Below are 72,089 nucleotides of genomic sequence, written 5' to 3' on the forward strand. Positions count from 1 at the left end.
ATGGTCTATGAATAGAAAATGGGGGATTTGCAATTGTGATATTCTGGACCCAACGAGATATTAAATCGCAACCTATAGTGGCTTCACATCTGGGGACTATCACATTTCGCAATCAGCGTAAAATCCCGGCGGATGGTCTTGTAAAAAAATCAAAATGTTGCGATAGCGATAACGCATACCCGTCGAGACATTAAACTACAACATATAAAATATCGCGTTTGGGGTCTTATCGCTGATCACAATCGGCAATCGGCACGGGAACATAATCGGCGATATGGTGGACCCGTCAAGACATTAAACTACAACACATAAAATTATCGTGTCTAGGCAATATATTGCAATCAGAACTTTATCGGTGGTAACAAAAATATCATCAGGGTTTTGGTGTGATATGTGATTGCAATTATCGCAAATCGCAACCCAACCTACTTGGGGCCGATTCTTAACCTGCGTCCTTTGTTTTTCCCTGATATGTGATATGTGGGACCCACTGAAAACATGCCACTTGGCGCTTCCCCATTCGCTGGGAATTTTTCCATCTCATCCAATCCTGCCACGTGTCCAAGTCAAACTTGGACTTCGACTTGCTCTAACTTCTGCATATGAGCTCTGATTTGAGTGTCCTTCACACCATTGAATTAAAAATGATGAGCTCTTTGATCTGAAGCTAAGTCTAACAAAATTCTGACACTTTGATTTTTGAGCATAAACTTGAGCACCTGATCAGTGGTCTATCACCCCAGTTGAACAGTGACAACAGTAGACCATTACATCTATTTGTGTATACATCACTGTCGCCTCCAAGTTTGTATGAACCCCTAGTTGATGAAGTAAAGTTGGTAGCCCCAAGAGTTGAAGCATTCTTGCTACAATACTAGCGCTCATCAACACTTGTGAAAGGAAAACAAAGAATTAGAAAAACACTTATACAGGATAAAAATAAGTTGAAACACCAACAACTATGAAGAGAAATAAGTAAAACAACACTCACACAAGCGAAACGAAAAAAAGCGACAAAAAAAGAAAAAAGAAAAACTCATCTGGAAAAGCGACGATGACCACACAGAAGGTTCCTTGATCTCCGCGGGAATGCTAGAGCTCCAAGATCAAATGTGCAAATGAGCTCTAGAGGTTTATGATGTGTATGCCTAAAATCAAGGAAAAAGTGACACTTGATAGAAGTTTCTAAAAATAGCAAGTGCGCCTCCTTCGGGATATTAATAATGGATCCTTATTTTTTATGGATGGTTTTTTTTTATATATTTTTCAGGGAAACTTACCATGGACACTATCGGGAAAGATTGCGCAATTTTTGGGAACTAGGCAACTTTCCAGCTTAGTGCACTACATAGTTTCTAAGCTCAGTGAGGGATTGCACAGTTTTTGGGCTCATTGTTGGGTTTCCTTCCATGACTACACATTTTTGAGATCAAGGCTAACTCCCAGTCTGAACTACACAATTCCAATCATTCAGGTTACTAACCCTCAAGGATTTCACAATTTCTGGACGCAAGCCTAGAACTGCTATGTGACCAAGTCATGAGGTTAGCTTGTGAGTTAGAAATTTCAGTAAAGAGTGGAAACAAGCGAACACAAGCACAAATCAAATTTTGATTGAATCGAAGCGTGAATACCTGATTCAGTACAAGATAAGCTCCTGCGGATAGGAGGGAAAGCTCCAAAATCAAAGCATATGCAAAATTTTAGAGGGTGGTTGTAGCTGCTACAACAGATTGTTACAACCATTACAACACATCTTCAATTAGATAAGCACTAAAATAATTAAAATAGTTCAACTACTTTAATAAAGGTGTAAGAAAACATGAATCATAAATATTCATAGAACAGTCTTACAAATATTCACAATCCATGCATGAAAATGTGTTTGCCATCAGGCTTCAAGTATTAAGTAAAGTACTAAGATACATGAATAAAATGAGCATCACTAGCTCCAATAGTGGAGCATTGGAGCCACGACTTGCTCCCTAAAAGTACTAACTTTGTCTCTTTTATACCTTATGGGAGAATCCAAGGTGAAAATTCCTTTTCTTGTACCATGAGGGTGTATGTATAACAAATGGGGTGACCCTTCACCTCCCTTTTGACTTTTGGGCTAGCCTCATGATTGTTCGACTTCTCTATGACCTTTTGACTTCCTACATGACTTTTCACATTACATGAATGACTCTTGGGCTTCCAATTTACATTATATTTCTCCAATATTGAATTGCATGTTCCAAAATATGATGTGGCACATGATGACTCATGACATGACATGAAATGACAATGCTCACAAGGACTTCTTGATGACATGGAAATGTCAAGCCATTCTTGTTTCTTATTTATCTTCAATAAGAGATGTGTAATGCTTCATCTTCATGAGAGATATGTTGTGTTCTTCATATCCACCCTCCAAAGGGTTGTGAATCAAATGGAGTCTTCATATGGTCTTGATCTTTGATCTTTTGTTGTAATCTAGTGTTCCTTCATCTTTTTTTCTGATGATCATCTTATCTCTTCAGCTTCATATGTGTCTTATAGCATGGTCTACTTCTCTATTTCCTCCCTCATTATACTATCATGATAATATATAGTACTTGTAACTCAAAACCATTCATGACAAGCCGACATAAGTCTCAAAAACCCCTAACCTAACATGTTTCATGAATTTAGTTGTTAGGACTGGAATTGGTGATTGGTTGAGTAATTCGCTAAGGGATTTCATAGTTCCAGATACCAAGGTCTGGGACTGAGGCTTGAGACTATGCAATGTGCAGTTCAGGATGGCCAAGTTTAGGAGATTACACAGTTGATGGGCTTAAGAGTCCAAGGCTAGGACTTGAGGCTTGAACATGCCCACTACGCAGTTTTGGGAGGCAAGGAGGCCAAGCCATTGCACAGTTAGGGACTCAAAGACTTAGTTTGGAGGCTTGAGACTTGAGACTACAGAATGTGTAGTTTTTGAGGCTTGGGCAAAGGAACTATGCAGTTGAGGGACTCAAGGACTCACGTTGGAGGCTTGAGCCTTGAGTTTTCCCACTACGCGATTTTGAGATGAAGGAAGGTAGGGTGTTTGCACAATTTCCAATTCAGGAGCTGAGGGTTGAAGCTTGAGGACTAAGACTACACAATGTGCAATTGAGGCCTGGATGGAGGGAATGATTGCACAGTTTTGGAGGTCAAGGTTCAGGCTTGAGCACTGAGACTTGGCATTGCATAGCCCTAGGAGGTAGGAATTGTGCATTGCACAGTGTCAAGAGGTGGGGTTGCATCTTGAAGGCTGAGACTGTGCAATGTGCAGTTCAGGAGGGCCATATGAGGCTAAGTTGCTTGGTCGGATTTTTTTCTGAATTTGGCTAAGTGTGGGATCGATGAAGATGATGTGAAAAGTGATAGGAATTTACAATATTAACACACTTAGAACACTTGATGACACAACATAGATCATTCATAACACATTAACAATAAACTTCCCTCAGTGTGATAACTTTGCGACAACAAGTGTGACACCAAATATACACTTTGCGACGATCGTGATGACACTTGTACGATAGTGCTTAAAACTTTGGAAATGAGTGTGATGCATTTTTACATGAAGATTACAACTTATTAACGAAAATATTTCCCCTTGAAACACACCAAAACTAACTTTTGTGTGTTTTGCAATACTCCATATGCCAAAAGATGGAATTTATTATATGAAGAAAAAAGTGCAAACGACACTTGCGATATGTGAACGACAGTGAAAGTGACACATGCCAAAGTGAATATAACATGAAAATTAAACTAGTTAAAGTGAACACAAGAAAAAATGACAGTCATAAGCATGAAAACAATACTTGTAAAGATGAAAGTGTGCAAAAGGTGACATTTGAAGAAACTATTACCGAAAAATAAGTACGATCACAAACAAAGTGAGGAACTATCAATGGTGTGTGCACTGACTATCAACATGGGTTCAACATTACACAGTTACTGTCTTAGTGGATTGTGCCACGCCTGTTCAATGTTGTGTGAAGGAATGCTTTCATGAATGTGTTATGAACTAAGCATGTGTGAGGAGGTGACTTTGACATTTATGATCCAAAAGAAAGCTCGAAGACTTAACAAAGAATTAGTTGACCAAGAAGTGACTATGGAAATACCAATCACAAGATCCACAATAGGCTCCAAAATTCAAGTATTGGAAAAATTTTGGAGGGTGTGTCACAGCGACAACACTTGGCAACACACTAGTAGAACTCTATCTTCTCTGTCTAGGTTGATTCTTTTGCGCAAGGTATAGTTCTTCAGGAAGTATTGATTCACCGTGTAGATCACTTTTCTCTCCCCACTTACACTATGAATAAGTGTAGTCACCTTTGTCCCTTCTCGGTTGAACACAAACATAAGATTAGTAATATCGCAATGTTTCGAATCAGAGAAGTGCAGTATAGTTCACGAGGTTTAGATTTTTAGAATAATTTTCTTCATCTCTAGTGTTGCTTCATTGTCAACAGGCCTAGACAGTACCCTAGTAGATTCACTATAGGAACACAAACATTGCTCCCCTACCAACAAGCCTAGACAGTACCCCGGTGGAGCTACTTGCTTCACCACTCTGCGCAAGAAGCCTTTCCCTTGTTTCGCCTTTATTTATGTATTTTATAGAGGATTATGCATAGGCACTTATTCATTTCATGGGAGGAAGAGGGATCCTAACTTATTGAGAGCAAAAAAAGTTGTTCGTTCATAGAAGGATATAAGACCTCTGATTTTGGTTTGATCATTAGATTTTTCCCTTCTCCTTCTCTACTTAATTGGATAAGCATGGAAAACACTGAAACATAAAGAACAGAGTGAAGGTGTAAGGTCTCTAGAATAGACACGGATATCATGGTTCAACACAAAGCTTTCCTTATGCAAGGATCGTATTTTCCATCAAAAAATCATCAACCAAAATGTGTAACTAGGGTGGAGAAGAAGGACTAAAGGTTAGCTAAATGTTGCAGTGTCACAAAGCCCCTTTTTATTTTTCCACATTGTCTTTCGATCCCAAATGGGACACCCTTGATGTAATTTCTTATTAACATAATAGAAAATAAAAGGCGTGACACAACAAGAAAGAAAAACCAAAAGACAAGAAAAAGGAAGCTAAACTGAAACATGATGTAAGACAAAAGTAAGAAAACAAAAGAAAGACTAAGGAGAAAAGGTACGAAACTAGAATGCAACTAGTCCTACTCCTAACCTAAACAAATAAAAGGTTGAGATTCAGTATAATGAAATTTCCAATGTAGCCACTGTAGTTGCTCCTGACCTACATACACAAAGATATGATCGATTAAAACTTACATAAAGAAATGTGCAACAGAAAAGATAAAAGCTCGAATAGCTTGCAAACAAATTTGAAGGTATTTCTTGTCAGCAGAAAGATAGGCCATATCAACTACTTCTACCGAGTTCACATTCTTATCTTTTTTATGAAAACCATCATTCAAAAAACCTCAAAAGCTTCTTGTGAATATGTCCTCATCTACACCAAAATCCTTAGCAAGCACAAGGAAATATTGAAACTTATTATTTGCAACAGAGCTTGCCAGGTAAGATTACTCCAACCATTCAGCAATTGGATCATAATATTCATGACAACCCTCTTAAAAACCTCGAAATATTTGAAAAGATGAATTTTCAATTAGATGCACGGGATTACAATGAGAATCTTGTGAGGGAAAATATATTTGATCATATTCAGCAGGCATGTCAAGACAATGAGGACTTGACATAACCATCAACAAGTGCGGAGGTGCCTCAACTGATTGACAAGTACTTGGATTGTGAGATTTTAAACAATAAATATCAAAGGATGTAAAATAATGTGTTGATGGGAAATAGTAAGTTGATGACAGTCTTCAAAGATAGAATGATGATCATATGGGTTGATTAAAGCATCAAATTTCCAGTTTGTAATTAACAAACATAAACCAACGTGACTAGCTATGTGAATGCTCTAAACAATTGAATCAACTTCCTCGCATGTTGAATGTGACAAACCATTTTCATGTAACTGGTGACAAATTGTACAAGCATCATAATCATCGAAAGAATTTAAAAGGAATTCTAGCACAATAAACACATGAGACTAGTCAAGACATAGTGAAGGGGGGAGAATTTGATTCGTGCAATAACTCATGCATTCATTATCACTCAATAGGATTTCAGGTGCAATGAAGGAAAAGAATTGCAATATGACATTTGCAAGAGAAACCAAGAGTGGTCTATTACAAAATGAATCTGATAGGCATGATTCATTTGGCCAAATATAGTCTTTGAAATGATCAACTTCGCAATTCCATGACTTTATGAAAGAAACATATTCCAAACCCGATTTAAGTAGAAGATCATCGCATGGAGATGTATCATGTGGAATAAAATACTGAATCCGATCAGAAATTTAATTTTGAAAGTTCGAAAAATTACATCAGAAATACCAAACATCTTTCAAAAATAATTTTACATCGAGTGAAACCATGCAAAGAGAAGGATTGTGAAAGATAAACCAAATCTGACTTAGTTCGGGGGGCTTACCATAGTTGAAAGATCCTGACATAACCATCAAAAAAAATTGAAGTGCCCCAACTTCTTGACAAGTCCCAAAACTTTCAAGGATTGTAAAATTGCATCCTGAATATTGAATCAAATGACACATGGTGCGAGGATAGTTGCTTTATCTAATCTCAATGGGACAACTACTAACTAGATGACAACCATTTATGTTCCTGATTTGACGAAATTATGCAACTTCAACAATCAGATTACTCAAATTGAAATATTCTTCATATTTTGAATTCAGAGATGTATGAATCAGATAAATTTCATGAGCAAGTTGATTTGAAGAGTTGTCTTCATGCAAAACAAGAGATGATGATGGATGGAAACAATACTCAATGATTCGATTATTTTGTTTCATTTCATGGATAACCTCACTACCTTTTTCAATTGGGAAGTTAACTCATCAGATAGAGAACTTGAAAAGCATGGAGCATCTTCATTGCATGTAGATATACCACAAATAGTAGAGCACAAGTGGTAGTGAGATGAAGAGAGAGTTTCAATAAGAACATCTTATTTGACTAAATCAGATTCTAAATCTAAATTAAAATCTTCATGAGAAACTAAAAGATCAACTGGTGCACTTAGGAATTTGTCATCGCTTACATCAACAAAATTATCAACATCAAAATGATTGTTTCCTAAAGTTGCGAATTGATTGAAAGAATTGATTTCATTTGATTCACTACTGAAATTATTAGATTGAAAATCATCCAAGAATGGAAGTGCATAATCTTGACATGGGGTACTTTGAAAAATGGAATAAAGATCAAAATTATCTTCATTCTCCTCCTCCTTTACTAGTGTAATGTGACTCCTTTGTATCTTATCGCAATTTGAACCAGCAATTCGAAAATCAAGAGAGCATGAAGAACTAGTTAGTGGAGCAGATTGATCATGATATGTAGAGTCATGACATGTAGATGATAGAGGATTACAGATGTCCCTTGAAGAAGTAACACTTTCTACAGAACAGATTCAAGATTGATGTTGAGTGCTAATGTGATCTTGAGGAATGAAAGGATTAGTATTCACCCTAGGCTCCATGAGCCACTCTTATGTTTCTTTCATTAGATCTTAATCATGAGAAGCGGAAGGAGGATGAAGAGATGGATTAGGAATTTGATTTTCATATTTCGCAACTTTATTATCATAGCAAGGAGGCACCCACATCGGTAGTGGAAAATGAGGAGGATAATGAACAAAATGGGTGACAGTTCCCCCCTCTAAAATTCAAGGTGTCTCATGATTTACAAGAGTTGGGGAGGTAAAAGCTTCAAGGGTTTTAGATTCACTGTGCAAAGAGATATGAACCAAATGCTTAAACTTTTGTTTAAAGAAATCCCAATCTCTGTCTTCTCCCAGAATTCATAACAAAGGTGAAGGAATTGACCGAAAAAATCCTCCATTGATTCATTAGGCTTCATTCTTAGTTGATTAATTATTTTAAAGACATTATGGTAATGATTCCTGTCAAATTCTTTATGAAACTCCTTTGTAAGTTGGTCGAATGAAAGGATTGAAGCAGCGGGTAATGTATGACACCACCGATTAATGCAACCTTAAAATGTGAGGGTGAGTAATCTAGCCATGACATCCTTGGAATGTATTCCATTAGAAAGGCATAGACAAACAACTTGAAACAGATTTTCACAAAGATTTAATTCACCCTCTCCATCAAAATTAAATTGGGACAGGTTATCGAAAACTTCCACTGGGATGGTAAGATTAAGCTCTTTAGAAAAACATCCCAGGATTATGATTTGGGGAAGAGTCATTTTGAATAAGAGATTCAAAGCAGAATCAATAGGAACATCCTGCCATCTAGCCCTCCTTCTAATGCAATTTGTTTATAGGTGTTGGAAATTCGTCAAGCAAGGGGTTCTCCCTGATGTGAAGTCCTAATTAGACCTCACATTATTTAGAATAGAATCCCCATCAAGAGTATAGGCCCGGTTTCCATATTTTCTTATATATTTGCCTTGGCTTTAATTGTCAGCAAGAGAGAGAAGCATATATGTGCCTTTGCAAAAAGAAAGTGAGTGTGCTTGGTGAATGTGCAGTTGCAGGCGTATCCAGGTTCTACTGCGGAGGGAAGAAAGGTGGGCCTCTAAGAGAGAGGTAATAATACCACCCTAGTGGAGGCATACACAATCTAAAATATAACCACCTAACATCAAGAAGAATAGTCCACATAGATGCGACAATTGTTACAACAATTACAAAACATCTTCAATTAGATAAGCATTAAAATAACTGAAATAGTTCAACTACTTTAGTACAAGTGAAAGAAAACATGAATCATAAATATTCACATAACATTCTTACAAATATTCACAATCCATGCATGAAAACATGACGGCCATAAAGATTCAAGTATTAAGTAAAAGTCCCAAGATACATGAATACAATGAGCATCACTAGCTCCAATAGTGGAACATTGGAGCCACGACTTGCTCCCCAAAAGGAATAACTTTGTCTCTTTGATGCCTTATGTGAGAAGCCAAGGTGAAAAGTACTTCTCTTGTACCATTAGGGTGTATATATAACAAATGGGGCGATCCTTCACCTCCCTTTTGACTCTTGGGCTACCCTCATGACTGTTTGAATTATCTATGACATTTTGACTTCCTACATGACTTTTCACATTACATGAATGACTCTTGGACTTCCACTTTACATTATGTTTCTCCAATATTGAATTACATATTCCACAAATTATGTGGTACATGATGACTCATGACATGACACTGCTCACAAGGACTTCTTGATGACATGGCAATGTCAAGCCATTCTTGCTACTCCTTTGTCTTCAATAATAGATGTGTAATGATTCATCTTCATGAGAGATATGATTTGTTCTTCATATCCACCCTCCAAAGGGTTCTGAATCGGATGGAGTATTCATGCAATCTTGATCTTTGATCTTCTGTTGTAATCTAGTGTTCCTTTATCTTCTCGCTTGATGATCATCTTACCTCTTCAGCTCCATATGTGTCTTCTAGCATGGTCCCTGTTAGCTCTACTACTGATCTTGGCATTTAAAGGTCAAAATGCATGCTTGATCGGGTTTTCTATGATAAAAAGGAGTTTCAATGGCCAGCCCGCCTCTTTCCCTTTCACTCTGCCCATGTCCTCATAGCTCCTCGTACCCCACTTTTCTTCCTTTCCCTTAATTCTCCTTATCCCTTCCTTAATCCTATTATTTATGTTTTTGCTCTAAATCCTTTGTAAACCCCGCCTAATCCCTTCTTTTCCTGGCTCCCGAGTGTTTTTTTTAAACACTGTAAACCCCAAAAACCCGTTTAAACTCTGTATAACCCGCTTTTCTTCTCCCCGAGCGCTTAACTCACTAGACCGCGCCCATATTAACCCTTTTTCGCTTTTGCATTTACATTCGTTGATCACCACGATCTAACGATCTTCTTTTTTTCCCCCACATGTTAAACATCGTTTACTTTCCTTAACATCTGACCATCCATCGCAGATCCGACAGCTGACGCATCCCCCGATCGCGCGACTTGCGCGCGCGTTAACCCGCGGGGTGGTGGTTTCGGGCTGCCACGCTTCGTAAATCTGTTGGATCGCGCCCCGTGTTACAATAACCGCTGAGGCCCGATAGGCGGTGTGGGGAAATCGCTTTCCGCCGCAGTTAACCTGCTTGCACCTTCCGCTTGCGATCACCATCGGATCTGCACGGATTGCGATCCGACAACCCACGATCGCCCATCCTCGTACCTCCCGATAGCTCCTCCCACGTGATCTCCACCATTGATTTTTATCATCCGACAACTCATGTTCATTCAACCGTCTGCGTTATATCTCGATACCCCTCGTCAAGTCATCTTCGCCGTTGATTTTTGTGATCCGACAACTGAGATTCGTCCCTCTGCTCAGTCTACCTCCGCCATTCTGTTTACGCCCACGGCTTGTTTTGTGCTCCCGAAGGAGAAATGAAGCCATGATCCAATACTCTCTGCATTAAATCCTGAGCTACCATATACAAAGAACAGCACGGAAAAGGACAAATAGGATGACCTCGAGTAATGAAGAGCATTTGTCAGGCATGGAATTTAATCCATAATTCACTCCAGCTGCCAGAGAAGGACATCGAACTATCTAAAAAGGTCAATTTTTTCCATTAAAATTAGCAGTGTGTAGCAGAGACCATATCTAATTGTGAATGTGGTTGGTGGTCCATTAAGACACCTCCACACATAGGTTAGCAGAGATTTTTGTATTCAACCTCCATATATACTCAGAAGACAAAACGTAATGGGGTTGATGAGTGTTATTCTGTTGTAAGCTTCAAATTCTGGAGACTGTAACTACTGTGATACCTGCAGCGTCTGGTCTTCATTTTCAGCTAATGCAAGCTTTTTTGGTGTTAATTACTCACTGTCCACTTCTTCTTCTTTGTTCCAGGTTGTGCCTATAGTGCATTTATTCATATGTTGTTGATGTTTAGCATTAGAGGGGCTATCATCCCACCTCTGTGTTAGAATCTAGTTAGTTTCATTGAATTTGTATGCAGGTTTCTGTTGTTTTAGTGCCAGAGAGCTATCATCTTATCTGTGCATTAGGAGATAGATTTGCAGACCTTCAAACTGGTTGCAGCTGGCCATCACAGGGTCCTGTGCATCTACTGGTGTGATCAGTGTTCTCCATCATCACATTTTACTTAGAATTGTGAGTAATTGGTGGTTAAAAGCCTTGTAGTCTGGGTTTGTTCACCCATGTCTGGGGTCAATCATAGTAGAAGTGGTTATCTGGCTTGAATATGCAGCATTTATTTCATTCATCCACCATTTATCCAACATTTTGTTGAGTTTGTAATGTTCCCGAGCATCTCTGATATACAACCTAGGAGAGTTTCTTGGGGTGATAACATTAATTGGCACCGTTGCCGGGGAGAGGAGAATCGAAGCTCAGCTTCCCTGGGAGAATGAAACAATTCCAGATTTTGATGATAGGCAAGGTCTGGGCACATAATTTGGTTGTAATCATCTATCTGGTGACTCCATTGGAGGAAGACCATCATTTGGTGACTCCACATTGCAGTTCTGGTGCAGTTGGTGATGCATGTTCAGAGATATCTTCAGAAATCACCAGCTGAACCAGTGCCTGATCCTGAGAAGATCGTTCAGCAGAAGAAAATATCACAATAAGGAGCATCAGAATAAGGTAAGCCTTGGAATTTTATTGTATCTCTGCTAGTGTAGAAATACCTTCTGAGATTCATACAGCTCCTTAGTAATTCATTTCCCTTTCGGACCTCAGTTAAAAAAAAAGCATCCATATTGTCGATCATATTCCTCTGTTTCTATCATTCTGTTCATTGATTCATTCTACTCAGTCCACCAGTATCCCTTTCGTATACCTCAGTCATGGCAGGCTAGCAAGCCCTCACAAAGATAGAACGAATAGTTGTTGCTAGGTATGGGCCCTTAGTCTTGCTTACCCCTCTGAATGCCATGTCTGTAGGAGATTATCAAGAATTTATGCCAAATTTTACTGGTAAAGAAGGAGTAACAGCTGAAGAGAATCTAGAGTCCTTTTACAGCTATGCTGCTAACCTGGATATCAATGAAGAGGATGTCTGGATGACGGTTTTTGTTCAAAGCCTAAATGGGGAAGCTAGAAAATGGTTTAGAAATTTAACCCCTAGGTCTGTTACAAACATTGAGGCCTTAGATGATATATTTTTAAAGCACTGGGAAAATAATAAAGATCTGCTCTTTTATCATGGTGAATTTTGGAACTTGCAGAGAGAAGATGGTGAGCTGCTGTCTAAATTTAACATCATATTCAATCATATGTACAGCAAAATGCCAGCTGAAGTAAGACCAACCCCTTCTTCTACTATGATTACTTATGCCAATGCTTTCGATTCTCAGTTTTGCTTGTTGTTGACAGAAAGGAAATGTGCTTCTTTGGCTGATATGCAAGCTACAGCCTTTGAAGTAGAAGCAAATATCATTGTTGAAGAAAGACTCGAAGGTGATGTTGAAAGCAGAAGACAGGGAGGTGAATCCTCATCATCCTCAGAGCATGAGATAGATGAATTAGCTAGGATGATTGAGTTTTTGGCCTCTGAAGTTTCTAAGTTAAAGGTTGAGCAGTATTATAAGGAGGCAACAGCTCATTGTTCCATGCCTTTTTCAACTTCAAATTCATACAGAGGAGCAAATGAGAATTTGCAAATTTTGCAGAGAAATAGAGATGCAAACGAAGATCAAAGGGTGAAGACCCTTTGTCAAAATATAGTCATGGAAGAAGTGCAGCATGAGGAGGAGGTCCATGTTTTGGAAGGTGCTCCTTTACTAACAAGGGTTGCTTATAAGAAATTAATATCCAAAGGCACTGCTCAGCAATTTGTTGTAGCTGCAGAACAACAAGTTGACCAGCAGTGACAATCAACAGCCAGTCCCTTCATCCTCGAAGAATCTGAGCTTGAAGCCAACCCATCTTCGCATGGCTATGCAGATCTACCAATTTTCCAGCTTGCTTTTGTCCCCACTCCAGTGATTAAAAAGGGAGAGGAAAGCTCTCCATCATCTTTTGTTTCTCTGTCTGCTCAAAATAAAATCCCTCACAGTTTCCTCTTGAACACTGAGGCAGAACAAACTTTAATGCTCAAGGCTGAAACTGATCATCTCAGTCTTGATATTTTGATGTCTGCTCAGATGGCCCCCACACACACTGAAAGGGAAACTTATCAGATAACAGAGGAAGAGGATGCTCATTCTTGGAACTCCTACTTGGATGTGGACTGTTTCAAGAAAAGTGAAGGAGAAGATAGTGTCCCTGTGACCCCTGCACAAGAATACAATGGTTCAGCAGGTGTACAAAGGCTCCTGTGAAGAACATCCAAGGAGGAAAATACATAGAAGGGAGATGAAGGTTGATCCATTTCTACCTACTAAGCTCAAATGTCCTAAACTTTTTGAGGTAGAGGATCAAATAAATCCTGTCTTGCTGATCTATGATGAACCGGATGACAGGCAACAATTTTGATGGCCCAGCAAATGGGCAATTTTTGAAGTTTAAGTTTTCAGGTCTTAATGATTGTAAGCAGTTTCTTTTACAGGTTTTAGTGCAGACTTAATTTGACTCCATGCCCAATGGATACTAGGCATAATGTTTCTAAGTTGTTTTTGTATGAAGGCATTGGTCTGTAGGTTCTTGAGACCTCACAGGGAGGATCTCATCCCCAGAAGGAGCCAATGTTAGCTTTGCTACTGATCTCAACATTTAAAGGTCAAAATGCATGCTTGATCGGGTTTTCTATGATAAAAAGGAGTTGCAGTGGCCAGCCCGCCTCTTTCCCTTTCACTTTGCCCATGTCCTCATCGCTCCTCGTACCCCACTTTTCTTCCTTTCCCTTAATTCACCTTATCCCTTCCTTAATCCTGTTATTTCTGTTTCCGCTCTAAATCCTTTGTAAACCCCGCCTAATCCCTTCTTTTCCCGACTCCCGGGTGTTTTTGTTAAACACTGTAAACCCTGAAAACCCGTTTAAACTCTGCATGACCCACTTTTCTTCTCCACGGGTGCTTAACTCACGAGACCGTGCCCATATTAATCCTCTATCGCTTTTGCATTTACATTCGTTGATCACCATGATCTAATGGTATTCGTTTTTTCCCCTGCATGTTAAACATCATTTACTTTCCTTGACATCTAACCGTCCATCGCAGATCTGACGGCTGACACATCCCCCATTCGCGCGACTTACGCGCGTGTTAACCCGCGGGGCGTTGGTTTCAGGCTGCCACGCGTCACAAATCTGTTGGATCATGCCCCGCGTTACGAAAACCGCTGAGCCTCGATAGGCGGTGCAGGGAAACCGCTTTCCGCCGACGTACCCTTCCCCCTGGCAGTTAACCTACGTGCACCTTCCGCTTGCGATCACCGTCGGATCTACGCGGATCGTAATCTGACGGCCCATGATCGCTCATCCTCGTACCTCCCGATAGCTCCTCCCGCGCGATCTCCACCGTTGATTTTTATCATCCAATAGCCCATGTTCATTCGCCTGTCTGCGCTATCTCCCGATGCCCCTCGTCAAGTCATCTCCGCCGTTGATTTTTGTGATCTGACGGCTGAGATTTGTCGCTCCGCTCAGTCTACCTCCGCCATTTTGTTTATGCCCGCGGCCTGTTTTGTGCTCCCGAAGGAGAAATGAAGCCATGATCCAGTACTCTCTGCATTAAATCCTGAGCTACCATATACAAAGAACAGCACGGCAAAGGACAAACAGGACGACCTCAAGCAATGAAGAGCATTTATCAGGCATGGAATTTAATCCATAATTCACTCCAGCTACCAGAGAAGGACATCAGACTATCTAAAAAGGTCGATTTTGTCCATTAAAATCAGTAGTGTGCAGCAGAGACCATATCTAATTGTAAATGTGGTTGGTGGTCCATTAAGACACCTCCACCCATAGGTTAGCAGAGATTTTTGTATTCAACCTCCATATATACTCAGAAGACAGAATGTAATGGGGTTGATGAGTGTTATTCTGTCGTAAGCTTCAACTTCTGGAGACTGTAACTACTGTGATACCTGCAGCGTTTGGTATTCATTTTCAGCTAATGCAAGCTTCTTTTGTTGTTAATTGCTTATTGTCCACTTCTTCTTCTTTGTTCCAGGCTGTGCTTGTAGTGCATTTATTCATATGTTGCTGACGTTTAGCATTAGAGGGGTTGTCATCACACCTCTATGTTATAATCTAGTTAGTTTCATTGAATTTGTATGCAGGTTTCTGTTGTTTTAATGCCAAAGAGTTGTCATCATGTCTGTGCATTAGGAGATAGATTTGTAGACCTTCAAACTGGTTGCAGCTGGCCATCACAGGGTCCTGTGCATCTGCTGGTGTGATCAGTGTTCTCCATCATCACAGTTTTACTAGAACTGTGAGTAATTGGTGGTTAAAAGCCTTGTAGTCTAGGGGTGTTCACCCATGTCTGGGGTCAAGCACAGTAGAAGTGGTTATCTGGCTTGAATATGCAACATTTCTTTCATTCATCCACCATTTATCCAACATTTTGTTGAGTTTGTAATGTTCCCGAGCATCTCTGATATACAACCTAGGAGAGTTTCTTGGGGTGATAACAGTCCCCTTCTCCTTTTCCTCCCTCGTCATCCTGTCATGATAATATAGAGTACATGCAACTAAAATCCATTCATGACAAGTCGACATAAGTCCAAAAAAACCCAAACCTAAAATGTTTCATGAATTCACCTGTTAGGGCTAGAAATCATGACTATTTGAGTAACTGGCTAAGGGATTGAGTAGTTCTAGACGCCAAGGTCTAGCACTGAGGCTTGAGGCTATGCAATGAGTAGTTCAGGATGGACACGTTTAGGAGCTTGTGAAGTTGAGGGGCTTAAGAGTCCAAGGATAGGGCTTGAGGCTTGAAGATGCCCACTACGCGGTTCTTCGAGGCAGGGAGGCCAAGGAATTATGTAGTTGAAGGAATCAAGGACTTATTCTAGAGCCTCTAGCCTTAATACTCATTAATGCGTATTTCTAGATTCCTAGTAGAGGAAATACGTAGTTGAGGGACCTAAGGACTCAGGCTAGAGGCTTGAGCCATGAGTTTTCCCACTGCGCAGTTCTAGGATTGCACAATTGTGCAGTTGAGGAGCTCAAGGTTGAGGCTTGAGGAATAATACTACGCAATGTCCAGTTCAGGCCTGGATGGAGGGCATGATTGCACAGTTTTTGAGGTCAAGATTTGGGCTTAAGCACTGAGAGTATGCATTGTGCAGTCCTGGGAGGCAGGAACCACACACTGTGTAGTGTCAAGAGGCAGTGCTGCAAATTGAGGGCTGAGACTACACAGTGCATAGTTCAGGAGGGTCTGATGAGGCTAAGTTGCTTGGTCAGAAGTTTTTCTGAATTTTGTTAAGTCTAGGATCGATGAATTTGATGTGAATAGTGATATGACTTGACTATGATCACACACTTAGAACACTAGACGAGACAACATAGATCATCCAGAACACATAAACAACAAACTTCCCTTAGTGTGACAACTTTGTGACGACAAGTGCAACAACAAAGATACACTTTGTGATGACCACGATGACACTTGTGTGACAATGCTTAGAACTTTGGAAATGAGTGCGATACATGTTTACATGGTGAGTAAAACTCATTAACGCAAATATTTCCCCTTGGAACACACCAAAATTAACTTGCGTGCATTGTGTGACAATCCACATGCCAAAACATGACATTTATTATATGAAGAGAAAAGTGAAAATGACACTTGCAATATGCAAACGACAGTTAAAGTAACACATGTCAGAGTGAAGATAACATGAAAACAATGCTAATTACAGTGAACGCAAGAAAAAATGACAGTCGTAAGTGTTATCCTCCATAATGTCCCAAGTTGATGAGGAGATCAACGGAGGTACCACAGACCAAACTTTCAGTTTGGTTGCTAGCCCTACTGAACCAAAGAGTGCTCTCTCTATGAAATCACAGCCACATAATTCACTGGAATGCAAAAGGATTTTAGGCTAGATAGCTAAGCTTAGATTGATTTGGTAATTTAGGGTTTGGGTGTTGGATAAGGGAGAAAAACAAGGATCAAAGGGTTACAGCAACAAATATATAAAGGATCAATGTAGCAATACTTTTGTGATGGATCTTAGGTTTTGTCGATGTAGTGTAGTGTTCAGAAGAAGCTAAAGGTCTTAATGAGCATGAAACATAAATTCATTAAGCAATAAAGAAAGTAACACATAATGATTTTTCCATCAAAACAGAGCTATATGCAAAGATTTATGTTTATAAACTGTAAGGAAAACCATTGAAGAATTGGTAAATGGAAAGGGAAGATTAATGTCTTTCATATAAAGTTATAACAGAGAAAAAACAACATCACAAACTTAGTGCACATGAATTCCTAGATAATAGCTGCAAACTCTATCCTTTATTTCCAGAAAATATCCAAGTACAAGCTACAATAGTCTCTCCCCTGATGTCCAACCCGTTCTATGATTGTTGGGCATGGAATCCCCCCACAGTAGGTTTTGGAGCTCAAAGCCCAAGTTTTGATCAAATATTTTGTAAAACTCCGCGAATTGCGGGCACGGAGCGCGAAGTGTACAATTGAGTCATAGGGTTGTTTTCCCTAAACATTGTATTGTAAATTAGTGTAAAGTCAGCCTACCCATGGTCCATGGACCATGGGATTGTATAAATAGAGCGAGGCTCTAAGTTATAAATGGAGTTGAGAAGATAGAGAGAGTAGTGAAGGAATGGTTCAAGCTTAGAGTAGAATTCTAAGTGTCTTGGGTTGTAGTAGTAGGAAGAGGCTTTGCAGCTGAGTGCGGAGAGGCCTAGTAGAGTCCACAGCTAAGTGCGTGAACCCCTGCATCTATGTGCACAGGGCAAAGTCGAGTCTATAATCGAGACAAAAAGCTAATAAAGAGAAGTTGATTCCTAATTCTGTGTAATTGTTGTGCATTATCTTCTTTATGTTTATATTCATTTATGTATTGCGCGCACTGATATGTTTGTTGGATATGTTGTAATAACCATAAATATTACACACACAAGTTAAATAATTAGTTAATTAGCGAGGAACTTGGGTATTATATGGGTCGCACCTCGAGTAGGGCTGCGCGAAAGCTGCACCGCAGGTCACGAAGGGATCGCAAGTGCGCGCAGCGACAAGTCAGACCACATACCTCTAGAAGCCCATCAGACATCCCAAGGGTGTGGAAATCTTGTTCTAGCACCCTCCCATACTACTTCGAGTGAGACCTCAGTTTGCGCACCGCAGACTGTTGCCAAAAGGGCCAGTAGTACCGGGATTTGCTTGGCTAAATCACCTCTGAACCTGGGTTAGGCCCCACTAAGCCAACAATGACTAAAAAACTGATACATAAAGACAAAAACAACATCTCCCCACTCTCAAGGGTCGAATCCATGACTCTAGGAACTGTTCCATGAGGTGTTCTAACCAAACCCTAATGTCTAGGGAAGTTAAAAACAACTTCCACAATTAACTTTGACTCCAACCTCTCTCATAAATGGGGCCAAATTTACATCAAAACAATTTACAAAGACTAACCACCCACTATTACATCATACTTACATTAATATTACTCAATTACATCATTTACATCACCCTTTTCACTTTTACCAAAGTCGAACTAGGAATTACAAAAAATTACACAATGACAATTTTACAAAAATCTCAGAAATTTATAGGTGCACAGCAAGCTGCTGGAGGCCAGTTCTGAGTTCCTTACTGAAGTCCAAATCTAGATCTGAAGCCTTTTATGGAAATCTAGGAGAATGTAGATGTCTTTGGAGTATTTTTTCACTCAAAATGACCCATTTTTTGCTGAGATATGGCCATTCTCCCAAGATTTCTCCAGGTGCGTAGCGAAGGCCTCCTATGCACAGCGATGGCCTCCTGTGTGTAGCGTGCTATCTTCCAACCCACTTTTGGAGGCCTTAAACCACTCCAAATTTCGAACTTGATAGCTCATTGGAAATATCTTGAAGTCTTATACAATATGGATGCCTCAAGAATGTAATTTGGACACTCCAACATGGAGAAAAATTGATTTTCTCAATATCGCTCCAAAAACGTAGGGTGTCTCTGACAAAAGCACAGCGCCAACTTGCAGAGCACTTTTGAGTACCTTCCTGGAGCATTTTTGGGTAGAAATTGGTATTATTGGAAATATTATGATGTCTACTACACAATATAGTCATTAAGCATTTCCAACACCTGCTCCAAATCCCTGAAAAATTGTCTTGAAGTCAAGTTGTCCAAAAGTGCAACAACTTCCCGTAGCAAGTGTAGTTTGGGAATTTCTCTCAAATAATGACACATGTGCATAAACTGAAGGAGGTTTTTGTTCCTTTGCCTATAATTGACAAAAACCTTTTTCACTTTTCTAAAATTATTCTCCATTTGGTCAGAAACAATTCTTGGGAAACTTTTTGGGGGTAGGGAGAGATATTAGGGAGTATAGCGAGGCATAATTTCATGAAAAGAGTGAGGGAAAGGTGTGAAAAACTCCAAAATAGCACTAGCCTAGAAATTTGCAAAAACATAGCATTGAGCTAGGGTTTAGGGAAAATGAGGGGAAATGAAGGGAATGGGTATGGGAAATGGTTGGTAGGGGTAAATAAGGTATGTGTGGGGTTATGGAACATAAAAACTAGGATTTTTATCACTTGAATGAAGCAAAAGCATTTGGATACCAAAAGCACAATGAAACCCTAGGAGAGGGATTTTCACCGAGTTCTTCAAATTGAAGGATGCATAAGAGATGTCAGATGTTTACTTACATTCCAAGGAGATTATTAAACCTGCGAATGCTTAAATGAAACCCTTTTGATACATTGGATGGTCCTTTGTAGCTTGAAACTTGATTTTTTCTTTGGTAGTGGCATGACATCATATGTCCCTTTGAGAAATGATGATATGAGGTAGTGTACTCCAACATTGTCTTATTTAAAATAAAACATTTAACTATACCTTTATTTTTCTTTCCCTAAGATGCAAACTCCCTTTACCCACTGATTCACATGATGGGCATGTCTTTTTTTTTTAACATATGGTAACATGATGACACATGGAGTGAAACCCTAGACCATGATCTAAAATGAGGAATTTAACCATTTCATGACCCAAGACACTTAAATGAAGATATGATACCTAAAAGAAGACAATGACCATGATGAGTAATGAAAGCGACTGGCATATGAAGTTCTTGAGAGAGTGGAAATAGCCCTAGACACACTAGCCAGTGACTAAATTTTTATTGAAAATCTATTTGAAACCGTAAAAATTTGACCTAAGACCCTAGTAAAAAACTTTGTAAGAGAACATTTGATCATCTATGACTGACATGACTAACAAGCATTAACATTAGCCCCAGCTGGGGATAAAAGCTCCTTGTAGGTGTTAAGAACACTATAGACCAAGTAGCCTTATTCATTGGGCCTGAAGTCAAAATTCAAAGACCAAACTCAACCTGAAAACTGACTGACTAACTGACCTTGACAAAACTCTAAAATTGACTACTGACTAAACTTACTTATGGCGACAGACCATCGAGATCTTAGGGCCTTCACCTTGGGCTTCAAATCCTAATGATAATTGCCCACTTGCTGAATATATATATACAATCATGTGTAATGATCCCTCCAGTGTAAACAATCCAGCAAATGGCTTCTTACTTGAGTCCTGCTCACACTTCCCTTGAGCAGGCAGAAAAAACAAAAGCTAGGCCACTCCAAGTGTCCACTGAACATGTGTACATGATCCATAAATATAATAAAAATAATCTCCCTTGATGACTACATAAAATTGACAAAAGGATCCTGAAACTCATCAATGACTACCTTTTCTTGATGATCAACAATGAGACAAGAATCTTCTTCCTTTTTAGACATTGGTTGTTTCATAAAATGAAGTTTGTCATTCTTAAGAGAAACAGATGTAGAGTGAAAAATTTTGGATGAACTTTGTAATGAGACTCCTGCTAAACAAGACAATGAAGCCAGATGCCTGATCAAATTCGTGTCATCTTTGTTTTGAAGCTCATAGTTAACTAATGGAGAAGGACTTTGACTAAGATATCATCCACAACATTAGCTATTGGATCAAGGATAACTTGAGAGGACTTCTGCAACTTGTCATACATTGGCTCCAATGAGGCTACATGATTTTCTATAAACTCTTCATGTTCCGCACTTTCAGTTGCATTTTCAAATTGAATGTTTCTTGGTAACGGTGATTGTGGACTGAAAAAATGTTCTATATTACAAACAACATTCTCAACAACTTCAGGAGAAAGTTGTCAATTGTTGTCAACTTACTTATTTGCTTCCTTGGTAACCTTATAGTTTTATCTTATTCTTTTGAATGAATATAAACACAAAGGTAAGGAGTCCTAGTAAAAATTTCATGGTCTTCTTCGTGCTCAACATCAAAACTGAAAGACTATTGATTTCTAATCTTAGGGAAGTTTTCTCTCAGTAATTGAAATGAAGTAAACATAAAGGCAAATACCTTCCACCTGATTTGAAATTTTCTAGATTCTCTTCATTGTTGTCATGATTGATATGCATAGGCTGAGTACTACATCTGAGTTGTTGGAATGAAGCTTCTTCCTCCCAAAAACATGTCATTGATTTCCATGTAGAGTCAACCTCTATTTTAACAACATAATCATCATCATCCTAATCATACTTGGGTAACTCATCATTATAAGGAATGACATCAAACATACACATTAAATCAGCAAATTGATCCTCCACAGGTTGATCTACAAATCCATTTTCACAACTGTCCATAAATGAATACGTAAAACAATCATTTTCTGATCTAAGAAAACTAGAATGAGTAGGATAATGGTTAGGGTCAACAACCTCTTCTTCTTTAGCAATAAGTGGGACATAGTGTTTTTGAACAGCAAGTTTATCTCTCATGATGATATTTTGCATCATTTCTTCCATTGTGCTTACCAAAATGGCGAGCTTCCATTCTGAATATGTCAGGTGTTTCTTCTTGATGTTCTCCCTCACTTCTTCTTTCAAATTTGACCTTTTGACCAAAAAATTAGCTTCCACAACTATTTCACTGTCATGCATTTCTTCGAGTGTGGTAGGATCCCTTTCTCTCAATTTAAATGCCATTTCCAGGTTAAAGGCATTCGAGTAGTGTAAGAGAGCTAAACCAGGAGGCAGTTTTATATCAGTAGGCATTGAATGGTATACTTGATTGAACCTCGCTGAAAAGTGTTGCGCTGTTTCTCCTGGTTGTCTTTCCAAGTGATTATATTATTCTAAAATTAGAAAAGGATTCCTCTTGATCACCCATATATCAAGGAAGAATTTCACAAACTGATGGAAATCGAAAATTCTTGCAGTTGGTAAGTTCTTAAACCATTTCTTAGCTTCGCCTTACAAAGATAAAGCAAAAATCCTAATACTGACATCATCTTCTTCAACTTCAAAAAGATCAAGAAATTTTTCAAAATTCTGAATGTGTTTTTCAGCAGTGATGTTACCATATTCTCCATCAAACCTGGGAAGATATTTGTAATAATTTTTAGGGAAATCATGGAGTATAGGAGGTAAGATTAGTGGTTTGTATCTATTTGGAATTTTACAAGGTGTAGGAGTATGTACAAAAGTTGTAGGATTAGTCTTGATTTATTTAGGCTCATCAAGTTGAAGATGGTCATCATAAGATTCGGAAGAAGGGTCTTGACCAAAATCAAAATTTGTATTCATAGTCTTCAAAGGAAAGGAATCAAATGCGGGTCTAGGATCGTTTCTTAAATACAATATACTCTGGAAAACCTTCTTGACATTTTGAGAGAAAGAAAAGAAATAATTTACAATAAAGAACATGAAGTCTTGGATGAAATTCTAACTTGAATACTTGATCTTCCCATATTGTCCTTCCTTTTTTCTGTTGGTAAGGTTCATCCTCTAATGGAGTCTTCGAATTAAATTTGAAACTGATTTAGAGTCGCCAAGTGAATGATTTCAGCCTTCATATGTGTCTGACCATTGTCCACCATCAACAAACAGATCTGATCCTTTTCGTTCTTTCCCAAGGAAGATATGATCTCTCATTTCCCAGACAACGGCGCCAAAATGTTATCCTCCACAATGTCCCAAGATGATGAGGAGATCGATAGAGGTAACCACAAACCAAACTTTCAGTTTGGTAGCTAACCCTACCAAACCAGAGAGGGCTCTCTCTATAAAATCACAGCCAAAGAAATGATTGGAATGCAAAAGGATTTTAGGCTAGATAGCTAGGCTCATATTGGTTTGGGAATTTATGGTTTGGGTGTTGGATAAGGGAGAAAAACCAGGTAGCTAGGTCAGAGGATCAAAGGGTTACAACATCAAAGATATAAAGGAGAAAGGTATCAAACTTTTGTGATGGATCTTAGGGTTTGTCGGTGTAGTGTAGTGGTCAGAAGAATAAAGGTCTTAATGAGCATGAAACATCAATTCATTAAGCAATAAAGAAAGTAACACATAATGATTTTTCCATCAAAACAAAGCTTTATGCAAAGGATTTTGTTTATAAATTGTAAGGAAAACCATTGAAGAATTGATAAATGGAAAGGGAAGATGAATATATTTCATATAAACTTATAACAAAGAAAAAAAACCATCACAAACTTACTGCACATTAATTCCTAGATAATAGCTGCAAACTATATCCTTTGATTTCTAGAAAATATCCAAGTACAAGATATAATAGTTGTATCCTCTGATTTCCAACCTGTTCTATGGCTGAAAAACTAATACATAAAGACAAAAACAACATCTCCCCACTCTCAGGGGTCAAATCCATGACTCTAGGAACTATTCCATGAGGTTTTCTAACCAAACCCTAATGTCTAGGGAAGTTAAAAACAACTTCTACAATTAACTTTGACTCCAACCTGTCTCATAAATGAGGCCAAAGTTACATCAAAACAATTTACAAGACTAACCACCCACTATTACCTCATATTTACAATAATATTACTCAATTAAATCATTTACATCACCCTTTTGGCTTTTACCAAAGTCGAACTAGGAATTACAAAAAAATTACAAGGTGAAAATTTTACAAAAATCTCATAAATTTCTAGGTGCACAATGCGCTGTTGGAGGCCCGTTTTGAGTGCCTTTCTGAAGTCCAAATACATACCTGAAGCCTGTTCTAAAAATATGGGATCATGTAGATGTATTTATAGTAATTTTTCATCAAAATTACCCAATTTTGGCTGAGATATGGCCATTCTCCCAAGGTGTCTCCAAGTGCGCAATGAAGGCCTTCTGTGCGCAGCGTGCTGTTTTCCAACCCACTTTTGGAGGCCTTAAACTACTCCAAATTGCGAACTTGATATCTTTTTGGAAATATATTTAAGTCTTATACAATATGGATGCTTCAAGAATGTGATTTGGATACTCCCGCATGGAGAAAAAATGATTTTCCCAAGGTCACTCCAAAAACGAAGGGTGTCTCTGACAAAAGCGTAGCGCCAACTTACAGATCAATTTTGACTGCCTTCCTGGAATATTTTTGGGCTGAAAGTGGTATTTTTGGAAATATTATTATGTATTCTACACAATAGAGTCCTTAAGCACTACCAACACCTGCTCCAAATCCCTAAAAAACTATCTTGAAGTCAAGTTGTCCAGAAGTGCAGCAACTCTCCCGTAGCAAGTGTAGTTTGGGCATTTATCTCAAACAATAACACCTATACATAAACTGAAGGAAGTTTTTGTTCCATTGCATATAATTCACAAAAAATTCTTTCACTTTTGTAAAATGCTTCTCGATTTGGTCAAAAACATATTTTGAAGAAAAAATGTCCCTATGTGCAATAAATGGCCTCAAAGTAAAAAGGGACTGTTTTGCAAATGGAGGGATATGAAGGGGTTTAAGGGTGTCTAAATTCTTGGGAAAAATTTAAGGGGTGGGTATAGATTTTAGGGAGTGTAGGGAGGTGGAATTTATTGAAAAGAGTGATGGAAAGGTGTGAAAAAGTCCAAAACACAGTCCTAGCCTAGAAATTTTCAGAAACGCAACATTGAGCTAGGGTTTAGGGAAAATGAGAGGAAATGAAGGGAATGGGTATGGGAAATGGTTGGTAGGGGTATATAAGGTATGTTTGGGGGTTATGGAACATAAAAAATAGGATTTTTCTCACTGTAATGAAGCAAAAGCATTTGGAGACCAAAAGCATAGTGAAACCCTAGGAGAGGGATTTTCACTAAGTTCTTCAAAATGAAGGATGCATAAGAGGTGGTAGATGTTTACTTACTTGCCAAGGAGATGCTTAAAACAATGAATGTTTAAACAAAACCCTTTTGATACTTGGGATGGTCCTTTTTAGCTTGAAAGTTTATTTTTTCTTTGGCAGTGGCATGACATCATATGTCCCTTTGAGAAATGATGAGACGAGGTTGTGTACTGCATCATTGTCTTATTTAAAATAAAACATTTACCTTTACCTTTATTTTTCTTTCCCTAAGCTACTAACTACCTTTCCCCCGGATTTCGTGCCCGATAGTGCTTTTCCTGTGTATTTCCATTTCAAGCTTGAAACACAGTATTTCATGGATTTTCACTTCAAAGGATGTCGCCGGTTCATTTTCCATGGGAAAACAACCATCATTCCCTGTGCCACGCTATAGGCAAGAATTTCTACAATAGGGATGCGTTTTGAAGCGCGAAGAGGCAGAGCCGGGAAGAGGAATGATTCCTCATGATCACGTTTGACAGAGGAATGACTGAGGAAGCTGAAAATCCAGAAATACCTTAAAGAAAGCCTGAGAGTTGAATCACACGATGTTGTTAGCAGGAGTTGGGGTTGTTGTTGGAGTTGTTGTTGAAAGCGAAGCCAAAGCAGGAAGCTAAGGCGTAAGAGAGCAGCGCAAAAGGGCAGCAGCCAAACAAGTAGTGCAGAAAGCAAAAGCTGAAGCGCACGCAGCCGAGAGAGTCACTTGGAGTTCAAGTGGAAAGCCAGAGGGTTGTAAGTAATAGAGAGCCAAAGAAGCCAGAGCCGAAGAGCCAGATCTAGAGCTAGAGTCAGAGCCAAGAACCAGACCCAAGAGCCAACGCTTCAAGAGCCAGGGAATGACATGGTGTCTGAACCCACTGTTTCTGTGCAAAATAGTAGGATTTGAGCCAAGAGCTTGTAAAAAGGACTTGTACCATAATCCCAGAGAGCCTAGTTGAGTTGACTAGAGCTCACGGAGACATAGCCCAAGATTTGTGGGTGAACTCCAAATTAATATTATTGTTCATGTGTCTGTTTTATCTCTGCATTCTCTTTGCTGCTTTATTTACTGTTGTATGTATTTATATATCACTTTGAGCGCATCAAATTATAGCACAACAACAAAATTTAAGGCATATAATCAGTTAAAAACCAATACCATCATACACCTATATTTTCAAGCATTTCTTAATTCCGCATTGGTTAATCAATAAGACTTGGGAATATTTAAGCTTTGGAAGTGGGAGAGGTTCTTGTAAGTTAGACAAGAAGCCTAAGTGCCCCATTTTCAGATCAGGTGGTATCAGAGCTTAAGTTTGATTAACCCCACCTTCAAAGAAGGTTATATCAGAATGCTTGATTGACAGAGCAAGGATTGCTTGTCTGAAAGGTGTTTGGGTAGTCAAGGATTGATTCTTTAATTGATGTATGCTTGTTGCAGACTGACTATTTTCTGAGTTTGCCGAGGTAAGGGGAAAGCTATTGGTAGCTCAGTCTAGGAAGGACAAGAAGGAAGAAGATCTGAAGGCATTCTTCTATCCCAAGGACCTCAAGGCAATCTTTGGAGCACAAGAGGATTGTTGCAAAAGGTTGTTGAATAAGCTCTTTATTTATCTTGTTGAAGGTTTTTGTTCATTGGCATAATGACAACTTCTACAAGTGGGTCCCCAAATTCTGCTTTCTTCACAAGATTCTTTGATGAAGACATGAAGCAAGAATTTTCCACCATGATGGATATGGTGAGAGAAATGTATGAGGATGGAAGGAAGAGCAGTAGACTTAGAGAGTAGTTGAATTCCATGAAGGAAGAGAAGCAGTTGCTTTATGATAAATTGCAAGAAATGGAGAGGCAACTTCATATTGCAAATATGAATCTGAAAAGGATGCTTGAGTTGGAGACACGGCTCTTTGTTGCCTGAGAAGCCTTATTCAAGTATCAGCTTGAAGAAGAGGTAAGCCATTTCTAGTTTGTCTTCAAATTCCTCTAAGGATGCTTGTATTGGTTCTTTTGAAAAACATATTAGAGGCATAGGTTCCAAGCTAATTTCCAAGATGGGCTATGAAGGAAAAGGCTTGGGTAGACATGCACAAGGTATTGTTGAGCTAATAATGATTGAGGAAAGGCCTAAGCATTTGGGTCTTGGCTATGGACAAGCTTATGGAGAAAGTTCCAAGGCTGCCATGAAGGCCATTGAAACAACTCCAAGAAGGAGTTGCATTACCGAGTGTCAAGATTGTATCCAGGAGGAATGCAGTAGCTTGAAACATCATTTGCAAGATGCAGGTGTTCAGAAGCACACACTTGAACCAGTGAGTTGTGGAAACTCTAACAAACTTGAAGAGATTTATGGTGTTCCAAAGGGAGCCATTTCTTCATTTGATTCACCTCCTCATGAAGGCAATAAAGGTGAAAGAGAAATGTATAAATTTGGTTCTAAACATTTTCCTTTTGATTGTGCAAAGCATGATAAATTTCCACATATGTATGGGAAAAGAATTGCATGTTCCTAATGGGGTTAGATAACCATAATGTTTCTAGATGTTGGAAGAGAATGGCCACATATAGGAAACTTTTGAAGGAAAAGAAGCAAGAAGCCAAAGGTCCATTGGGCAAGGCAAATCATGCTGTCAAGAGGTTGCACATGCAGTGCACTTACTGGCATAAGCAAGGACATCTTGCTAAAAAATGTTGGACTTTGAATCCAGCAATTCTTCCACAAAAGCTTAAGAAAGTGGAAAGAGAAGATGGTAGTAATGGAAGTGAAGATTCCATGAATGATGTGTCTCAGAATGATTCACATGATGATGTTAATGTGCAGACAAAGGTAGTACCTTTGAAAGGGATTGGTAAGGAACGGTTAGAGTTCTTATCCGATTAAGATTGCATGTCTATTGATGCATCTACATTATATTTCATTTCAGCTTTGAAAGTACAATGTGCTTAAGTGAAAGTTGAAGGAGGAAATGCATGCATGAGCATGAGATGCATGAACACAGGGATGTTGATGATTTCCTTGTTTTTGAACATGTATGTGTAATTAACTTGCAGGGTTGATTGCTTTGACATGCATGTGATGCCATGTTGACTTGGGAGAATTTAACTTGGTCTCCAAATGGAGATAATGATGAAGTGTTCCATCTTTTGAAAAGAGTCCTAATGGTCTTTTCCTACATGCTTGACTTGAAGGGTCATTTGTTTTAAAGGCATGTTTTGTGGGTTTGTTGTCTAGTCCATCATTTGTATGCAGATGTAAGATAGCGAGGTGTTCACAAGATGTGAAATCTGTTTCTTTTGTTGAAGCAGGAGTTTAGTCCATCCAATTGTTGTCTGTATACCTGTTGTTGTTAACAGTTGTTGTTGGCAGCTTTTCAAACAGGGACAAATGAAATTTTTGTGGAGCAGGTGTACTTCACATTTGTTTGAGCCACCTTGGATCAATGATCAAGGCAGAGAAGTTCAAACTACCTTCTTTGACCATCTAAGCAGGAGTTCTACAGAAAGGCAAAGAAGAAGGCAACTCTTCCCAAGAAGACCAGCCCGTCCAAAAGGGAAGTGGTCAGAAACTTTGGTTCAGAGGCACTATGCAAGGCAAGTGTGGGGAGGCTGAAAGAAGATGGTGAGTCACTTTCATTTACTGCTCATATCAGTATATCAATCTTTTGGAGACCAAAAGTTCTCTTGGTGGGAAGGCGTGATCCAAAAATGGATCTTGGATAAACCTCTAAGTCTAAAAGACTTCATATAAGAGGTAAATGGTGCCAAATGGCACAAATCCTTTGTAAATCAAAGGAAAATTAAAGTCAGATTTCTCTTGGAAATAGTTTCATTACAGAGATCTCCTCATTCTGAATCCAATGCAACTTGAATGGGAAAAACCGGACTTCAGATGGAGAAGTTATCACAAAAAGAAGTTCCCCTTTGTTCTTTCAGAAAAGAGGCAAAGATCCTTTAAAAATGGCCTAAAAGGCTATTTGAGGAAATCGCATCGCATAAGGCCAAGAGGAGGACTTAAGGTCGGGTGGAAGGGACCCCTGATCAGCGATCTCTAATGATTGGATTGGCAGATCGGGTCGGAAGCAGGCATATGCACCCATAAGGCAAAGGCCCCAGGCTGATGCGATAGTGCGATTGCAATATTGGCGAATCAACACACCCAAAGGGGAAGCCCCCAGGCTGTTGCGACTTGTGATTGCAATTAGGACCAGACCCAATGGGGTTTAAAATCCCGATTTCATAAAATTTCAAATCCGGGAATTCAGATTTTCCTTTGTATTTTTCGTTTAATGGATTTTTGGCCATTGGCCATGCCGCCGAAGCGATTATGATATGCGATGGAAGGCTGACCTGATAGGGATTTTAGGGGCAATTCCATGGACTTTCACATCCGGATTTCGCGCCCAATAGTTCTTTTCTTGTGTATTTCCATTTTAAGCCTGAAACACAGTATTTCGTGTATTTTCGCTTGAAAGGAGGCTGCCGATTCATTTTCCATGGGAAAATAGCCATCATTCCCTATGCCACGCTGCAGGTGGGCGTTTCTGCAATAGGGATTCATTTTGAAGCGTGAAGAGGTAGAGTAGGGAAGAGGAATGATTCCTCATGATCACGGTTGACAGAGGAATGACTGAGGAAGCCAAAAAGCCATAAATACCTTAAAGAAAGCCCTGAGAGTTGAATCGCACAGTGTTGTTGGCAGGAGTTGGGGTTGTTGTTAGAGTTGTTGTTGAAAGCAAAGCCAAAGTAGGAAGCTAAGGTGTAAGAGAGTAGCGCAAAAAGGCAGCAGCCAAACAAGTAGCGCAGAAAGCAAAAGTTGAAGTGCACGCAGCTGAGAGAGTCACTTGGAGTTCAAGTGGAAAGCCAGAGGGCTGTAACTGGCAGAGAGCCAAAGAAGCCCGAGCCAAAGAGCTAGAGCCAGAGCCAGAGCCGAAGAGCTAGAGCCAAAGCCGAAGAGCCAGAGTCAGAGCTAAGAGCCCGAACCAAGAGCCAAGAGCTAGAGCCAAGAGCCAGAGCCAAGAGCCAGAGCTTCAAGAGCCAGGGAATGACATGGTGTCTGAACCCACTATTTCTGTGTAAAACAATAGGAGCTGAGCCAAGAGCTTGTAAAAAGGACTTGTACCATAATCTCAGAGAGCCTAGTTGAGTTGACTAGAGCTCACGGAGACGTAGCCCAAGAGTTGTGGGTGAACTCCAAATTAATATTGTTGTTCACGTGTCTATTTTATTGTTGCATTGTCTCTGTTGTTTTATTTAATTTTATATGTATTTATATATCAGTTTGAGCACATCAACTTACAACACAACAATAGAATTTAAGGCATCTAATCAGTTAAAAACCAATACCAGCATACACCTATATTTTCAAGCATTTCTTAATTCCGCATTGGTTAATCAATAAGACTTGGGGATATTTAAGCTTTAGAAGTGGGAGAGGTTCTTGTAAGTTAGATAAGAAGCCTAAGTGCCCCATTTTGAGATCACTAACTGCTGACATGGATTGAACATTACACTGGAATTGTCTTAGTGGACTAGGCCACACCTATTCAAGCTTGTGTGAAGGAATTATTTCATGAATGCATTATAGAATAATCATGTGTGATCAAGTGACTTCAACACTTGTGATCTAAAATAAATCTTGAATACTTAACAAAGCATTGATCGACGATGCAGTGACTATGGAATGACCAATCACAAGATCCACAGTAGGCTCCAAAATTCAAGTATTGGCAAAATTTTCGATGGTGTTTTTTGCAATGACAACACACTCTCAAATTTTTCCTGCGATATTCAAAGGTTTCTCTGGGTAGAGTTTTGATAAGTATGTCATCAATATGTTATTTAGTGCCAATATATTCCATCTTGAAATTATGCTCAATGACTTGTTCTCTTAGGAAATGATACTTGAAAGGAATATGCTTTATTTTTAATGCATGACATGATTTTTGGAGGTATTAACTACACTAGTGTTGTCACGTAAAATAAAAATGGGTTGATAATCTTCCATGATATCTAATATTCCCAAAAAAAATGATATCTCATATTCCACTTTGTTGTCCTGCAAATTTTGTTTCATCCAAATTACTTGGGTAAAAAAGTTTGTTTTTTCTATGCATTCGGCTTCAATTGTAGAAAGATAAATTGATGATTGTTTCTTGCTTAACCAAGATACAAGGAAATCTCCCAAGAAAAATTCACTCCCACTAGTGCTTTTCATGTCATTAATGCTACCTTCCAAATCAACATCTGTGTATGTTGTTGATGTGAAATATTTACTCTTGGGATACCAAATTCCAAAATAGAGTGTGCCTTTTAAGTATTGAAATATCATTTTTACCGCTTTCCTATGTGATTCCTTTTGTGCTAATTGAAATATTGCAACCCTTCCAACTACTTGCATAATTTCTAGTCTCAAAGTTGTCAAGTTGTTGACGGTGTTGGACCCACCAACATGTCAGGGGATCTCCCTGGTAAGAAGTCCCAACTAGACATCAGACCATTTGGTGTAAGAGTCCCAGCAGTGGGTTGTACAGTATTGCCTTGACCGCGATTGCACGTAGAGGTAAGTAGGATTTCCTTGTTGGTAGCAAGGGTGTGAGATGTGCAGAAAGCCAAGAAAGGTGCATGAAGGGTTCTAACACCCAGAAAGTGGGATGAGTGCACCCCTTCGAAACCTGTGGGAACACGCGGCTTGAAAGGGAACAAATGAGCAATGATACATCACAAGTTGGAAGGAAGGTTAACCAATGATCCAAAGTGATGGTTAAATTGGTCTCTCATTCTATTTGGAAGGAAAGAAGAGCAAGGTTACCATTCGTGTATATTGGTTCTATCAGTCTCGTGAGACCTAACAGAGTAATGTCGCAAAGGAAAAAGTGTACTTTTCAGCATCGCACAAAGCTATGGGGGATGTAGAAAGAGTCCATACATGCATGCGTAAGTGAACAACTACATATATCATTAGAGTAACCAAGAGAGTTGAAATACAATAACAACATATGCATGAAACGTGTTGGCTCTATTATATTAAGAAAGTGAAAGTTTCAATCATACATACAACCATGTCCAACTACTAGTCTCGTAAAGGGAACGTTACATTCACTGTCACCTACTCCTCCAAAGAGATATATTATCTCTACACTGTGGAGAATCAAAGGCTCATTAAAATGCACTCCAAGCTTTCTCTAAGATACTATGATAGGAATATTAGCTCCCAAAAGTATGTACAATGAGTTATGATGTTCTATAAATAGCAAAGGGCGGGGTTACCCTTGACATTCCCATTTGTGACTCCTCACCTACCCTTATGACTCTTCAACTACTACATGATTGTTACATTCGACCATCGACACTTGGTCTTTCACTTTTACAATATATTACATTACAATCTGCACATGTACCCATGTGAGAAAAAATAGGCTTGAGAAAGCCAAGAAAGACATAACTAAGACTCAGACAGCTACGGGAAGACCAACTCTTCGACATCCTCGCGATGATCGATGGTGGCGAACCGATGCCAAGCTAGGTAATCTGTGATGGTGTCCGTGTACTCTTTGGTGACATTTTTCTGGAAATGAACTCTTGCCTACATTGCATCTGGGTACACTGATTTGGCTTCTCTATCCAACTCTCTACTAACATGTGCATCATAGTCTTGAGTGCGGCTGGACCAACAACATACGAATGCATAATGTCTGTGTTGATCTCTAATTCTGTGTTGGTAGTTATGTGCATCAACTCGCCAAAGTACATGTCCAGCTCCAGTCGGACTTGATTCTTTGTCTTCGCCTCTGTGAGTGTTCCAATGGATGGGATCACATGCATGCTCATAGTGACATCCATGATCTTGAACACCTGTGCATGTGAAGCCTGCAAACTGGTGATGAGTTGTGGGAGTTCCTTGTAGTTCTGAATCTGAATTTGGATGTGTGCCTTCAACTCTACCTCCTTTGGCTTCATCATATTGGGCAAGTGTAACGAGGCTCCTTTGTACCTCATTGTCCATGTATGCATATGATCGACAACAGTGTGCAAGGTTGACAAGATACGTGCTCTCCTAGTACAGCGTTGCTGCCAACCGTTGAGATGGACAACTGCCTTATGCATGGTGTCGAATCTAGAATACAACGTCCGCATGAATGTCTCGAGAGATGATACTTCATTCATTATCGCTCTCCTTAACTCTTCTCTATGGATGTTGTAACTTGTTCTCCTCCCTGCTTGGCTGCTTGTAGCTCTTTAGCCATCCGCTCGTTCTCTGCTATCAAGAATCAAACACTCGACCTGGTTGCTTCAGCATATGCTCTGGTAGCATCGGCCAATGCTGCTGGATGTTTACACACATCAGATACAATCACTCATTCTTCAAACTGCAGAGGAGATACGTGGACATCCAGAGTAGTCACTTTGCATGACTGCATAACTCTATGTTGTGACTCTTCGAAATATATGTTGTGCATCTCCGCCTCTAGATTGTCTTCAAGGATCATTGTGTCTCCTTGATTGCTTGGGACTTGCTCTGCTTCCGGATCTAATTAAGCTAGTGGGGTGACCTCTTGGTCATGAGGCATGAGGTCTGTATCCTGATCTAACTCTGGCTGCACCAAATCTGTGTCCATCTGTTCTAGCATCTTTTCAATCTCTTGAGCTAAGTCTTACTCCTGTGACTTCTCACCTTGTCTACTTTGTGCCAATTTCTCAGATGAGTCTACTACCTGTAACGACGCAGTTTCATAAATATTTGCATGTTGCACCTCCTGTTGTGTCTTTCCCTATTGCACTTCCTTCTCCCTTCTGTGCAACTCCTTTTCTTCCCAGAGTTGTTGCATCAACTCTTGCAACTCCCTTTCTGTTTCCTCCATCCTATGTTTCTCTCTTTGCCTTTGCACATTCCTCCTATTGTGTTGTCACCTCTTAGCCTAAATATCCAAAGCTGCTTTCAACACAAGTGGATCTACTTTGAACTTGTAGCTTTGCTCTGCCTCTATGTTGTCAACAACCTTTCTCTTGTCTTTTTCACTTGCAGGTATGTTACCCTTTGTTGTTGATGATGATGCTCCTCTCTAAGATGTTGCTTCACTCTACTTTGCTAACCATTCCACAACTATGTTGACCAGTTCATTGAGACTGGAGAAGTTGTGACAATATCTCCATGGGTCTTTCTTAGGCCAATGACATGCCCCATGGATCTAAGGAAACCACACTCTTGCACAATGTTCTTTCACCAAATAATGCGGGTCATATGGATTGAAACTTCTGGTGTCGAAGGTGAATCTCTTGAATTCCTCTATCTCGGCCTCAGCATGCTTGAGATTATGTATATCGTACAACCCGATCCACAAAGGAAGAGAAGGCCAAGGTGCCTTCTTCTTCCTGTGTAGTCTAGCTGACAACCCTGTCAAGATGTGATATGACACCTCTTGCATGAAGAGCTTGTCCATTGAAAACTTCGTAAAACATTCGGAGACTTCTTTGTGCTGTACATATGTATGAAGTGTTGAAAATAGCAACAAGAAATGATAAAAATAGAATCCAGAATATTCCAATTTTAATTTGTCCTTGAATTAAAATTGTGAATTAAAATTCGGATTTAGTCTCACCAGCTCCTTGGAAATAATTAATTAATTCATTATGGATTAATTAGTTGGAGAAATTCAAGTTAGAAGTCTTTATGCAGTCATGCAACAGTTATCCCTTAAATTAAGGAGATTATCCCTTAATTAAGGAGATAAGATTGAGTTATATTTGAGTTGTAATTAGTTAGCTCAGTTTACTTAGTTAAGTCCAGTTAAATTAGTTCCAAACTGTTTGAGAAAGTCATTGTGAGTTATCATTCAGTTGATGCATGCGTGCACTCAACCAGTGTACTCCAAATAACTGAAGATTCCCTCATCAGAAACTCATGCATGTCTATTCTGAGAAAGACCCAGTTGAGCTAAATGTCAAAGACAATGTACTATCAATTGCATGTGTTTTCCTATAAAGGAAACTCATGCATGCAGTCAAGGAAAGGTTCCTTGAGGATTGCACAGTTCTGACAAGGTGTGAGATCAGTGTGAGAGATCATTGTTCCACTTGGTAACAGGAGGATCACCCAGGAGAAACTGCGCAAGGAAATAGGAGCTTGGAGGGCAGAGGAGAAGGCTTGTGAGAAGCTTTGATTTATTGTGAGCATCCAAGAGGATTGTACTAAGAGCTGGCTAGCTGTGAGAGCTAAGGCTTTGTATAATTTTGATGTATTTCCACCTTGTATGATAATACAGATAGTGGGGTTTTTAGCTGAGGCTTTCCCAAAAGTATTTTCATGTGTATGTTTCATTGATTCTTCTTCTTCTGGTTATATGTGTTCAGCTTGATCTTTAAGCTTGCGCAAGTTTGATAGTAGAACTAGATTATAGTATTTTGCTTTGGTATATTGCATTATCGAATTAATCTACAGTCAGATTTTCTACATAGATCTCAGAGGTAGATTTGTAGAGAATTTTCAGGAAATTCTACATGGTATCGGAGCCAAGTTTATCGAAGCTGTGAACAGTATACGGAGAAGAGAATTTGAAGTTTGAAGTTTGGTGTTGCAGGTGCAAATCGAATTCTTATCATACTTCAAGGTTGGCCAGTGGCCTTCTATGGCTTGAGACTCCAGTATGCCTTGGAAGGTAGCTCGAATTACATAGCATGGAAAGATCGCATGGAGGTTGTATTAGAAGAAAATGGCTTGAAGGATTTCATTGATCAAGAAATCCCAAAGCCAGGTTCAACTAATGCACAAGAGTTGGCTAAGTGGAAGAAGTGTGTGGCGAGGGCAAGACGGATCATCCTTGAGGGAGTTCAAGGCCATATTGTCTCGAGTCTCCATGGGAAGGATACTCCATATTCAATGTGGAAGACATTGAAGGACCTCTATCAGAACAGTAGTGACCAAAGTAAATTGGCGCTCAAGGATAAGCTTCTAAGAATCAAGATGGAGAACGGCGATACTATTTCCACATATCTGAACAAGCTCACCACCTGTAGAGATGAGCTTGGAAGTGTGGGAATAACTATTGTCGATGATGATATGGTGAGCCTCGCTCTCCTTGGCCTTCCAAAGAGATGGAATAGCTACCAGAACTCTATGAATGGAAGGGAGAAATTGCCATATTGGGAATGACTGTGGTCGGGTCTCATGCAGGAGGAGATTAGGAGGAGCACATGAGATGGTTCTTCATCCAAGGATGATGATGAAGAAAATCTAGCCTTAGTGAGTAAGGCAAGGAAAGGGAAGGGGAAGGATTCCCATTCCAAATCGAATTCTTCTCGTGGAGGGAAGAAGGGTGACAAGTCTAAAGTGAGATACTTTAATTGTCACGAGATGGGAAATTTTGTGACTAATTGCCCATTGAATAAGTCCAAGAAGGGATCCTCGGAAGTATCAGAAGGTGAGGCATTAGCCTCTCAGTTCAAAATGGACTTTACTCTCATCACATGCATGGTGTCATCGATGATGGGTTGTGGTTGGTATCTTGACAGTGGAGCCTCATTCCACATGACCGGCGATAAAAGTTTATTTAGTACCTTGGAAGAGAAAGACCTCAAGATGCACATAGAGATGGGTGACAATGAAAGGTTCAGTGTTTTAGGAGTGGGCTCTATTTCTTTTCAGAGGGAGCATGGAGCTTCTATCTCCTTGACAGATGTGAAGTATGTGTCTGGACTGAAGAAGAACTTGGTATCAGTCGCAATGTTGCAGGACAAAGCCTATGATGTTGTCTTTAGTAAGGGAAAGGTTTCCTTAGACATATCACCCCGAGACATGTGAAACATATTGGTTCACGAGTCAAGAACCTGTATGCTCTTGAGGTTCAAGATGCATGCAAAGCCTTTAGGAGCAAGGAAAATTTTAGAGACTTGGTGGTTGAGAGGGAGAGTAAATTACCTCTCAACATGCAGTCCCAGAAGAAGTCTCAAACAATTGTGGAGGAGCCACAATTAGAGTCAGCAGAGGGATCACATGCATCCAAACCGCCAGGTGTGAGGTGGGGCAATGTGAAGTGATAGTCCCAAGAAGGCTGAAATTGGGTATGGTCCATTGAGAGGTTTTATCTCGTGGATCATGCCTTGCTACAGGAGCCCAAATACATAGTAGCAGGAGTAATCAGTGGGATTGATGCAGTCAGAGATCAAAGTGACAGAGGCTAGAGCAATCAGATACTAAATATCATAGAGAATGATTGAAAACAGTGTAGAAAGGCTGAGTCAGCAGAAGCGCAGAGTTTTCAGTCGATAGAGGCAACAGTAGTCAGAGACTTTGATGACAGAGGCATCATTCTGATTCAGGTTGGATGCTTTTTTTTTTCTTTTTCTTTTTTTAATCTGGAGATTGCTAGAGCAACAACACTGGAGAGAAGTGTTACATGCAAAACATTCCAAAGGTTCAGGATCAGGATCGAGTTGAATTCCTTTCTTGTTGAGAGGGAGTGTTGAAAATAGCAACAAGAAATGATAAAAATAAAATCCAGAATATTCCAATTTTAATTTGTCCTTGAATTAAAATTCGAATTTAGTCTCACTAGCTGCTTGGAAATAATTAATTAATTCATTATGGATTAATTAATTGGAGAAATTCAAGTTAGAAGTCTTTCTGCAGTCATGCAACAGTTATCCCTTAAATTAAGGAGATTATCCCTTAATTAAGGAGACAAGATTGAGTTATATTTGAGTTGTAATTAGTTAGCTCAGTTTACTGAGTTAAGTCCAGTTAAATTAGTTCCAAATTGTTTGAGAAACTAATAGTGATTTATCAGTCAGTTGATGCATGCATGCACTCAACCAATGTACTCCAGATAACTGAAGATTCCCTCATCAGAAACTCATGCATGTCTATTCTGAGAAAGACCCAGTTGAGCTAAATGTCAAGGACAGTGTACTATCAGTTGCATTTGTTTTCCTATAAAGGAAACTCATGCATGCAGTCAATGAAAGGTTCCTTGAGGATTGCGTAGTTTTGACAAGGTGTGAGACCAGTGTGAGAGATCAGTGTTCCACTTGGTAAAAAGAGGATCACCCAGGAGAAACTACACAAGGAAATAGGAGCTTGGAGGGCAGAGGAAAAGGCTTGTGAGAAGCTTTGATTTCTTGTGAGAATGTAGGAGGATTGTGTTAGTGTCAGTCTTTCCAGCCTTCCTCCAGTGATCAAATATGCTCTTACAAAGTGATTTTAAAGTGTCAAGGTCAAATTTTGTCATTTCAGTGAGTCTTCAAGCAAAATTTGGTCACTAGGCATTAGGTCTAGGGTTTGCTTTCACTCCTTCTAAAGTTGTCCAAATGTAATTCCATGTCATCATTCAGTTGATTCTATCATCATTCATAGGGTTTTCATTATCATCTCAGTGTCTAATGAGTCATTGTACACCTTGTTCATGCTTCAGTTGCGCCTAGGTAAGGTCATTTCCCTCTCCTAGGGTTTTGAAGGCAATTTCTCTTGGACGGTCAAATCATCCGCAAAACTTATATCCAGATGTTCATACACCTCCCCCTATCCTCCATATACCTTATCAAATGCTTCCCATCACTGAGATCCCCCAAAATCCTCATTTTTGCACAAACCCTAGTTTCTAGCTACAACCTGGCAATTTTCTAGGTTGGGCCTGTGTTTTGCCCTTTTGGACCCCTTCCCCTCACTCGATCTCCGCGATTCCACTTTCCCCTGCTTCCTAACATCCCTCCCTACTTCCAAAAATTTCCCCAAGAATTTAGAAGCCTCTTATCCCCTTCATTTCGCTTCATTTCGACAAATGTCCTTGTTTCACACATCGGGATAAGTTTCACTCAAAAGCTGTTTCAGAGCAATCAAAGATGAATTTTGGAAAACTGAGAGAGGTTTTTGTCCACAACATGCCAAAGAAGAAAAACCTCCTTCAATTTTTACACAGGTGTCATGGTTTTAGAGAAATGTTAAAAATACAATCGCTAGATCCAAGGAGGTTGGCCAAGGCACTAAAACGACGGAAAAGGCCTTATCCACTCCAAATTTTGGCCAAAGCCTCTTTGACTGAGCATGGTACTTGATTGGGGACTCCCAGCCCAAATTTCAAGAAATTTGGAGAAAATTTTGTCAATTGTGAATTTTTTGTGCCAAACATAGGTTTTCTCCACCAATGGCGGCGCGCGACCCTTTCGTTGGGCAACTCCATTTTGGGAAAACTCAGCATTTCTGGATTTTTCATGGAAAGTTACACTTGCTCAGCCATTGCCAAGAAATTTCACCAAGTTTTGGGCCTCCAGAAAGTCAAAAAACAAGCAAAAAATGACTTTCTGCCACATTTTTGACACACAGGAAGCAGTCTTGGGAGATTGCAATTTTGGAGGGGCAAATGACCACCAAATTAAGAAATTCCACTTGGGTTGGAAAGTAGACATCCAGGCCTTTTCAACAAGCCCACTTTTGCCTCATTTGGACACCTGGAAGTACCTCAAAATCAGCTCCAAAGTAGCGCGACCCGTTCAGGAAGAGGGCGCGACCCGTTGGGCAGTTTTCACAGGAATTCATCTACAGCTCAGGAATTCGCCCAGCTTTGACCAATTTTGACTTGTGATGGGATTTTTCACCCTCTTTGATGTAATTAATGTATTTTCATGTTGACATGACACTTATTTACCTATTCTAGAAGATTCATTCATGAAATAGCAAACATTTAATGAATGAATTGGTTTCCTAGCTTATAGAGGCAAGTTGTTTTGACTGCCTAGATTTTAGTGCTCAGTTTAGAATTGGTTGAAACAGCTCCTAGAAGGATGAGCTCGACCCCTAGAGGCAAGGAAAGGTGTTAGCTTGCCTATATTATGTATTTTCTTAGTCATTTTCAGAGGTTGGAAGGTTGGACTCTTGAGGGAGAAAGCTCTATTGTATTACTCATTGTATCTTTGCAATTTTGGCAAAGGAAGAAAGACCAGGGTTTTGCAGTCCTTTTTGGGATTCCTGTGGTTACATGTATTGATGGTGTGTTTCTCTTTGTACTTGTAAGTTTGTTATGTGATTCATCTTCTCACTTTTCCTTCTGCAAATTAGGCAAATGAAGTGTTAAAGTAGAATTCATGATTGCCATGCTCTGCTTTTAAGTTTGCTTAATATTTATGTTTTCATCTGTCTAAAGAGAACTCTTGAAGGTTTCTTGCTCTCTTTAGCCCCTCACCGGTCATTCCTATCCATTCACTTAATTCAAAGGCACCAATACAGTCTCCTACCTTGCCCCAAAGAACCCACTGCAAAAACTGTGTCCAATCCCCGCACCCAAAATTGCCTTTCCCCGATTTTCCACCAAAATCTTAAACTTCCCAATTCAAACCTTTTATCAGTTTACTAGTCTAAAATCAGTGTTTCCTTATTGGTTATCTCTCCCTTTGAAGATATTTATCGAGATAGACCGGAGAGAGCCCTCTCCTGCCCCGTAGGGCTAGCTACGAGGCTAAGTGGTTTGATGTTGCCTTGGAGTTTACCTTTTTCAGCCTGAGGTGAAATTTCAAGCGCTAACAGATTGTACTGAGAGCTGGCTAACTGTGAGAGCTAAGTCTTTGTATAATTCTGATGTATTTCCACCTTGTATGATAATATAGATAGTGGGGTTTTTATCTGAGGCTTTCCCCAAAGTATTTTCATGTGTATGGTTCATTGATTCTTCTTCTTCTAGTTATATGTGTTTAGCTCAATATTTAAGCTTGCACAAGTTTGATAGTAGAAGTAGATTATAGTATTTTTCTTTGGTATATTTCATTATTGAGTTAATCTACAGTCAAATTTTCTACATAGATCTCAGAGGTAGATTTGTAGAGAATTTGCAGGAAATTCTACATGAAGGTACCAAGGGGTGAGGCATACCAATCTGCTATGTTGATCAATTCCTCCATCACTGCCTACGACATTGAAGGTGGATCCTGCTCAAGTATCATTTTGTACATCGGGGTGATAAATTGGTCTGACAATTGTGTGATAACTCCGCAAAAGCTACATTCGAAGAAAAACCTACAGTAAGTGTGCACAAAGGTCTCCGAAGGTGTCCATGCCCAACTCAAGCCCAGGAATTGCTGACGGGCACAGATTTCACCAATAATGTCCACGAACATGTAAATATCTGCTTGCTAACCTTTGGGTGGATGTCAGGCTTCTATTACCTGTTCCTTCAAACTAAGAGTCAGAATGTTGGACCAGTTGCATGCTCTTCCCTTGTTGGCCAGTTGGTCCAACGCGATCACCCAACTCTGCAGGAAGGTCTCTGTGCTCTCTTGGCCATATAGTCAGCATGCAAAGATGACCAAGTACTAATATACATTTCGCAGTATCTTCATCTTGTAAACCTGGTTGGTTGTTGTATTGAACTTGGCTAGCTCTTTCGCCCAGCTCTTCAAGATGTCTCTAGAGTTTGCAATGTTGAAGGGTGTCTCCATCATAATCACCAGCTGCGGTAAGTGGTACATCCGCTGAATGTCCTTCACCCTCAAGGTAACAAGATTTGTCCCACTGACACTTCTTAACACCATCGTCTCAAGATCATTGTGCAAGATGATCCATTAGATCATGTCCGCGCATGGAAACGCGGGATACCTGCATGCAATCCGATACAATCCAGACTTTTGGATGTTCACGTTGACCCTACCATCTTCTAGATCTTCCTCAAATGTGCCTAAGAATGTGTCATTAATGTCCTGCCATTTCAACTTGATGTCTTTGTCTACGAGCAGCTTGGTGTCTTCGTAAATCGGCAATCTCATAGAAACTTGCTATACTGCATCTCCAGTTGCGCTTCCGACGGTGTCCTTTGACCCTGCTCTCTTGGAGGCCATTGAACTTGAGCTTCCGAGAGACAGAAAAACACATGTGATACCTGGAGACATAGTGAAACTCATGGCAAGCAATCAATCAGTTGAAAACCAAAAGAAATTTGAGAACTGAAATGCAACATACTTGGGTGGCTGACAGTAAAGATTGCGCAATTTTCACCGGCAGGTTGGGAGATTGACTGCCAAAACTGCGTAAGGCATAGTCCAGATTATCAGGAGGCTGACTGCCTGCTGAAATTGCACAATGCACAGTCCAGGCTAGCTTGCTGGGGAATGAAACTGCACAATGTGCAATTTCAGTCAACAAGGCATGCAAGCCTAGGGATTGCATTATGCAATTTTTTAGGCCAACACGACACTGCCTCCCAGAATTGCGCAGAGCAAGCCTGGAGGTCAGTGTTGGTGAGTTTTGTGCATTTTCTGGGAGGAAGGGAGAGCCTTGATCTCCATAAATGTGCATTGTTGTCTGGGCAAGACAAGGTCCGGGCCAAGGCATCCAAGACCCGCCGACGGGCGACTGAAAACATGAGAAGGTTTGAATGCATGGCGATGCTGAGTGTAAGCAAGAGTGAATGATCATGCATGCAAATAGTGAATACATGATTCAAAAATGGGAAAGAATACATGTGTGTGAAGCGAGTCACTGCAACGGTGATCGTTAGTGAAAAAATAGTGTCATGCATGCGATAACAGTGAGATGCAAATAAAAACTAAAACGGTGCTTATACAAGCTAACATACATAAAAACAACTACAAGCATTCATTAAAACCATGTAGATAGCATTCACACAAGCCAAAAGAGAAAAAGTGACAAAAAAGCGGCAAAAGACATGTAAAGTGGACTTACCAGGAAAAAGTTGAGTTGATTGTGTCGAATACTCATAGATTCAATGTGGGACGTTAGAGCTCCAAGAAGGATATAAGGAATGAGCTCTGTAGTGTTGAATCAATAAGTTTTGAGAGTATGAGGTTTATGATGCGCATGCCACAAATCTAGGAAAAAGCGACACTTGGAGGGAAGTTTTTAAAAAGATCTTTGCATGTAACCTCCAGTTGCTAAAAATAGATCCCTAAAATCTAGGGATTCTTTTTTCATGTTGCTTTTTGCCTTTTCGGGAAATGCAACCCATGCATGCAAATCAAAATTGCTCAGTCCCGGAGGGAACCAGTCAACTTGAAGGCACATGCAACATTCTACAAGCTTGGGGATGAAATTTGTGTAGTTTCTGCACTGAGCAAGGTTGGTTGTCCCTCGGCAATTGTGCAATTTCTAGGGTTAACAGGTCACTGCCTCCTAGAATTGCGTAATTTCTAGTTGAAGCTCAGTGTTGGGCTAGATTGTGCAATTTTCTGAGGGAGGGTTGCTTGACTATATTGCGCAATTTTGGAGCCCAGCAGGATTGCACAATTTCTGGAGGGAAGGTTGGTTCCCCTTCAGAATTACGCAATTTTCAAGGGGAGCATCTCAGCCAGAAAATGTTCTAAGTTTGGAAAGACATCCTCTGGGTAGGGAACAAACAAGTTGACATGCACAGGCTGACAGACCACTTAAACTCAGTTGAATCCTATGCACTTGACAGTGCAAGACATGCTGCTAAGGATGGTTGGCAGGGAGGCTCCAAAACGAACCTAGGGAACAAATTTGGAGGGTGGTTTTAGCGACTACAACACTTGGCAACACACTAGTATAACTCTGACACTCTGAATAAACCTTATTTCGTGAGAAGCAAGTCTAACACCTCTAGAAGTATTGTTCAGTTCTTTGATCATCTTGGTTTCCAAACTAGCTTGATTGAAAGATGTAGCATATGCCATGCTCTTGATCGGTTAGCACACATTCCAAGCCAAGTCAACATAGTTGTTTTCATTGGGATGATGGGTATATTGGTATGCAAGAAATCTGATAGTCAGAGTCTAAGTTTCATCTCTAGTGTTGCTCCGCTACCAGTAGGCCTAGACAGTACCCCGACGGAGTCACGCAGGAACATAAGAATCGCTATGCTGCCAGTGAACCTGGTCAGTACCCCGATAGAGTTACTTGAATCACCACTATGCGCATGAAGCCTCTCGCTTCTTTCGCCTTATTCATTTTTCATTTTTCAAAAAAATTCATATTTTCATTTTTCATTTTTTTATGACTATGCATAGCACTTATTCATTTCAGAGGCAGAAGAGGGATCCTGACTTATTGAGAGCAGAAGAGGATGTTCCTTTAGAGAAGTATTTTTGTATATACCTCTAACATGCTTGTTAAGATTTCCCCCTCACCTTACTCTACTTGACTGAGCTAACAAGGGTTAACCCAAAACAACCGACTAGAGTAGGTGATACTAGTTAGCGCGCAAGCATTGTGTTTTCATCAAGGTTCACTTCGAACAGAACATATTTTCCATTGGTGTATCATGGACTGAAGACAACAAGTTCTTCATACAGAGACAGGACGACAGATAACCAAGTATTGATAACTGCACAAGTCCTCTTGTACTTTACCTTGCTTGTTTCAAGAGTCGCACATAGTCATGTGAAACTAACCTACGAATGTAAACAAGCAAACAAACACACAAAGTAAGAAGAAAACATGCATGCAAGCAAACAAGACAAGAAGCAAACACTACTCCTACTCCTAAGTTAATGGTGCATGGGTCTTGTTACACAGTAATTTGTCACCGTTTTTCACCGTCCCTGTTACCCCTCACCCGCACACCGGAGGACTCATTCCGGGACCTGTGAGAAGTGACATGACCTGAAACCACTTGCATCATATTCCTCTAATTATGAGCTTCATATGCCCTGAAGACATCTCCTGTAGAATACCCATGAAAACAGCTCTTTTTGCATTAGTGTGGGTCCACAGTGTACTGCCCGCGCCAATGGGGGAAATCCTCTAAATAGGGCGTGACATTGGCGCTCTGTCTCAGAGTCGCACTCGCGCCAACCGAATTGAGTAAAGTTTCTAACCAAAAAACTTCCGAAGGTTCTCCTCAACCCATTCACCAACTGAATCTATGTTGAGCTAGGATGGTTTGGCTTCGAATCTCCATAGAAGGGAAGTGGTTTGCCACCTTTCATGGAAGTTTCCAAGTGATAAATCCAATCCCATGAATAATGTGGTTGATCCTATCTCTTTCCTCTCTATCTATAAAAGCTTGCCTCTATTCCTTGAGAAAGCTAGTCAGTAGTTCCAGCATAGTGATAGAGAATACCAGGAGTTCAAGAGTTTGAAGCTGCAAGAGCCTTCTTTGCACCCATAAGGCCAAATCTAAATAAGGAGATTCTTGTCACCCAAAGAGAGAGAGGCTTGTTCCCATCCCAACAAGCTTTGCAAGACTTGTGTAGCTGACTACCCAGCCAAAGGAGGATTTGACGTCAGAACAATGGTTGTATTCTTCTTTGTTATTTATCAATAATAGATGACTATCATTATGGTTCCACTCTCATTGTCTTATGTTTGATGTTGAGTTATATCTTTTCTGACTGATATATAATTGCATCTACTAGATTTTATGCTTGTATTCGTGTTATTCTTTGCATGTGCAGGTGTCCAATCACGGAGATCATGGGGATCGTGACCGGCCGAGGCAAAGGAACGAGAGCGACGTCTCTTCTACGAACATTAGCGTTGGAATCCAAGTAGGTTCTCACCATCCACTTTTTATTTGCAATTAGGAACTTGCGTGATAGCATTGTGTGATTGTTGCTAGACCCGGTCTGGGCTAGTAGGGATCGCCTCTGTCCACAGAGGGGATTTACCTCCACAACAGGTCTGCTTACGTAAGGTGATACTTCCAATGCAGCCACTAACACATTGGTCAACCCATGTTGGTGAAGGCATGGTTCGCAAACAGTACAGTCATGCTAACCATCAAACATGAAAGATATAACAATGAAGACAAACACACTCTGAGTTTAAATGTGTCCACAAAAAATAAATGAGTGAAAGAGCATGACATGCAATCCATGGACTTACCATGGTGTTGTGCTACACTGCATGCAGATGTTAAGCATATGAATTCTCTTGATTGTGACATGCAAGAAAATGAGAGAAACAAAGACAAGTTACGTCGCGCATGTGTGCTTGCTGTGTAAGATTTCTCTAATGCATGAGCGATGAGATCTCATAGTTCGAGTGGAGGAAGCAAAATCTATGTGTGGGATTGATATTCAATGCATACAAATAAGTGGTGAGGAGCCTTGGGTGTTTCAACAATTTCCTGATCGGAAGTGAAACCAACCTCAGGAGACCAAGGGCCTGACAAAACCATCAGGTTGGGCTAAAGTGCCTTGACAGTCTGCGGGGTTTCGACTTCGTTGACAGAAAGATCATCACAAACAGGTGGCTTTGAAAGATCAATAGTGATAGAATCATCATTGTGATCGAATACAGGAGTAAAAAGATCACAAAAGCTATGATAAAAAAATAAATGATTTCATCTACATCCTCATGATCTGATGAATCAAACAGAGGGGTAGATGAGAAGTGAGAAAGTTCACCCTCTACGCTCCTAGAAAAGGCAGATGAAAAATCAAGTGGATGTTCAATGAATGATTTGTCATCTCCAATGTCGAATGATGCACTAACATCCATTGTGTTCTGCCAATGGTCAATAATGGGTGCATCCATAGATGGAAATACACAAGAAAAATTAGGGATATCATAATCACCGAAGATGTCATGAAAAAGTGGAGGAGGCGCAAATAGAAGGGAATCATCCTTCGCTGCAGGTTGATGTTCAAGTTCCCAGCCATGCTCTTCATGAATGATAGCGTAGGTTTGTTGTGAAACACCAACTTCGTCGATGGATTGATCCTTGTTCATAACATGTGTAGAGTCTGGAACAGAAGAACACGGGACAGTGCAATCTGGAGGATCAGCAGAACATGAAGACGAAGGTTGAGATAACAAGTGCATGTGAAAACCCATGGGTTTCGTAACCAATTCTGTGCGAAAATTGAGAGAAGTGATGTTGGGAGGATGTGACAGTTGAACATACGTGTGTGCATGTTCTCCCACATCACTATATGGTGGTGACAATGTTTGATGAGGGGATGGTAGACAGTCACTTGTGACAACGACTTTGTCTGTCTGTGATTGCGTAGCTCCATCACCAAAGTATGAGCAGGGCATGAAATTCAACTTCATCTTGGGATTAACTGATTTGTTAAGGAAATATTCAAAATTTTCCCAAAGATATTGGAATTTCATCTGGTTTTTCAAAGCTTCAAATTGAAGTACACAGAAGCGCTGCCAAAAATCCATACGTGTGTGGAGTCTTCCGTTGTTTTAACAGTTTTTTGTCAAGAGGTTCGGGATCAAAATGATGGAAAGTAGACTCAATTAGATCACATAATTGCCTAAGTGAGTGCACACAACCGTGAGACAGGTTGTGGCACCATCGTTGTGGGGATTTGTGAAGTGTGTGTGAAAGCAACAAGTTGGCCTCGACTTCATCGAACTCATATGCATCCTCAAGGAATGCAAGGAAGTCGTGTAAGTATTCAGGCCAGGCCACTTCGCCTTCACCATTGTACGTGAATTTTGACAAGAGATCATAAAAATCCCTCATGATGTCGACAGGTTCAACATTATATAGACATCGTAGAGAGAGGATTCTAACAGTCTCCATGACAGATATCCGAAGATTCACAACGAGATGACAGGACACAGCTTATCATATGGCCCTCCTTTTAGCGCCAAAAATGTTGATAGTGTTGGACCCGCCAACATGTTAGGGGATCTCCCCGGTAATAAGTCCCACTAGACCTCAGATCGTTTGGTGTAGGAGTCCCAACAGTGGATTGTATAGTATCACCTTGACTGCAATTGCATGCAGAGGTAAGTAGGATGTCCTTGTTTGTAGCAAGGGTGTGACATGCGTAGCAAGCCAAGAAAGGTACATGAAGGGTTCTAACACCCAGAAAGTGGGATGAGTGCGCCCCTTGGAAACCTGTGGGAACACGTGGCTTGAAAGGGAACACACGAGCAAAGATACATCACAAGCAGGAAGGCATTTTAATCAATGATCCAAAGTGATTGTTAAACCAACATCACATTTCAACAAGATTCATGCATACATATATAGAAAGAGTCCATACATGAATGTGTAAGTGAGCAACTACATATATCATTAGAGTAACCAAGATAGCTGAAATACAATAACAACATATGCATTAAACATGATGGCTCTGTTATATTAAGAAAGTGAAAGTTCCAATCATACATACAACCATGTCCAACTACTAGTCTCGACAATGGAACGTTACAGTCACTGTCACTTGCTCCTCCAAAGAGATATGCTAGCTCTGCACTATGAAGAAGCCAAGGCTCATTACAATACACTCCAAGCTTTCTCTAAGATACTCCTATAGGAATCTTGGCTCCCAAAAGCCTGTACAATGAGTATGAGGTTCTACAAATAGAAAAGGGTAGGGTGATCCTTGACAGCCCCCCTTTGTGACTCTTCACCTACTACATGATTGTTACATTCAACTATCGACACTTGGACTTTGACTTTTACAAGATGTTACAATACAATCTGCACATGTACCCGTGTGAGACAAAATAGGCTTGAGCAATCCATGCAAGACATCACTAAGACTTGGACAATTGTGGGAAGACCAACTCTTTGACATCCTCATGATGATCAACGGTGGCGAACTGATGCCAAGCTTGGTAGTCCATGATGGTGTCCGTGTACTCTGTGGTGACATCTTTCTGGAAATGAACTTTTGCCTCCGTTGCATCTAGGTACACTTATTTGGCTCCTCTATCCAACTCATCTTCTAACATGTGCATCATAGTCTTGAGTGCGGCCGGACCAACAACATACTGATGCATAGTGTCTGCGTTGATCTCTAAGTCTGCTCTAGAGGCTATGTTCATTAACTCGTAAAAGTACATGTCCAGCTCCAGTCGGACTTGATTCTTTGTCTTCGTCTCAATGAGTGTGCTGATGGATGGGATTGTATGCGTGTGCACAATGACATCCATGCTCCTGAACACCCGTGCATGTGAAACCTGCAAATTGGTGATGAGCTGCGGGAGTTCCTCATAGTTCCGGATCTAACTCTGGATGCATGCCTTCAACTCTACCGCCTTTGGCTTCATCATCTTGAGCAAGTGTAATGGGGTTCCTTTGTACCTCATTGTCCATGTATGCATGTGGTTGAAAACAATGTGCAGGTCTGAAAAGATATGTGCTCTCCTAACACAGCGTTGTTGCCAACCGTTGAGATGGACAACTACCTATGCATGGTGCCAAATCTGGAATACAACGTCCACATGAATGTCTCAAGAGACAATACTTCATTCAGTATCACTCTCCTCAACTCTGCTCTGGTGGATGTTGTAACCTATTCTCCTCCCTACTTGGTCGCTTGTAGCTCTTTATCCATCCACTCATTCTCTGCTATCAAGAATCGAACACTCAAGCTAGTGGTTTCTGCATATGCTCTGGTAGCATCGATCAATGTTGATGGATGTTTACGCACATTAGACATGATCACTCATTCTTCAAACTGCGCATGAGATACATGGACATCCGAAGTAGTCACTCTGCGCGACTGCACAACTCTATGTTGTGACTCGTCGAAAGATATGTTGTGCATCTCCGCCTTCAGATTGTCTTCAAGGATCTCTATGTCTCATTGATCGCTTGGTACTTTCTCTTCTTCTGGATCTAGTGAAGCGGGCGGGGTGACCTCTTGGTCATGAAGCATGAGGTCTGCATCCTGATCTAACTTTGGCTGCACCACGTCTGTGTCCATCTGTTCTAGCATCTATTCAATCTCTTGATCTAAGTCCTACTCCTGCGATTTCTCACCCTGGCTGCTTTGTGTCAGCTGCTCAAATGAGTCTACTACTTGTATGGGCACAGTTTCATCAATCTGTGCATGTTGCCCTTCCTGTTGTGTATGTCCCCGTTGTGCTTCCTTCTCCCTTATGCACAACTCCTGTTCTTATCGAAGTTGCTGCTTCAACTCTTGCAACTCTATTTCTGTTTCCTCCATCCTCTATTTCTCTCTTTGCCTTTGCGCATTCCTCCTGTCGTATTGTCGCCTCTTAACCTCAATCTCCAAAGATGCTTTCAACACAAGTGGATCTGCTTTGAACTTGCATCTTTTCTCTACCTCTATGCTATCAATAACCTTTCTCTTTCCTTTTTCATGTGCAGGTATGTTACCCTCTACTGTTGTTGATGATGTTTCTCTCTGAGATGTTGCCTCCCTTTGCTTTGCTAACCATTCCACAGTTATGTTGACCAATTCATTGAACTTGGAGAATCTGTGACAATATCTACATGGTTCTTCCTCAGGCTAATGACGCGCCTCGTGGATACAAGGAAACCACACTTGCACAGATTTCTTTCACATAGACCCTATGGTCTTCCAGATCTTCCTCAAATGTGCCTGAGAATGTGTCATTGATGCCCTACCATTTCAACTTGATGTCTTTGTCTACGAGAAGCTTGGTATCTTCGTAAATCGGCAAGCTCATAGACACTTGCTCAACTACATCTCCAGTTGCACTTCCGACGGTGTCCTTTGACCTTGCTCTCTTGGATGCCATTAAACCTAAACTACTGAGAGACAGATGAACACTTGCGATACATGGAGACATAGCGAGACTCATGGCAAGCAATCTGTCAGTTGAAATTGTTAGGCCCCTATACTACTAGTGTAACCCCCTATTGTTGTTAGTATAACCCACTTATTATATTGATGTACCCATGTAGTGCCCATATTGTTACTATTGTGCCACATAGAAGCCCACTATTGTTATTATTGTGCCCTTACATTATTATTGTTATGTCAGCTCTGATTATGTTATAACCCCTTAGACTCCTATATATAGAAAGGAGGTATTTTCATTTGTATCATCCAAGAATTGTTCATTTATGTAATGTAAAGGAGGTTGCCCCCTCGAAGAGGCTGAATTCTAAGGCGTTGATCTATCTTTTCTATCTTTTCTTGAGCTGGTTTCATAACAGAAATCCAAAACAAATTTGAGAACCGACATGCAACATACCTGGGTGACTGACAGTAAATATTGCACAATTTTCACCAAGAGGCTGGGAGACTGACTGCCAAAATTGCGCAAGGCACAGTCTAGATTGTCAGGAGGTTGACTGTCTGTTGAAATTACACAATGCATAGTCCAAGTTGGCTTACTGGGGACTGAAACTGCACAACAAGCAATTTCAATCAGCAAGGCATGCAAGCCCAGGGACTGCATTGCACAATTTTCTGGACCAGCAGAGCACTGCCTCCCAGAATTGCATAGAGAAATCCTGGAGGTCAGTGCTGGCTATTTTTGTGCATTTTCTAGGAGGAAGCGAGAGCCTTCATCTCCAAAAATGTGCATTATTGTCCGGGCAAGGAAAGGTTTGGGCAAAAGCAGCCTAGACCCGCTGACAAGCGACTGAAAACATGAGAAGGTTTGAATGCATGGCGAGACTGAGTGTAATCAAGAGTGAATGATCATGCATGAAAACAGTGAATGTAGGATTCAAAAATGGGAAAGCATGCATGTGTGTGAAGCGAGTCACCGCAATGATGATCGTTAGTGCAAAAACAATGTCATGCATGCGATAACAGTGAGATGCAAATAAAAACTAAAATGATGCTTGTACAAGCTAACATACATCAAAACGACAACAAGCATTCATTGAAACCAAGCAGACAACACTCACACAAAGCGAAATACAAAAAGCGACAGAAAAGCAGAAAAAGACATGTAAAGCGGACTTACCTGGAAAAAGTTGAGTTGTTTGTGCCAAAGACACCTAGATGCGATGTTGGATGTCAGAGCTCCAAGATCAATGTGACGAATGACCTCTACAACGTTGAATAAATAATTTTTGATTGGATGATGATTATGACGCACATGTCACAAATCTAGGAAGAAGCAACAGTTGGTGGGAAGTTTCTAAAACGATCTTTCCATGTAACCTCTACCTGCTAAAAATATATCCCTAAAATATGTTGCACTAAAAATTGTCACCTTGACATTCTGCTATCTGTGTGAGTTCATTATTACTCATACTTTCCCCCTCTGCAGGTCTAAAGCATTAGTTCCTCATATCAAGCCTTGAAAATAAGATAAAGCACACAAAAGTCTTTAAAACTCTGGTTCCGCACTTTCTCTTTGCATTACCTGTGGTCCCGCACCTAATAGTCAAGTCTGTTGTGCACCTGACCGCACTATCTCTGTGTTAAAGGTGCAGACACCTGTAAAAGTTAAAAAGGCGTAAGTATATTCTAAAAAACTCACTTTCAGTCATTTCTAGAAGCTTCTAGAAGGAATCTTGAGGTGGCAAGTTCGCTCTCTTAAGGTTCATGCATCCCATGCCTTAAGGAGCTAACCCCTTGATGTGAGGAGCTTATCCCTTTGAAGGAGGATTCTATCACTTCATAGATAGACTTGTAACCTCCTCCTCTGCACTATAAAATCAAGCATTGGGCTGGTTACTTAGGAGGTTAGAAGCTGAATATTTTTGAGGTGAAACGCTGTTGGAACTTAGTCTTCTTTAGTTGAGTTTTTCTGAGGAGAGATTATATACCTCTAAGATCTCATTTGGAAGAGTGCAAGGCTTGTCAAAGTAAAGGAAATTCCTGTTTCAGACCCCAAGAACAGCTTGTTCAACATCAAGGCTGAAAAGGTTGTAAGGTTCTTCTACTTCAAAGTTAATATAAATAAGTTTGTTTTTCTCAATAAGCTGTTGATTCATGGTTTATTTTATGGATTCCTTGATCACCATAATAGGCATGATTTATAATATTTTCTATGCATGTGCTATTTAATGTTTGCTTTTCTTTTATTGCAGGTCTCTATAGGTAACTCTTTCGAACGATTGGAGGGTAACTCTTTCAAACGATTGAAGGATGACTACTACGAACAAGCGTTGGATCTAAGGTAGGATCTTAACACCTTTGTAGATTTATTTATAAATCGCATATGTCTAGAGAAAAATAGGTTTGTTTGTCCATTTGTTGCTAGACTATATTTTGATACTATGTAGATCGGCCTTGTCCGCAAAATCGATTTATCCGGCCAACAAAATCTAGGGATGTTTTTTGCATGTTTCTTTTTGCCTTTTAGGAAAAAGCAACCCATGCATGCAAATCAAGATTTCTCAGTCCTGGAGGGAACTGGTCAACTTGAAGACACATGCAGTAGTTTGCAAGCCTGGGGATGAAATTTGGGTAGTTTTTGGGCAGAGCAAGGCTGGTTTTCCCTTAGGTATTGTGCAATTTCTGTGGTCAGCAAGTCATTGCCTCCCAAAATTGCGAAATTTTTGGGTTGAAGCCCAGTGTCGGGCTAGATTGTGCAATTTTCTGAGGGAGGGCTGCCTAACTCTATTGGGAAATTCTGGAGCCTAGTAGGATTGCACAATTTCTAGAGGGAAGGTTGGTTCCCCTCTAGAATTACGCAATTTTCAAGGGGAGCATCTTAGCCATAAAATGGTCTAAGTCCGGAAAGACAGCCTGTGGGTAGGGAACAAACAAGTTGACATGCATAGGCTGACAGGCCACTAAAACTCAACTCAAGCCTATGTACTTGACAGTGCAAGACATGCTGCTAAGGATGGTTGGTAGGGAGGCTCCAAAACGAAGCTAAGGCAAAATTTTGGAGGGTGTTTGTATGCTACAACACAAGTATAGTATAATTTTGATCATAGACCTGTAAAGTGATGAATCAACTTTAGGAAATTCATCACCCTTACTTAAATTGCATCCAATAATCATAGGAGTACTAACTGGTGCACATTCTTTCGTTGGAAACTGCTTGAGCATCTCCTTGAGGTATTTGGTTTAAGCAATGAATATTACTTTGATTTCTTGAGAAACTTATAGTCCAAGGAAGAGGATAATTATCCCATCATTGCATTTCAAAATCCTTTGACATTTTCTGAGTAGGAACACTCCCTATGGGGAGTCATATGAGAGGATGCGCTTGATTCAATCAACCATGCTTCATGATCTACATGTATACTTGAAGAAGTCAAGTACACATCCCCACCTTCATCTGAGGTGGTTTTTTACCTCTACAAATGAATCATCATCAAATACCTTTCCTTTCTTGGGAGTTTTAGATCTACAATATTTCTTATACTGCCCTTGTTTTCCACATTTATAGCATACCTTTACAAATTTTCCTAGAGATTTAGATCTCCCACTTGAGGGATTATTTCGATTTTTGTGTTGTTAGTGTCCTCTTACAAACAAGGTATCTTCATTCTCTCTCTCCATGTTTTTCCATCTCATCTCCTCTAACAACAAAGTTGGGACTATTTCATCAAATTTCAAGGTAGTTACATTACTGCCCATGGCAAAAATCAGACTATCCCACGATTCTGGTAGACAGCATGATCTGAAAATCACCCTTGAGTGACCTCAGTTAATTAATTAATGAATGAAGGTATTACAGACTCATGTGCTGGTGTGTGTCTATGTTATTTTAGGCAACGGATCGATCAGATTGCAAAATACACAGACACTAGAAATAGAAAACAGCAGAGAAGCACAGTAAGCAAATACATGAACACAACAAATTAATAAGGAGTTCACCCTATCCTCCAAGGCTACGTCTCCAATCCAGCTTTCAATGGTGGCCTTCTTTTATTGTGTCTTTAAAGCAGAGAAATACAATGATGAGCTCAAACTGAGTCTCTTGAAACAGAATTGCTCAACAAGGTGGTTTCTTGGATTCCCCAAGCCACTAGAGTGCACAGACTCTTTTCCTTACCATATCTTCACCTCTCTAGTCGTCAGTGGGAGGAGCCTAATGTGGTGCTCAGTTCCCCGACAGATCCTCTCAGGGATGGCTCGATGTTGCTTTATGTTGCAGGTCAACTCAGCTCTCTGTCTTTCTGCTCTTTGCTTCATTGTCTCTTCATTCTTGTCTTCATCTTCTTCTTTCTATTCTTCTTCCTCTATGTTATGTTCTGTCTGTTTATGGATTTAACGCCAAATGATCTCATGACTTCTCGTTTCCCCTTCCGTCCTTCGTCAGGTCGCCTGCTGCTGCTCGCTTGGAGTTCCCTGTCTCTACGTCTTCATCAACGGCTCGCAGGGAGTGGCCACTCGTCCTCTTACGAACTGTGCCATCTTTTCCTCATCAGTTCGGTTCTTTGATTATGTCAGGAAATGACTCATCTACCACCTCAGTAATCAAATCGGACCTCAAATCCTTACACATCACAACTCAATCCCCTGTTAAATCCGGTTCTTTCATTGGGCGCGTTCTCAGTCGTTAGATTTGGAGCCCCTAGATCCAACAGCATTCGCTCATATCGCACAGTTAACTTGCTCGATCGTTAGCGCATGATGGGCGGTGGTTTTCTCTCTCCTCCGCCTGCCACGCGTCGGGCGCTGAATGGAATCGCTCACTTTTCTTCAATTTCGCTTACCGCCCAAGGGTGCCCCCGATAAATACCACTGGTTTTATAGCATGGGTCTCGCCTTTAGCCTTTAGCGCTTTCGTCACGGTTTTCCCAGCTTCCATGCGAACGATCGCTTCAGGGCTTTCCTTCTCGAGGGGTTTTGCCTAATCGCACATCAGAAACTGCCCCCTTTTCCCGATCTGAGCTTCCCAGGTGCTAGTTTGGCCTCCTGCGCAGTCTCCATGGGCCTCGGTCAACGCGCTTTGACTGAGGTCCTCGTTGTTCCTCGTTGGCTGCCAACTGCCACTGTTTAGAGGTCTTCCTGATCGCTCTGTGCTCTAGAATTCGAAGTTTTGTCCTGATTTGATGCAGTCATGGTGTTTTGATTATTCTTCATGGATCCAATTCAGATCACAGCCTTCCCACTGAAAAAGCTTTTGGACCACCAAAAGTTGGTTTTCAAGTGAGGGTACAACTATCTCACTTGTCCAATCTCTATCCACTTTTCACTACTTGGCTTTGAACCTTTGAGCCCAATTCTGAGGTACTCAACATCTCCTCTGCGCGTTGTCGTCACCTTTCTGTCCAGAACTGTGTCCTCCTGCAATTCATTAAGATATTCAGGTAGCAGGTCATCAATAGAAGGCAACTGACTCTCTTCTTCGGGATCCTCAGTCAGTGAAGGTTCAAACAATCTCAAGCAATCTACATTTACGGCTGAGTAGATGTGCATGTAAGCTGGTAGATCAAGGTGAAAATCATTTTCACCAATCTTCTCAAGTATCTGGAAGGGTCCATACCTGATAGGCTTTAGCTTCTTACCTTCACCTTGCATCCTGTCCTTGTTGATGTACAGCTAGACTTGGTCACCAACTTGAAAACTATGCTCCATCTGATGCTTGTCATGCCTTGCCTTGTATTTGGCTTGGCTATTTTCCAGTTGTTCCTGTACTGCTTGGTGGATCTCCTGGATTTGTTTAATGAACCTAGTTGCCTTGTCCACATCACTGTGTCCACCAAACGTGGTATCTTTACCAAAGACAAAATCCAAAGGAGACCTTAGTGTGAAACCAAAACAGGTCTCAAAAGGAGATCTCTGTGTAGAAGAATGTTTTGCTATGTTGTAAGCATGCTACACATAACAAAAATTTTCATCCCAAAGCTTAGGATGTTTGTTGCAATATCCTCTGAGTAACTGGATCACTGTCCTGTTAACTACTTCTGTCTGCCCATCAGTTTGTGGATGAAAAGTTGTGCTTTTCTTCATTTTGGTGTCCATTAGTTCCCATAGACATGACCAAAACTTCCCCAAAAATCGGGTGTCTTGATCAGATACAATGGAAGTGGGTAATCCAAAATGAACCCATACATGTTCAAAGAACAGTTTTGCAGTTTGTTCAATTGTAATATGCTTGTTACAAGGTATCAAAATACACATTTTGCTAAACCTATCCACAACAACATATAGATAATCATGACCTTTCCTAGATTTAGGTAGTCCTCCAACAAAATCCATGGAAACACTTTCCCAAGGGTGAGAAGGAACTGGTAATGGAGTGTACACGCCTATTTTTCTATTGTTGGGCTTGCTTCTAGCACACATAATACACCCTCTTACATATCTAGAAACGGTCTCATTCATTTTTGGCCAATAACAAAATCTTTGCAGCTGTGTAACCATTTTACTTACCCAAAAGTGACCTGATATCAGAGAAGTGTGTGCTTCTCTAATTATCTTTAATCTCTCAATTTGTGGAATGCATAACTTCCCACAGTGGTATAAGAGTCGGTCCTTCGCATGATAGTCCAATTCTTCTACTCTTTTTCCTTGACTTAAAGTTGCATATACATCTTTAAAGTCTATATCTTGAGCATATTGTTCAATGTAGCTTTCATGTGACACAGGATTATGCTTAAGTATAGTAGATGCACTTATAATGGGTATAGATAACATGTCTGCAACTTTATTATGTATGTGCTTTTTATATCTGATGACTAAATGAAACTGTTGTAGAAAACCCATCCACCTGTAGTGTCTTGATTGCTACAACTTAGTTTGGGAGTGTAGATATTGAAGTGGTTAATGATTAGTATGTATTACTATCTCTTTGCCCATTAAGTAATGTTTCCACTTTTGCACACTCTGTACTAATGCATACAATTCTTTATCATATGTAGGATAGTTAACTACTGCAGAATTAAATGTCTCAGAATGATAACATGTGGGTTTACCATGTTAGATAATCTTGACCCTATGGTGGAGTTGAGGTTATGTCAACAGTTATGGTTAACAGTTATGGTTTTGGGCACCTAGTATTGGTGACTCATGGTATTGAGCCCATGGTATTACAGGTAGTTGAAGCCTTTAAAAGGCTTGTGTATTCTCCAATGTAGGTAGCCATGGTTGAGTGGTGAAAGCTCAGGTTGTTGGTCGGCTTGGCTGTGTTTTAGCCAAGGACAATAATAGATCTATTGTTGATTGGTTTTTCCCCAATTGGGGTTTTCCAGATAATCATGGTGTACATGGTTTGAATGTGTATTTCTTGATTGTTATATTTATTTCTCTTGAACATACCGTGCTATGTCAACACTACTCCCATGGCATAGTCACTGGCATCTGTTTGGATCTCAAATGGTCTTTGAAGATCAGGCAGTGCTAGTATAGGTGTTGTACTAATATTTTCTTTCAAGGTGTCGAAGGCTTTCTGATGTTTGCCTCCCCACTAAAACACCTTATTCAATCATGTCAAAGCATGTAAGGGAGCTGAAATTGAGGAAAAGTTAGAAATGAACTTCCTCCAATATTGTGTTGCCCCTAAGTAGCTTCTCACTTCTGTAACAGACTTAGGTTTAGGGCAGTTCACAATGACTGCCACCTTAGAGGGATCTATTTTCAATTCATCACCCCCTACTATATGAGCCAAATAATTCAGAGATGTTTTGCAAAATTCACATTTTGAGAGTTTAACATGAATATTTTTCTCTTTTCAAAACATCTAATGTATGCTTAACATGCTTTAAGTGTTCTTCCCACATTTTTCTAAAAATCAGAATGTCATCCAGATACAGAATAACCAAATCATCAAGAAAAGGTTTGAGTACATCATTCGTTAATCTCATGAAAGTAGCAGGAGCATTAGTTAAGCCAAAAGGCATAACTAGCCATTCATACAATCCCTGCTTTGTTTTGAAAGCAGCCTTCCATGCATCTTGTTCCGCAACTCTGACTTGATGGTATCCACTGTGCAACTCTAGCTTGGAAAAATAAACAACTTCTTTCAATTGATCCAAAAGATCATCTATGTGAGGAAGAGGATAATGATTTTTTATTGTTATCTTATTTAATGCTCGGTAATCAATGCACATTCTACACGAGCCATCTTTCTTTCTCACCAAAACAATTGGTGACCCACATGGTGATGTGCTAGGTCTGATGAACCCTTTCTCGAGCAACTCCTGCACCTGCTTCTTGATTTCAGCATTCTCTAAAGCAGACAACCTGTACATTCCAATGTTAGGCAATGGAGCATCTTGCTGCAAAATAATATCATGTACTATTTTCTTTTTGGGTGGCAGACCTTTAGGTTCTTGAAACAAGATATCATACTCTGAAATAACCTTTTCTAAATCATCTTGCTATTTAGCATTACAGTCCTCAAATACATTGGTTTTATCAGGTTTCTTTTCCTTTACAACCATCAACAAGAATTGTTTACATGAATTTATCATTCATTTCATCTACCCTGAGTTTATGAGAGTATAATTATTCTTGAGCTGATGAGCTCTTACAAAGTATTCGATTCCATCTTTAACAAGTAGATACTTGTTCTCAGCTCTATAGGAAATAGCTTTTCTGTCATATAAGTAAGGACTTCCTAAAACAATTCCACATATATCCAAAGGAATTATGTCTAACTCAACCTCATCTACAAATGCTGACCCAAAAGAAAACTTGAGTTTGCACTATCTAGTCACTTGTAGTTGTGCTTTATCATTCAACCATCCTCATGGGTATGGTTTCTTATGAGGTGTAGTTATTGATCCCAACTTCTTTACAATTGCTTCAGAAATTAAATTTACTTGTGAGCCACTATCAAACAAAGTATCAATCTTTTGATGTTTGGAAATAACTCGAATATGGAAAAGCTCATGTCTTTTTCTCTCATTTTCTTCATCAATAATAGATTGAGCAGAATTACTAGTAGATGCTTCAGAATTCTTACCTTTTATACTTGTAGTTGCAATATTTGTTTCATCTCCTGAGTCTGACCCCAAATCTTTCTGAATAGCTGCAGTAGTCTTCTTCTTCTTGCCCTCAAACTTCTTAGGTCTCATCTTTGGATGCATAATCCAACAATGCTCGTCATCATGCCCATCCTTTTTACAGTGAGTGCATGAAGCTTTGCTCTTCTGTACAGTGTTAGCCTTCCTTGCTTTCCACTTATGCTTTATTTTCTCCTTATTCTTGCTTGCAGTGGGTTGGGATGGTTCCCCAACTTCTAGACTTCTATTCTTTCCTCTAGCTTCTAGATGAGTAGCTTGTACAGATACCTCATCTATACTAGTGGGATTAAACATGAGGATGGTGTGCCTCATGTAGCTGTGTAGACCACCAATGTACTTCAAAAGAGTCTCTGGTGAGTCTAGTGAGATTCCTAGGATCAATGCTCTCTTTCTAAATTCTTGAGTGTACCGTTGCACACTTTTCGCTTTCAACTGTCGAAGAGTTTGCCAACTCATCATGGCTTGTTGCATGTAGGCCAATGGATAGAACTGCTTTTTGATTGTAGAAACAAATTCACTCCAAACAGAGATGGTCTTCCCATGTCTCTTCAGGTCAGCTTGGGTCCTGCCTTCCCACAAAACCAAGGTAGTGCCTCCAAGGTGTAGGCTTGCCAGCTAAATCTTGCTCTTCTCTGAATCAATACTCTGCACTCTGCAATAAACATCAATTTATCTAATCCAACTGTCCAACTTTTTTGCATTCAACTCTCCATCATATTTAAATTTTAAATCAAATTTAACATCTAACTTAATCAAAGCTGCTTTCTTGTTATGTACAGGGCTATTAGGAGGTGTGAGAAAGCTTTCTTCTTTCCCTCTACCCTTTGAGTGTTCATGGAAGTGAGACTCATCTTCTCCTTTGTCCTGTTTAGAGCCTGATGAATCTTCATCCTTGTGTTTTCTAAAGTCCCTATACATTTCTTCTACCATGGAATTTATGGATAGGAAACTATATATGAATTGAGGGTCTAGCCCTATAGAGCCTTCTTCTGATATCGTCTTTCGAGAATAGACTCTCCCAATTTCAGGATTAGTTTCGACCAACTCTCCTTCTCCTAATTTGAGCTTTGATCTAGTTAGCATTCAACAGCTAAACCAACACAAGCTTGTCTAACCTTAACAGCCTAAAGCTCTGATACCACTTGATCTGAAAATCACCCTTAAGTGACCTTAGTTAATTAATTAATGAAGGTATTACAGACTCATGTGTTGGTGTGTGTCTATGTTATTTTAGGCAACGGATAGATCAGATTGCAAAATACACAGACACTAGAAATAGAAAACAGCAGAGAAGCATAGTAATCAAATACAAGAACGCAACAAATTAATAAGGAGTTCACCCTATCCTCTAGGGCTACGTCTCCAGTCCAACTTTCAGTGGTGGCCTTCTTTTATTATGTCTTTAAAGCAGAGAAATACAATGAGGAGCTCAAACTGAATCTCCTGAAATAGAATTGCTTGGCAGGGTGGTTTCTTGGATTCCCCAAGCCACTAGAGTGCACAGACTCTTCTCCTTACCAGCTCTTGACCTCTTTGGTCTTAAGTGGAAGGAGCCCAATGTGGTGCTCATTTCCCCAACAGATCCTCTTAGGGATGGCTCAATGCTGCTTTATGCTGCAGGTCAGCTCAGCTCTCTGTATTTCTGCTCTTTGCGTCATTGTCTCTTCGTTCTTTGTCTTCGTCTTCTTCTTTATGTTCTTCTTCCTCTGTGTTATGTTCTGTCTGTTTATGGCTTTAATGCAAAACAATCTCATGACTGCTCGTTTCCCCTTCCGTCCTCCGTCGGGTCGTCTGCTGCTACTCGCTTGGAGTTCCCTGTCTCTGCGTCTTCATCAACAGCTCGCGAGGAGTGGCCACTTGTCCTCTTATGAACTGCACCAGCTTTTCCTCATCGATTCAGTTCTTCGGTTACGTCACGAATGACTCTTCTGCCACCTCCGCGATCAAATCGGACCTCAAATCCTTACACATAGCGGCTCAATCCCCTGTTAAATCCGGTTCTTTCATCGGGCGCATTCTCAGCCATTAGATCTGGAGCCCCAAGATCCGACAACATTTGCTCATATCGCGTGGTTGACTTGCTCAACCATTAGCGCGGATGACCAGTGATTTTCTCTCTCCTCCGCCTGCCACGCGTCGGGTGCTGAATGGAATCACTCATTTTTCTTCAATTCCTCTTACCGCCCAAGGGTGCCCCCGATAAATACCGCCCGTTTTGGAGTGCGAGTCCCACCTTTAGCCTTTAGCGCTTTCCCCACGGTTTTCCCGGCTTCCATGCGATCGAGTGCTTCGGGGCTTTCCTTCTCGAGGGGTTTTTCCCAGTGATGCTAATCGCGCATCAGAAACTACCTCCTTTTCCTGATCCGGGATTCCTAGATACTAGTTTGGCCTCCTGTGTAGTCTCCATGGTCCTCGGTCAATGCACTTTGACCGAGGTCCTCGTCATTCCTTGCTCGCTGCCAACTGCCACTGTTTATAGGTCTTCCTCATTGCTCTGTGCTCTAGAATTCAAAGTTTTGTCCTGATTTGATACAGTCATGGTGCTTTTCTTATTCTTCATGGATACAATTCGGATCAAAGCATAATAGATTGATGCACTTATCCTCATTTGAAATCTTAATATCAGTAGATAATTACTCACTTACCACAATATTGAAAGTGTTCATGTGCTTTGTCACTGGGTCTCCATCCCTCATCCTTAGGTTATATGGTTTCTCTCGTAGGAACTATTTATTTACCAGGGACTTAGACTGGTACAAAGTCCTTAACTTGTCCCACAAATATTTTGTTATACCTTCTCTAGAAAAATTCAGTAATATTGAATCTGAGACACACAACTGTATTGTGCTCTTTTCCTTCTGACCCAACTTGGTCCAATTTTCTGTTAACATTGTTGTTGGTTTAGTACTTAGATCCACAACAATCCATTGATTTTTATCCACCAATAGATCCACCATATTAAGCTTCCACAACTCAAAACTTTGTCTGTTGAATTTCTCGATCTTTATCTTTCCACTATTCACCATTCCTTTTCACTGTAAGAATCATCTGACATATCTCCCACTATAACAAGGTCTACCACAAGCCCGAGCAAAGCCCCTTAGCCACAAAGGTGTCCCCTTGAAGCCAAATCTGCTCTAATACCAAATGACGGTTTTAGCCTTATACAGATAATACATACAAACACATTCTTAAAAATAGAAAATATATAATGGCGAGAATAGAAAACTATACACAAATATTCTCTCCTGGAACCCAAAACCGAGAAAACTAGATTGGTTTTTCATTATATTCCTTTTAATGTTACAATACATTATATGCATGTTGAAGCATTCATAAACCCCTAATCATTTAACCTTGGATTAGAATATAATTGTAGTTCCTTTGACCAAATCTACAAAACCATGTGAAGAACCACCATGTGTAAAACCATGCACAAAACCATGGATGGGTCCACCCAAAAAAAAAATCAAGTTTCTACCTCAAACCCCATGCGGGGGGCTCCTCCTACAACCCCTCAAACAGGGGGGGTTTCCACCACGTCCAATGCACTGTATCACACATGGCACTAGCCATGCAAATAATATAACACATACCCAACAACTAGAAAATTGAAGAAAATTTAACCAGAGAGAAAATATTACTAAGAGGAAAAATATTAACGAAACAACAATAATAACACATAAACACAAATTTTTATCCTGGGAGAAACCCCAACTCCAAGGAAAACCCACCAGAATGAATTTCATTATCCTTGGCTGTTAGGATATTCCGACACATAGGAAATAGTTAAGTATAACTTGGTCTAGTATAGAGTTAGGTAAAGTGTGTTTCTTTACTATGTACATTTTGTAACTTGCAATCCGACGGTCACAATATGTAGTGATCCGACGGTTCATTCTCTCCTCGGTATTATCGACACTTGATCCGTGGCTTAACACTCGATTGGTCCATGATCTCTATTTAAAGAGCATGGAGGGTCATTTGTAGGTTAACTGTCCATGAGAGAAGCTTATGTAAATTTTCATTCTTTTATTAATAAATTACCTGAAGTGGCCGCGTTGGCTCAGGTCGTGGACTGTTTCCCTCTTTGAGGGTTTTAACCACGTCAAAAGTATTGGTGTATTGATCTGTGATCTGTTTGTGAGCGGTGTCCTTTGGTGTTCTTTCTGAGGAACTTACCCTGTAAATTCCTACATGGTATCGGAGCTATTTGAGGGCCGCGTCCGTTGGTGATCCAAATCTGAAGCCCGTAGAACTGCATCCGACTACCATTTCCTAGATTTACTGTTTCTGACTACTTTCGGGCCGAGAGGATGGCTCTGTTGTGTTGGGAGCATCTGTTCCAGTGAGGAACCCCTTTCGTTTCACGCGAAAAGGTTTCGGTAGCCCTAGCTGCGTCATTTTTAAGATCTGGAGGTATACAGTGTTTATTTGCAGTTTACAGTTATTTTATCTCTGTTTATTTCGGTTTCGATTTATTTAGCTTTTTTTTATTACCGGATCTATACCTTTCATTTCTGCATATGCTCTTTGCCCCGCGACTCTGTGCGATCTGGGCAAATCAGAAACAGAAAGGAAGGATTTTTCTCATGCGTATGCTCTTTTCCGCTGCGCCTTAGTGTGATCTCGGAAAATCAGAAACATTGAGGAAAATATTTAGTTTCCGGCTAAAGCTAACTTCGAGCCGTCATCCAGAAGCCGTTTTCAGAACCATTTTTTTTGAAACAGCCTAATTTTTCGAGATCTTTCCATTGGAACACGTAGTTTCAGCATCTATAGCTTCAGTTTCTGTTAAAATGGAAATTCCATGCCAAGTTATTCTTGACAGCACCAACTACTTTCAATGGTGGTCCTATATTGTGGATTTACTTAGAAGTAAAGGTCTCTACAGAATAGCCTCAGGCCAAGAAACCAAACCGAAAGATGAAGATAAGGTAGCTAAATGGGAAAATAGGCAAGATCAAGCACGTGGGTTGATAGGGATGTCTATTTCTCCAGATCTTAGATTCCATATTGTAGAACTTGATACTCCTGATGAAGCATTGAAACAGATTACTAAAGTTTTTGGAATAAAAAATGAACTTAGAGCCCATCAACTTGAAAATGAGTTGCTTACATTGGACCCCAATAATTTTTCTTGCATTGAAGATTTTTTGTCCAAGTTCAAGACCCTTAGACTTCTCTTGGAAGGTGTTAAGGTTAAGAAAGAAGATAGTAACCTTATCTATTCCATTCTTACTAAGTTGGGACCAGCCTACTCTGTGTTTGTTTCCACCTTCCATTCTACAAGAGAAGCCTTCATTTCTCAAGGACAAGACTACAAGTCCCCTTCCTTTGATTCTTTTTGTGATTCTTTAATAAGAGAACAAGAAAAACTCTTACACCTTGGTCTTATTCATCTTGGAAACTCTTCTAAGAAAGCGTTACCCGCCCAGCAGCAACCAAATTCAAAGAATCCTATGAAGTTGTATGCTAAAAGGAATGGTCCTAAACCAAACAAGGGTCCTAAGCAATTTCAGCCTCAAAATGAAAAATCATTTCAACAAAATGATAAGACAAATAAAAACAAAGGGAAGAAGACTGATAGACATTGCAACTTTTGCAATCGAGATGGCCACTTAGAATCCAAATGCTTTAAGAAGATGGAAGCCTTGGAAGCAGCAATGAAGAAGCATAACATCCATTTGGAGCACTCTTCAACTTCAACTTCATCTTCAAGAATGGCACTTTCTGCATGTGGTTGTCAAGCATCTCAGTCTGGCTATGCACTAAATGTATCTTCTTCTTCTCATTCTCATGAGTGGCTCATTGATTCTGGAGCTTCTTATCACATGGCCAAAAACAAAGCCATGTTTTCTTCTTTAAATGATTGTAACACCAAAAATATATATGTTGGTGATGATAGATCTCTTAGTGTTGTAGGGACTGGAACTGTTCATATAGACAATGGTCAGTTTAATGATGTATTATGTGTTCCAACCTTATCCTGCAACCTTCTATCTGTATATCAGATAACTCATTCAGGTGAAGATAAAATCGTTGAATTTTCACCTCACGATGTTGTAATTAAGGACCTAAGAGATCCTAGACAGATTTTAGCTACTGGCATTGCTGATGATTCTACAAGGTTGTATAAGTTTCACAACTTTGGGTCATCAAATATTCCCTCAGTATTTGTTTCTCATAATGATGAAGTGAGCAAACTTTGGCATGAGCGATTTGGTCACTTAAACTATCGCTCTCTTCAGAATCTATGTAAAGAAAATATGGTGACAGGTCTTCCAATGGTATCTTGCAGAGATGGTGTTTGTTCCGGATGTGTACTCGGAAAACATCATCGGGACAGTTTTGAAAAACGTGCCTCTTGGCACGCCTCAGCCCCTTTACAGCTCGTGCATAGTGATTTATGTGTTCCACTTCCAGTTGTTTCATTCTCTGGCTGCAAGTATTCTTAACTTTCATTGATGATTTCTCCAGACGCACTTGGGTATACTTCTTAAAACTCAAGAGTGAAGTATTTAACATGTTCTTGGCCTTTAAGGCCTTTGTTGAAAAGCAATCTGGACATCAAATTCTTAAGCTAAGATCTGATAATGGTGGAGAATATGTTAACAACAAATTCATCAACTTTTTCACTGAGCATGGAATTCAAATGCAACATACTGTTCCATATACTCCACAACGAAATGGTGTAGCTGAAAGGAAGAATCGCACCTTAAAGGAAATGGCTAATTGTATGCTTCAATCTAAAGGACTTAGTCTTAATTATTGGGCAGAAGCAATTACTGTGCAAATTACATAATAAATCGCACTCCTACTAAGGTTTTAAAGAATATCACTCCAGAAGAAGCATGGAGCTCAATTAAACCAGATGTATGTCACTTTCGTGTTTTTGGAAGTGAAGCATGGGCCCATATTCCAGATGAGAAACATAAAGCTTTAGAACCTAAGAGTGAAAAATGTATTTTTGTTGGATATTCTGAAGATGTCAAAGGATATAGACTTATTCCACTTAAGTCCAAAAATGTTATCATTAGAAGAGATGTAAAGTTTGCTGAAAATATATCGGCCTACGAGCCTAGTTCGGTGGATGTGCCACCTCTCCCTATCTCTTCTGCTTTTGAAAATATTTCTTCTTCAGATGATGAAAGCGAGGATGAAAATCCTCCCCCACCTTCTTAGGATCCTCCTTCAGCTCCTCAGCTTCCAAAATGGGTCTGCGCTACTCGGGATGCAGCAGGTGATCTTGCCGGTGATCCTACAGATCAGCGACGTACACGGTCTCAGTTTGATAGAGCCTCTTCTTTACTGGCTCAAGCTTCAGTGAATTATGATCCTGACACCTTTGCAGAAGCTTCAGGCCATCCAGATTGGGAAGCAGCTATGAATGAAGAATATCATTCATTATTGGCAAATGATACATGGGATCTTGTTCCTCTACCAAAGGGACGAAAACTTGTTAGATGCAAATGGGTTTACAGAACCAAGTATGGACCAGATGGGAAAGTTGATAAACATAAAGCTCGTCTTGTTGCTAAGGGTTTTTCACAAGTTGAAGGCATTGACTACACTGAAACCTTCTCTCCTGTTGCCAAAATGAACTCTATCTGCCTTGTTCTCTCCCTTGCTGCCTCTTTCAAATGGGAAGTCCATCAGATGGATGTTAAATCTGCCTTCTTGCACGGGGACTTGCATGAAGAAATCTATATGGAACAACCTATTGGCTTTATACAAACAGACTCTAGCCTTGTATGTCGACTGAAGAAATCCCTTTATGGTCTCAAGCAAGCTCCTCGAGCTTGGTATGCCAAAATGGATAACTTTCTTGTAGAAAATGGCTTTTCTAGGTGTCATTATGACAATACTGTCTACACCAAGAAAGTGGGCAAGTCCCTTATCATTCTTGTTCTTTATGTTGATGATATTATCCTGACTGGTAGTGATCCCAACCTTATAAACCATGTGAAGTCTAGCCTTAAAGGGAAGTTTGAAATTACAGACTTATGACACTTACATTATTTTCTTGGTCTTCAAGTCTTGCAATCCAAGGAAGGTATTTCCCTTTCCCAGTCCAAGTATGCCTGTGATATTCTAAGCCATTTTCACATGAAAGACTGTAAGCCAGCCCCTTCTCCCTTTCAGTCTGGAGTCAAGCTTTCAGTCACTTGTACTTCTCCTGAAGTTGATGCTACCTTATACCGTCAACTTGTAGGAAAACTTTTGTATCTAACCCATACTCGTCCTGACCTTTCCTTTGTTGTTGGCCTTGTTTCTCGGTTTATGCAAAACCCACGTGAAAGTCATTGGAAAGCAGCTAAAATAATACTTCGTTATGTTCGAGGTACAGTTCAGTTTGGGATTCATTACAGTGCCGAAGCAGCGCCTCTATTGGTTGGTTTCACTGATTCTGATTGGGCTGGTGACCCTGATGATCGGAAGTCTACTGCAGGTTATGTGTTCACTCTTGGTTCAGGACCTATTACATGGGCTTGCAAGAAACAAGGTGCCATTTCTCTTTCTTCAGCAAAAGCAGAGTATCGTGGTGTCGTAGAAGCTAGTAAGGAAGTTTGTGGCTTCGTCAAATCCTGTCAGAGTTTGGCTTTCAGCAACAACATCCGACTACACTTTGGTGTGATAATCAGAGTGCCATTCAACTATGCAAAGATCCAGTCCAACATCAACGCAGCAAACACATTGAATTGCACATGCACTTCATCAGAAAGCTCATCCACGACCATGTTCTTGAAGTGCAATATTGTTCAACAGATGATCAAGTTGCAGACATCTTTACAAAGGCTCTCACAGAGGCGAAGGTCACTAAACTTCGATTTATGGTTGGAGTTCAGGAAGTTGTCACTAAGGGGGGATAAGCTCTAGTGCCTCCTTCCTTCTCCTATTGTGTCATATTTGTAAATCATTCAATCCTATCCCAAGTTGTTCTTAAGGGGGGATGTTAGGATATTCCGACACATAGGAAATAGTTAAGTATAACTTGGTCTAGTATAGAGTTAGGTAAAGTGTGTTTCTTTACTATGTACATTTTGTAACTTGCAATCCGACGGTCACGATATGTAGTGATCCGACGGTTCATTCTCTCCTCGGTATTATCGACACTTGATCCGTGGCTTAACACCCGATTGGTCCATGATCTCTATTTAAAGAGCATGGAGGGTCATTTGTAGGTTAAGCGTCCATGAGAGAAGCTTATGTAAATTTTCATTCTTTTATTAATAAATTGCCTGAAGTGACCGCGTTGGCTTAGGCCGTGGACTGTTTCCCTCTTTGAGGGTTTTAACCACGTCAAAAGTACTGGTGTATTGATCTGTGATTTGTTTGTGAGCGGTGTCCTTTGGTGTTCTTTCTGAGGAACTTACCCTGTAAATTCCTACATTGGCAAAAACCCTGGTCCCAACCAATTGGATTGAATTTGGAGGATAATTGGGTCTTCAATTCCTACATAATCTCTTTGTTATTTCCAATAAGCAACATATCATCCACATACAAGACAAAATAAATAACGCCGTCAACAATTAATTTAGAATACACACAATGATCTACTTTGCTTCTGGTGAAGCCAATTCCCCGTATATATGTATCAAATTTATGATACCACATCATTGGTGACTATTTTAACCCATACAAAGAATTTTTTAACCTGCATACCAGTTCTTTCTTATCCTTCACCGCAAAGCCTTAAGGTTGCTTCACGTAGATCTCTTCTTCCAAATCCCCATGAAGAAATGATGTCTTCATATCCATCTGTTCTACCTCAAAACCAAAAGAATCAGTAACAGATAAAAGTAATCTAATAGATTCTACCTTGGCAATAGGATAAAAAATATCACCAAAATCAATTCTCGGCACCTGGGAATAACCTTTTGCTACTAACCGAGCTTTGTATTTCTCCACCTTTTCTTTTGCATTCATCATCTTCTTAAACACCCATTTTCTACCAATGGGTTTCCTTCCATTCGGCAACTCCACCAGATCCCAAGCTTCATTTTTGTGCAAAGATGTCATTTCATCAACCATGGCCTCTTTCTAGAGTTTTCCATCCTCTGAATCTATTGCTTCCCTGAGAGTTCTAGGATCATCATAAGTAATAGATAAAGCAAAATTTGAACAGAAAATAGTTGTAATATACCTTTTTGGATACCTTCTTTCTCAAACTGATCTTCTCACAGCTAGAGTTTGTGGCTCTTCATCTTTTGATTCCTCTTCTGTTGTAGAGTCTGATTCTTCCTCCTTTAGCTCAAACTCTATCTTCTCAGGTTCCTTTGGTAGGACTTCATGTTTAATAACATATTTCACCTCTCTAAACACCACATCGTGGTTGTACACAATCTTCCTTGTTTCTAGGTTCCAAAACTTATAACCTTTTAAACCATCCTTATACCCAATAAAGATGCACCTTTCAGATTTACTATCCAACTTGGTTCTTTTCTCCTTTGGAACATGTACATATGCATCACATCCAAATACCCTCAGATGTGAAAGAGAGGGTTTCTTACCAATCCATACCTCTTGTGGAGCCTTATCCTCCAATGTTAATGAAGGTGATATGTTGACCAAGTAACATGCAATCTCCACCGCCTCTGCCCAAAATTCTTGTCCTAACCCGGCACCACTGAGCATGCTTCTTTCCTTTTACATCAACGTCATGTTCATTCTTTCTACACCTCCATTTTTCTGAGGTGTGTATGCAGTAGTCTTCTACCGTGCTATACCACACTTCTTACAAAACTCTTCAAATTCCTTCTTGCAAAACTCTCCAACGTTATCTGTCCTCAACACCTTTATCTTCTTCTCTATCTGATTTTCCACCAGAGCCTTAAATTCTTTAAACCTATCAAATACTTCAGATTTCTTCTTGAGGAAATATATCCATGTATTCCTTGAGAATTCATCTATAAATGATACATAGTACACAGAATTACCCAATGATGGAACTTACACAAGTCCAAACACATCACTGTGCACAAGCTCTAATATATGTTTTGCCCTCATAGTTCCAAACGGGAAACTCACCAGATTTTGCTTCCCATGTACACAATTTTCATAGAAATCAAAATCCAGAGAGAAATTATACATACCTTCTACCATCAATAAGAGTCTTACCCTGAAGCTTGTATGGAGTTCCAATTCGAACTCCTCACATCAAAACTAGTGCTCCCCGAACCATCTTGCAGGTATCTTTCTCGAACACTGTTTTTACACCCGCATCATCCAACTTGCTTACAGAAATTAGATTTCTAGCCAATACAAGAATATGCAGAACATCGGAAGTGTTCTAATCATTCCACCTTGCAACTTCAACTTGATTTTTCCATGACTGATGATTCTAGCCTTCCTATCATCCCCTAAGAAGACATTGCCACCATCATATTTATCATACTCGCATAACCACTACTTATGGGGAGTGAAGTGAAAGGATGCACTGAGTAAATCAACCATGCCTCATGATCTACATGTGTACTTGAAGAAGAAGCCAATTAAACATCCCCACCGTCACCTGAGGTGGTTTTCGTCTCTGCAGGAGGAGCATCATCAAATCCCTTTCCTTTCTCAGCTGCTTTAGATCTACAGTCCTTTTTGAAGTGCCCTTCCTTTTTGTATTTCCAGCACACCTTTACAGGTTTTCTTGGAGATTTAGATCTCCCTCAAAATTTAGATCTCGCACTCGAGGAATTTTTTTTTATGTTCTGGGAATGTCCTTGTACAGACAAGGCATCACGATTATGGCCGTCCATATTTTTTGGTGTCATCTCCTCTGACAGCAAGGATGAGAAGATTTCATCAAACAACAAGGCAGTTGCATTACTACCTATGGCAACAACCAGACTATCCCTCGAATATGGTAGAGAACACAACAAACTAATGCACTTATCTTCATCTGAATTTTTTATATCAACAGATAAAAACTAGCTTACCACAATATTAAATGCGTTCAGATGCTCTGTCACCAAGTCTTCATCCCTCATCCTCAGGTTCTACAACTTTTTTCCATAGGAACAGTTTATTCACCAAAGAATTAGATTGGTACAAAGTCCCTAACTTGTCCCACAAAGCCTTCGTTGAAGCTTCCCCTAATACAATCAATAATACTAAATCTGAGATACACAACTGTATTGTGCTCTTTTCCTTTCGATCCAACATTTCCCAGCCTTTAGCTGACATTTCCGTTAGTTTAGTACCCAGATCTACCGTGATCCACTAATCTTTATCCA

Source organism: Pinus tabuliformis, chromosome 1_2 (genome assembly GCF_031772625.1).
Source record: "Pinus tabuliformis cultivar Carrire ecotype Pingquan chromosome 1_2, CPIR1, whole genome shotgun sequence".
Classification (NCBI taxonomy): domain Eukaryota; kingdom Viridiplantae; phylum Streptophyta; class Pinopsida; order Pinales; family Pinaceae; genus Pinus; species Pinus tabuliformis.